The sequence below is a fragment of the Vidua chalybeata genome, chromosome 22, assembly GCF_026979565.1.
Source record: "Vidua chalybeata isolate OUT-0048 chromosome 22, bVidCha1 merged haplotype, whole genome shotgun sequence".
Taxonomy (NCBI): Eukaryota; Metazoa; Chordata; class Aves; order Passeriformes; family Viduidae; genus Vidua; species Vidua chalybeata.
The window spans coordinates 907,959-968,906 of NC_071551.1; the positions used below are offsets into that span (position 1 = coordinate 907,959).

General features: G+C 49.9%; 3 protein-coding genes and 1 long non-coding RNA gene across 11 annotated transcripts; 3 read left to right on the forward strand and 1 right to left on the reverse strand.

Annotated features, from left to right (window-relative positions):
- Positions 1-16,626: 16,626 nt before the first annotated feature.
- On the reverse strand, positions 16,627-22,715 carry LOC128798802 (uncharacterized). Its single transcript, XR_008434549.1, has 3 exons — positions 20,901-22,715; positions 19,370-19,438; positions 16,627-16,899 (listed from the first exon to the last, which is right to left on the reverse strand). It is a non-coding gene; the product is annotated as an uncharacterized LOC128798802 (long non-coding RNA).
- Positions 22,716-22,733: 18 nt separating this feature from the next.
- Positions 22,734-52,188, forward strand: FHAD1 (forkhead associated phosphopeptide binding domain 1). 7 transcript variants are annotated; one of them, XM_053962641.1, is made up of 30 exons: positions 22,737-23,754; positions 27,818-27,891; positions 32,724-32,830; positions 33,244-33,450; positions 36,073-36,340; positions 37,413-37,504; positions 37,769-37,996; positions 38,384-38,507; positions 38,865-38,995; positions 39,709-39,774; positions 40,182-40,274; positions 40,657-40,764; positions 41,164-41,247; positions 41,964-42,116; positions 42,452-42,647; positions 42,974-43,044; positions 43,349-43,486; positions 44,285-44,392; positions 44,582-44,671; positions 44,847-45,060; positions 45,544-45,625; positions 46,021-46,136; positions 46,781-46,940; positions 47,268-47,355; positions 48,560-48,695; positions 49,574-49,701; positions 50,049-50,144; positions 50,756-50,976; positions 51,365-51,530; positions 51,806-52,188. In XM_053962641.1, exons 1-30 carry the CDS (start codon positions 23,624-23,626, stop codon positions 51,890-51,892), a joined length of 3,963 nt encoding a protein of 1,320 aa, XP_053818616.1. In that variant the 5' UTR covers positions 22,737-23,623; the 3' UTR covers positions 51,893-52,188. The 7 variants fall into 7 exon arrangements, 6 of the variants coding, with proteins under 6 accessions (XP_053818615.1, XP_053818612.1, XP_053818613.1 ...); XM_053962642.1 differs by adding an exon at positions 25,628-25,697 and having other exon boundaries at positions 23,674-23,754; positions 51,365-51,897; XM_053962643.1 differs by adding an exon at positions 25,647-25,697 and having other exon boundaries at positions 23,684-23,754; positions 51,365-51,897.
- Positions 52,189-53,527: 1,339 nt separating this feature from the next.
- Positions 53,528-58,192, forward strand: EFHD2 (EF-hand domain family member D2). The gene is made up of 4 exons (XM_053962646.1): positions 53,528-53,724; positions 56,670-56,817; positions 56,949-57,083; positions 57,214-58,192. Exons 1-4 carry the CDS (start codon positions 53,528-53,530, stop codon positions 57,346-57,348), a joined length of 615 nt encoding a protein of 204 aa, XP_053818621.1. The 3' UTR covers positions 57,349-58,192.
- Positions 58,193-58,705: 513 nt separating this feature from the next.
- Positions 58,706-60,471, forward strand: LOC128798800 (chymotrypsin-C-like). Of its 2 annotated transcripts, XM_053962645.1 has the most exons (8): positions 58,706-58,929; positions 59,046-59,137; positions 59,215-59,312; positions 59,393-59,518; positions 59,635-59,771; positions 59,855-60,000; positions 60,159-60,311; positions 60,399-60,471. In XM_053962645.1, the coding sequence occupies exons 1-8, from the start codon at positions 58,890-58,892 to the stop codon at positions 60,414-60,416; spliced, it is 810 nt and encodes a 269-aa protein (XP_053818620.1). In that variant the 5' UTR covers positions 58,706-58,889; the 3' UTR covers positions 60,417-60,471. The 2 variants fall into 2 exon arrangements, with proteins under 2 accessions (XP_053818620.1, XP_053818619.1); XM_053962644.1 differs by lacking the exon at positions 60,399-60,471 and having other exon boundaries at positions 60,159-60,362.
- The last annotated feature ends 477 nt before the right edge of the window (positions 60,472-60,948 follow it).

Below are 60,948 nucleotides of genomic sequence, written 5' to 3' on the forward strand. Positions count from 1 at the left end.
AAATGAAAAGGGGTTGATCCCAAATTTTGAAAAGGAACATAAAAAGCTGTGAATGTGATGCAGCAGCTTCTGAATGTGATCACGCTGGAGAAGACCTAGGCAAGACCCACCTAAAGGTAACAAAATAAAACACAAATTCAGGAATCCTGGCTAAATATGAAAACTGACCCCAGTGATGAATAAGAAAGAGAGATCTTTGTACAGATTTCAGCTGCCAAATCTGCTAGGTGCATGGAGATCACCTTGAAAGCACCTGCAGAACATCCTGATGCTTCTGTAACCCCAACATTAACAAAAAAGAAACACTAACCCTAAACCTAATGTTGACCCTCATCAGAAAAACAAACATAACGTAACACTAACCATTAAACTAACCCTAACCCAAACATTAGCCCAGACCTTGGCATAAGCACAACCCTAATACCAACCCTAACTCTACTCCTAACCTAACTTGTCATCCCAGAGGATGAGAGAGATGTCTGGGTTTAGGTTTGCTCAGTCCAAACCTCCTGTTACACTGAATGTTTACAGAAATCCTTTGAGGGACATGTCAACAAAAACCCACCAAGGTGCCCATTAACCTCAAAAGCCAGGGGAAAAAAGGATTATCCAGTCAGAACATTAAAATCTGCTGTAATGGGATGGATCACTGTGCTATAAAAAAAATGCTTCATCACATGAAAGAGAAGGAAAAAAAATTAGAAATTTAACAATTGGAATAAGGCAAAGAAATTTAAGGTGTGGACTAGGTTAGACAATCCCAAAGCAGGTTTTGGGATCACTGAGATGCAGTTGATGGGCTTTTTATAACAAGCACAAAGTAAGGAATACTAATAATGACCTTGGGCTAAAATTACATTTCACTTTTATTTAGAAAGATGTTCCACTCTGGGACATGAATAAATCAATGTGCAGCACATCTGCTTCACGTAAGTGTAACCTGACAGTTTGGAGTGGCAGCTCCCCCCAAATTAAGAGTTACTCTAAGCCCTGGTAATGGGTTCATCAACAGCCCATCGCCAGTTTGTGCATATCCAACCCACTGATTTTATGACAAACCATTTGTCAAGGTCCCCGAAGGTGAGAACAGATTCTGAGTTCTCAGCATTTCTGAAAATGTACACAGATGTCTTTTTTATATTTTTTTTAATAAGAAGAGTCTACTGGGGATGATAATGATGTCACGGAAGTCAAAAAACACAGAGCTGACAAGAGATGTTTAAAATTATTTTATCATGTGAATAACAACAAGCCCTGCCTCCAGAAGTAGCAGCTGTGGACTGGGTAAGCAGAGCAGGCACCACTGTCCAGCTCCCCAGCACCCCCAGTGTCCCCATGACAACAGTGGCTGGGTGCAATGGGAGCCTTCTCCTCAGGAAGGACAAAAGAGTTAAATTAATGTTATCTCTGTGCCCAGCTGTAGTGGGGTGACCCTGGCTGCATTCCAGGCACCCACCAAAGCCTCTCTCCATCACTGCCCTCCACAGCTGGACAGGGCAGAGAAAATAGGATGGCTGATTCCTGGGTTGAAATAAGGGCCGGGAGAGATCCCCCAACAAATACCCTCATGGGCAAAACAGGCTGGAATTAGAGATATTAACTGAATGTATTGCTAACAAGATCAGAGCAAGATAATGACAAGGAAAAGCAGACCTTAAAAACACCTTTCTGCCACCTCTCCCTCCTTCCGAGTTCTGCCTCCTCCCTCCACCAGCACAGGGAATGGAGGTTATGTTCAGTTCATTACGTTATTCCTGCTGCTGCTCCTCCACAAGGGCCCTCCCATGGGAAACAGTTCTCCATGGACTTCTCCAGCTTGAGCCCACCCCATGGGCAACAGCTCTCCACAAACTGCTGCAGAGTGGGTCACTATTGCACGGGGTCAGTCCTTCTGGAGCTGCTCCACTGTGGTCCCCCATGGGGTCACAGGTACTACCAGGACCCTGCTCCAGCATGGGCTGCACTCCCCCTGGGTTCCTGCCAGGACCCAGCTCAGCACGGGTTTCCCACGGGCTCACAGCCCCTCTCAAGCATCCCCCTGCTCAGGCTTGGGCTCCTCCAGTGGCTGAAGGTGCATTTCTGCTCCCCACAAGCCCTCCATGGGCTGCTGGGGCACAGCTGCCACCCCATGGGCTTTCCCAGGGAATCTCAGAGCAATCTCTGCTCTGGCGCCTGGAGCAGCTCCTGCCCCTCCTGCTGCCCTGCCCTGGTGTCTGCAGAGCTGTTCCCCTCCCATGGTCTCACTCCACTCTTCTCTGGCCACAATTCCAGCTGTGCAATAACCTAGGGACTTGTTCTTCTCCACTCTGCTATCCCAAAGGTGTCCCCACCATTTGTGCTGGCCTCAGCCTGGGCCAGAGGTGGCTCTGGCCTGGACACAGCTGGAATTGGCTCTGCTGGACATGGGGAGAGCTTCTGGCAGCTGCTCACAGGAGCCACCTCTGCCACCCCCCGATACCAAAACCCAACCAGGCCATCCCAACACCCCCTCCCATGCAGATGGCTGCAGAGTGGCTGCTGAAGGGAGGTGGAAAAGCCCAGGTGACCACCAAGTACAACACACACGTTCACTCACTCACTCCTCTCCCTGGTGAGATGGGGGAGAGAATCAGGACAAAAAGGGTAAATCTCATGGGCTGAGATTAGAGCAGTTTAATAATTGGAGGAAATAATAATAATAACAATAACAACAACAACAGCAAAAAGAGACAGATAAATAAGCCCCAAATTAGATGTAATTTCAGCCCAATAAAGTTGCTCACCACCCATTAACTGTTGCCCAGATAAGCCTCAAGCAACAATGGACTCAATGGATCAGTGGATTCCAGCCCACTCTTCCCAGTTTATATACTGGGCATGACATTCTGTGGTCTGGAATAATCCTTTGGCAGTTCAGGTCAGCTGTCCTGGCCATAGCCCCTCCAGCTTCATGTGCAGAGCATGGGACCCTGAAAAAGCCTTGATTTTAGGGAGCACAACTCAGCACCCACTGACACATCTGTGTGTGACCAACACTATTAGAGAGTCTCAGACTGGGTTTGAAGGAACCTTAAAGGTCCCCTGGTCCTACCCACTGCCAAATGGAGGGACAGTGCTCCCAGTCCCAGAACACTCCCCTGTACCAGCTGCTCTTGAGAGAATTTAAACTCTACCCCAGCTGAAATCAGGGCTGAGCGTGAGGAGAAGCTGGAACTCAGCTGTAGTGACCATCCTGTTCCCTTGCCGTGACAGCAAAATATCCCCAGCTGAAGGATCTCAGGCAGCTCTTGTGGGGCTCCTGGTGGAAAGTGTCCTCACAGGGCATTCCCTCGTCCAGGTAATAATTAGGATTGGCTCCATGAATCACAAAAAAGGCTGATCAATCTCATTATTATATAATTTTTAAGAAACCCATTGCTTTTATAGACAGTTACGATACAACTGGACCTAACTGGCCCACCAGTCCAAACACCATTGGCTAATTCAGAAACCATCCTTTGGTAAACAAATCTCCATAACACATTCCATACATTCACAACAACACGTGCAGCAGGTAAAGAGAAGAATTGTTTATCATTCTTTTCTCTGATCTTCTCACAGACTTTTCCCCAGGACAATGCCTGAGAAAGCTGTTTCTCTCTGTGGCCAGAGAGCTGCTGCCACTAAAGGCAGCAACTGGAGCGAGTCCCAGTGGAGCCGGTGCAGCCCAGATGGCCCTGACATGGCACAGGTTTTTTGAGAGTCTGTACCTTTCAGTATAGAAAGTCTAAAATTCTCAGTATCTAGGACTTTAACAGAAGTGTTTTAAAAAATTATTCTTAGAAGTTGGTTCATCATTGGCCCTTGTGTGTTTAGTTTATTCTGTGCAAAACTTCATTTAGGGGGAAAGTCTCCTGTTCTAGGTCATTAGATGGTGATTTTTGGTTACCAGTTTAGTCCCCAGGGTTTTTTGCTTGTGTGCGTGGGCTTTTAGTTTGAGGTTTCTGTCCATTTTGCCCTTTTGGGTTTTTTGGGTGTTGGAGATTTTTATTTTTGTTTTGGGGTTTGGGTTTTGTTGCTGTTTTGAAGGTTTTGTTTTGTGGAAAAGGGTTTTTTTGTGTCACTTATGGATCTAAAGCTTTTGCTTTGCTTTCAGTGTATTCATACATACATAAAAAATGTGTGTGTGCATTTGTGTGTATAGACACACACTTACATAAAGTTATTATATGTATATATTTATATATAAAGCTATATAATAAATTATTGTCTTGTAACTTCCTCTCAACCACTGCACTTATGGGCAGAAACTCTCATCCTTGGGCCCTGCACTCTGCAGGAGGAGCTGTTTTTCTGATACTCCTTTTCTGTTCCCTATTCCCTGGTATCAGCCCCCATTCAGTGCCATTGGAATGATGGTGGCTGATGTCTCAGTGTCATGGTTTGACACTGGCGCAATGCCAGCACCCCCATGAAAATACACCTTCCCAAATAAATGCTGTGAGATGTTATCAGGAACAGAGCAGAGCAGGCCCAAGCTTAATAACAAAGGAAAAAAAAACTTTATTAAACTACTACTACAAAAGACACACACACACTAAATCCAGGATGAAGACCCTCTAAAACACCCCTCCTCCTCCCAATTTCCAAAACACCCACCATGAAACATCACCCGGGATTCCTGATCAAATTACCACCCTTCAGATAATCAATACTCAAGCTATCAAGGGAGAGAGAAGTCTCTCTTGCACCACAGACCCCCCAGGAAACACAGTTGCCACCTCCTGTGTTTCCCTGTCACACATGGCAACTGCCCAGAGAAAATCTGCCAGTGTGACACTCTCCTTTCCATGTCACAGTGCTCTCACCACTGTGCATGGACAGACTGCCCATAGGGCTCCTTTAAGGATGCTTTGCCACGGACCCAAAGATACAACAGTTCAGCTTCTCATCCTGGGCCTACAGTCCCCCCCATTTTCCCCTGGGGCCAAGGGTCCAGGAACAGAGATCATCTTCTTCCTGAAGACAGAGGGCATCACCATTCCCTTCTCAGCTTTCCTCTGTTCTTGCCATTCCTGTGCTGTTAGAAGCTGAAGCAGGTCTCCTTGGGTCACCACTGCATCCCCTTAAAATGCAGTCTCTATTGCAGGAGAATTTGGTTCAGTCTACGGCTAACAAGAAAAGTCCAGCCAAAAGCTACTCCATCATCTCCTCCCACCTAAAAATTTCTTCTTCTAGCATCTCAGGTCACAGACTGTCTCTCTTCCACTACAAATTGAGGAGGAGTAATATTTTACAACGCCCTCATTTCCCGGAAAGGGTTAAAAGTTCAGACTCCCTGGACGGCTGAAATCTCTGCTCAGCATTCCCAACTCCCACGCTGGGCATCATCCCCCCCCTTTCTGCTTCTCCTCTGCTGGCAAATCTCCAGGTGCCGCCAGGCTCTCTGTCTCTTTCTCTCTGAGTGGGGGACAAAGGCATCTCCGCTTCTCTCCACCCTTCCGTCCGCAGGAGCTGGCTCGGTTCCAGACCTTCAGCCCCTCGGCCTACCTGGACAAGGCCGTGTGCCTTCCCTTCCCCCACCCAGCCCATGGCTGGGCAGGGGAGAGTCTGCACTCTCTGACCACCGGAACCAAAAGAGAGAGTTCTCCTGGGAGTTCTTGCTTTTAACCCCCTGTGTTCTCAGAGGTGTGTCCATACTTTCAGTGGTCACTCCAGGTGCCAATATCCAAAACTGACCACTGATTGGTTTGACCCAACTTCCTGAAAAAAAAAAAATTCAATTCCATGTCAAACCACAAAACTCAGCTGGTAGAAATACGGTTTGTGAGGGTCCAGCATGTTGAAAAACATTATTGCAGTGGGGCTGGGTTTAGTGAGGACATTTGAAAACCATCTGATGCATCAGGAAAAGATAAAGAATAGGACAAAAGTATGGAGTTGGTCCTGTGATCATTCTGACCATGAAATGTGCATTTTCCTCAGTAGCCTTCCATGGACTGTTCTTCCATGAGCTTTTTCATTCCTTTTTTAAACCCCTATAATTATCTGCTGTCTGACCCTGCACATGACAGATTCACAGCTAATTATCTTTTGTGGGAAGAGAAATTCTTCAGTGTGTTCTGCACCTGCAACCCCACAGTTTGGCGTGGTGCTCTTCCATTCTTGTGTTAGAAGTGACACTGAGACATCACACCCCATCAACCTTCCCCAAACTTCAGCACTTTTTCTGCCTATTTCCCAAACCCTTTGGCCTTCCCTGTTCCAGTGAGTTTGTGCTTGCCCAAAGCACCACACAAAAATGCCATTTCAGCACCGAGGACTGTACTGCTGTCAGAGGTTTCATCTCCTGTTGGTTTTGTGATCCCTGGTACCTCTATTCTCTCAGTGCTTCTGAGTTAATGGTTGGACTCAGTGATCTGAGAGATCTTTTCCAGCCTCAGTGATTCCATGATTCCATGCACAGCACAGTTACCTTGTGCTCAGGAGTCTAAGCAGCAAAATCCTTTCTAACCAGTTGTAGTTTTCCCCCCTCTTCTAGTGGTGTTTCTTATTCTTATCCTACCAAAACTAGGTTTAAACCAATTTCCCACACTTTCTGCAGGAACTCTGGACCAGGAGGGGCGGCTCCTCACTGAGCTGACTTTCTCTCTGGGACCAGAGATCTGGCAAAACATCTTTTTAAAAGCCTTGAGCTGCATTCTGAGGACACAGCTCCTTCTTTCCCTGTGGGATCCCTCCTAGAGAAGGAACACCCCAACCCTGCCTCCCCTGCATGTAGGAGCTGAGCTCTCCTTGCTGCTCTAACGATTCAGTAAGGTAACAATATTTTTGTAGTGATATTAATTAGAGCCCCTTGAATGATATCAGTGTCCAGGACTCGCTGAGCAGCAGTTTAAGCTGTGGGTGTTCAGAACCAGGTGCTCAAGGGCTCCTGGAGGTTTTACATCTGCAGGCATTCAACATCAGCCCCTGAGCTGTTTCTTGAGCACTTTGATGGCCTCGGGAGCCTGTGCTGAGCTTCTGCTTTAGAACCCTGGTAACATATCCCAGTTTCCTTCTTTATCCCAGCAGTTCTGCCTGTCTGAGCTGCTTTCTCAGCAGTGGCTGGGACTGGGACTTGACTGTCAATCTCCAGTGCAAGCAGATCTTACTTCAGTCACACAGCTCGACGTGGTACTGTTCAGTCTGGGCTGCAAGAGGCCAAGAAAATCCTCTTGCTGGGCACTGGATGCTGGGCAGGCACTGCCCAGGCTCCCCAGGGAACAGGCCCAGCCCCAAGGCTGCCAGAGCTCCAGGAGCATTCAGACACTGCTCCCAGGGATGCCCAGGGTGGGATTGTTGGGGTGTCTGTGCAGGGCCAGGAGCTGGGCTCTGATCCCTGTGGGTGCATCCCAGCTCAGGATATTCCATGATTCTGATTCTTTTCCATGAGGGGAATTCTGCTGCTTTCCTGCATTCACTGTGTGTGGGGAGAAGGATGCACTGTCCAGTTCAGTGCTTACACCTGAAAAAGCTTGTCCAGCTGCTCCTTAGTGAGGTTTGTGGAATGAAAGAAGCCACTGACTGCATTTTCTTGCCGGCAATGGACTATTATGGGCTGCATTTGCTGTCACAGAGGCTGGAAAGTTTCATTTGTTAAAGGATTTTTCACCCCTTTCACTCCTGTGAACAGGTCTGGTCCTGGGGAAGGATGTGCTGAAGAACAACACAAGTGCAGCAGCTCGTGGAATCATGAAACCATGGAATCATGGAATGGTTTGGGCAGGGAGGGACCTTAAAACTCATCCAGTTCCACCCTAGGGACACCTTCCACTAGACCAAGTTGCTCCACCCTGGCCTTGGACACTTCCAGGGAAAATGCATTCTAAGGCTGCTCTAATAAAAGACAACTTAATTGACAGAGGAGGAGGCACTGAAAAATTCCTTTATAAATCCAGACCAAAAGTGAGGCCCCTTTGAACTCAGATCCCAGCAGATTCAGGCTCCACTGGCACCTTCCTCTGGGCATGGAATCATCGTGCTGCATCATCCAGTGGTCTCTGGAAAGAAAATGAGCCTCTGTGTGAAACCACTTATTCCATACTGTCAGGAGACATGGGGAAGGGTGAGGTGCTCCATGTTTTCCTGCCGGCCCCAGCTTTCCTGCTGAGTCTGCCCTGAAACACTCCTGGCAGGATCTGTGGGAGCGCAGCCCACAGCGGGGCAAGGCACAGCTGGGGATCTCTGGTGCCTGTGGGACACACACAGCTCCGTGGGATGGACACACAGCTCCATGGGATGGGATGGGATGGGATGGGATGGGATGGGATGGGATGGGATGGGATGGGATGGGATGGGATGGGATGGGATGGGATGGGATGGACACACAGCTCTGCGGGATGGGATGGACACACAGCTCCATGGGATGAGGTGTGATGGACACACAGCTCCTTGGGATGGGACGGATGCATCCCAAGGCACAGGGAGAACCAGCTGGAATCATTGCAAGAATCTTTTCTGTCATTTCTGAAAGGTCATGGTGAAAAAGGAAGTTCCTGAAAAATAAACCTCAGCATCTCACCCATCTTCCAGAGGAAACTCAGGAGGAAGTCTGGGAACTATGAGCAAGTCAGCCTCACCTCAGTCCCTGGGAAAGTCCTGGAAAGGGATCCCCATGGAAGCATTTTATAGCCATATACAGGAAAAGAAGGTGACTGGGGCAGCCAGCAGGGCATTGTTGAGGAAAGATGCAAGGAGAAGTGTAAAAAAAAAGCTTTTTTTATTATTTGCCTTTCTATTTTGAGTTCTGTTCTGCACTTTAATGCATCTCCAGTCCAAGAGGGATGTTTCCCTTTGCACTCTCCAGTAGGAAATAGCTCTTGAGAGCCTCTTTAACCTTTGTCAGGGAATTTCAGCTCATTTCCCGCTATTGACAGGGTAAGATTGCCCTCATGTGGCTTACAAGAAAAATAAAGGCAGAAAAAAAATTTAAAATTAAAGGAAGTAAAATAATAAATAAAATTTTAAAATAAAATAGTAATAAAATAAAATAAAATAAAATAAAATAAAATAATAAAAAATAAAATAAAATGAAATAAAGTAGTTTGGCAAACTCTGGTTCCTGCTGTCCTTCTCACAGATATTGCCCCTTCCACCATCTTATCCTTTTGTATTCATTGAGAAGCACCTCAGGGAAGACATGCAACAGCTGCTGTGATTCCAGAAAGGACAAGTGTCCCTAGAGGGACAGACAAATAAGAGAGGACCAAAAAAAAAATAAACAGAATATAGATATGATTGAGGTAAGGATGAAAACATTCCTTGGATTTGTAGAGAATTGATAAAAGATAATACAGCTGCCCTATCCCTGAGCGTGTCCAGGGCCAGGTTGGACGGGGCTTGGAGCAGTCTGGGATAGTGGAAGGTGTCCCTGCTCAGGACAGGGACAGAACAAGATGGGCTTTAAGGTGTTCCTTTCAACGCACCCCTTCTGGGATTCTATGAACTGCAGTAAAGGGCTGATTCAGAGAGAAAAGGTTTCAATAACAGATATGGGGAAGATTTGGACATTTCTGAGGAAATTGTAGAATTTCCCAGGTTTGTAAGGCTTAAGAACGAATCAGACAAGCACCTCCCAGGAGCAACCTGGAAAGAATTGCTTCTGCTTTTGTAGGAAAATGTAAACCTGTAGTTCAATGTAAATCTGTGTGCATCAAAAGAGCACACAGGTCTATCAATGGATGGATCTACCTATCCATAGATAGATCTGTAGATCACCATAAATCTGGATCAACAGATCTGCAGCTCACCAAATTCGAATCAGTAGATCTTTATCTCACTATAAATCTGCTTGGATCAATAGATTTGCAGCTCACTATGATCTGTCTGGATCAGAAGATCTGTGGGCCAGCAGCTGTGTGAGCTGCCCTGTTTTCAGAGGGACACATCTCCTGTAGCTCCTGGTGGCACTTGCACCCTCTGTTTCTGCCCTTTCACTCCCAATGCACTGAACCAAGAAAGCAAGACCCACCCACAGAGCTGCACATTCCAGATGTGAGCTCTGGAGTCAGACCAGTCCATGGCAGGGGCTGGAACGAGATGATCTTTAAGGTCCCTTCCAACCCAAACCATTCCATGATTCTGTCCCTGTGTCCGGTGTACAAAGAATCACAGAACATCCTGAGCTGGAAGAGACTCACAAGGATCATCCAATCCAGCTCCTGGCCCTGCACAGACACCCCAACAATCCCACCCTGTCCAAACACTCCCGGAGCTCCAGCAGCCTCGGGGCTGTGCCCATTCCCTGGGGAGCCTGGGCAGTGCCCAGCACCCTCTGGGGGAAGAACCTTTCCCTAATCTCCAGCCTAAACCTCCCTGACAGTGCTCCAGCCGTTCCCTGGGTGCTGTCCCTGCACACAGAGCAGAGATTGGAGCTGTCCCTCTCCACACTCCAATCTTTAATCTCACTGTACAAATCCCTTCCTTCACTTTCTTCTGCCTTAGGTGCCTCTGTCTATTGTAAAACGCAGGCAAACCCAGTGGGAAGGAATGCTGATGTCCAACTCCAGTTCAGAAGGCTAAATGATTTCTTTATTAGAACTATGCTACAATACATTAATATACTATATAAAGGAAGATACTAAAACTACATACCTACTTTTCTAACTACCATATCTAACTACCCACAACCTGTGACCCTGTTCTCACTAGTCCAGACACAGGTGGGTTGGATTGGCCATCAGGCTCAAACAGTCATCACCAGAATCCAATCAAGCAATCACCCCAGGTAAACAATTCTCCAAGCACACTCAACATGGAAAAAACAAGGAGCAGAAATAGGAATTGTTTTCTCTTTCTTTCTCTCTGTGCACCTCTATGAAAAATCCTGAGAGAGAGAGAAATGTGCTGCTACATCTGTCACCAGCCCAGGGATTTTCTCTCTCCCAAGACTTTTTCTAGCTAGAGGCTCTTCTGATCCTCCCCTGACTTGTGTCCTGGAGAGACACCTGAGACCCAGGTGTCACAGCAGGGCCCCCAGAGGATCCCCACAGGGAGAGACTGTGTGCATGGGACTGCTGTGACCCACCTGGGGACAGCAGGCACAGCTTCTGGAACACCCAGAGATTATTGTCACAGTCCCGTGCAGAGCTTTATCAGGCAATAAACGTTAACAATCCTCAGCCCAACTGCCAGAGTGCTGCTGGAATGGATTGTTATTTTTATGAAGAAGATGAAAGGCTGGCAGGAGAGAAGGCCCCAATAACCTGGATACCACCTGACTGTACACCCATAGAACTTCACCACAAAGGAGAGTGTTTTGTACCTGGCCCTGTGTTGGTTTTGAGTGACACAGCCTGAGTAATCAGGATCTGCAATTGCCCCTATTTCACACAGAACAAACATCATTCCTGCCATAAACTCTTTGAGGCAGGGCTCCTGTTTCATTGGCATTCATTTGTCCAGGCTCTTTTCCAAGCCATTTCCTCACATCCTGTACTCACAAACCCCACAGGTGACTCTCAGATACAGTCCCTGACTAATTTAACTGAGGGCTCTTTTTTGTTGCTGTTTCTTGTGGGGAGCTGCAAATCTGGGACCCCAACAGAGGCAAGGCTGCCACAGGCCCACCAGGCTCAGCAGCACTGACTGTGTATCTCCAGTAGCTGCACATCAACCCAGTAGCTGCTCCTGGATCTTCCCCATTGACCGCTCCAGACTCCAAAATCTCTCCTGGGCAATTGGCCCAGACCCCTCCCCCTGCAGAGCCTCTGGCAGTCAAATCCTCTGGTTCTCACATCCTCACACGCCTGCAGACTCCTGGCTCCCAAGGCTCTCACCCAGCTGGTCAGCTCCTCTGCCTGGACGCTCCCTGGGTTCACATCCCCACAGCCCCACACAGCTCCAGCCCCTGGCACACCAGCCCTCCAGCCACAGTCCCACTCCAGAGGGGCTCTCAGACCTCCCTGCAGAGGGAATAAACAGTCCCTGACCCAGGAAAGGATTTAGGAATGGAGGTTGATGAGAAGGCAGGTCACGGTGTGCTGGTCAGGATCAGGATCACACTACCCAGTAAGCTCTTAACACAGCACTGGCCACTCTTGTCCCCTTGGCCTTATTTTTTTTTCCCTGTGTTTTTCTCTCTTCAAATTCCATCAACCCCTTCATTTCCCCACCTTTGCTTCCTCCCCTGAACATCCTACAGTAAATCTAAAGAACTTGCCTTCCCATTAACTTAATAATGTTTCCTACATCCCTACACAGAAAGAGAGAGAAAAGAGGGGAGAAAATTCTGTTGGACTCATGGCCATGGATTTCACACCTTTACTACAGAATTGTGGAATATCCTGAGATGGAAGGGACCCACAAGGACCATCCAGTCCAACTCCTGGTCCTGCACAGACCCTCCCCCCCCCCGCAACAATCCCACCCTGTGCCTGTGAGCTTTGTCCAAAAGGATCTTAAAGCTCATCCCGTTCCACCCCTGCCGTAGGCAGAGACACCTTCCACCGTCCCAGGTTGCTCCAAACCCTGTCCAACCTGGCCTTGGACACTTCCAGGGATCCAGGGGCAGCCACAGCTGCTCTGGGCACCCTGTGCCAGGGCCTCCCCACCCTCACAGCCAGGAATTCCTTCCCACTATTCCATCTATCCCTGCCCTCTGGCAGTGGGAAGCCATTCCCTGTGTCCTGTCCCTCCATCCCTTGTCTCCAGTCTTTCTCCAGCTCTCCTGGAGCCCCTTGAAGCTCTGGAAGGGGCTCTGAGCTCTCCCTGGAGCCTTCTCTCCTTCAGGTGAGCACCCCCAGCTCTCCCAGCCTGGCCTTTGTTGACTGGCAGTGACAAAACAGGTTTTGGTCACATCTTCCACATGACATGCCTGAGGTGCCCAGAGTTGCTCTGGGACAGTCCCTTGGCACAGTCTATTTTCTTCCTGGAACAAAGAAGAGAATTCTCTGTCTGATGTTCTGTGAATAACCTTTGTTATTCCTGCAAGTTCCGTGCTGTTCTCCGTGCCTTTGTGTGCTCACTCACCCACATCTGTTCCTGCCAACCTCATTCAGAGCCATCACAAGAGCTCTGTGAAAGTCTGAGTCAACAAGAGATCAAAGAGAAGAAGCAGCTTTAGAGCACACAAAGGCAAATGACACTAGACAAGGGGAATTTAGCGAAATGATTGGGCAGCAGGTTCAGAATAATCATAAATATTTCTTTTTTCACCTACAAATATGCACCACACTTGGTACAAACTTGAAAAAAAAATCTTCCAGAGGTATTAAAAGCCAAGCAGTTCATAAGCAAACTGAGACATGGATCCTTGAAGGTGTCAGAGAAATGTCACTGGATGTGCCTTTCTGAAGGATCTGGAAATAAAGACCCTCCCATGATTAACCTGTCCCTCACAGATGCCCTCCTCACCCTTTTCTTCTCCCCTTTCCCAGATTAAAGAAGTTCATCTCCTTCCACCTGATGTGCCCCAGACCCCTCACCACCTCGGTCATTCTGCACTGGATTTTCCAGGTTTTTTCCCCAGGTATCTCCCAGGAGAGGGGTTGGACATCTATCCTGAGATACCAAAAAATCAAAATTGCCTGGGGTGAATCACCTGAGTACAATTCAGGACCCTGCAGGGACACACCAAACTGAGGGTATTTGCTATTTAAAGCAGCTGAATGCTAGCAGGAATACTGGGATTCACTGTGTTACCTCATCCACTGGGACAGCAAAGCAGAATATTTACTGATCTGCTCAAAAAGTGTCTTAACATGACAGGACTGAAAACAGCAATAAAATACATCTATCATTAATTCTGATTCGTGAAATACAATGAAATACCCCTGATGGTGAAATATCCCAGGCAGAGGAGAAGATGGGATTTGTCTTTCAGACTCCTGGGGAAAAAAAACAAAGATCCTGGAAAGATCTAAGAGTATTCCTATCCCAGTGATGATAGTTTTTATCAGAACATGGCAGTGATGCAAAATATTTAATGCAGATTCTCCTTGGCTATGCTGTTGCTTTTATGGCCTTTTTATTGCTTATAAACCAAATCACGTCATTGCTGGTACTTGTCTGACCCTTTAGTTAAAATGTTACCCAAGGACAATCACATCTTTGTGTGCTCAGTGCTTGCTGAGCACTCTGGGATCCTTGGATTTGCGTGGAGTGGGAGCAGAGCCCCACCCAGGGATGACACCAGCCCCACCAATATTGTCTCTAATCCTGCTGCATTTTTTCCATGAAAAGCACAGAAATTTCCTAAAAAAAAAAAAAAAGAAAAAAAAAAAAGAAAAAAAAAAAAAAAAAAAAAGCTTCATTTCAAATTACCAAAAGCTTCTGTTTTTCTATTTCCTAGGTGGGGGCAAGTCAGAAATTCACTGATATTAAACAAAAAGACAAAGGAAGGGTGACTGAGAACTGAAATGGGCTGCTCAGAGAGGTTTGGAGTCTCCATCCTTGGAGATATCCAAAAGTGAGCTGGAAATGGTCCTGGGCACTCAGGTCACAGGGACTGGATCACCCCCATTGTCCTTTCCAACCTCACTCCAGGATTCTGTGAAGAAATGGGTTTGAGCCTTCATATTTTTGAGCATTTTAAAGCAAGGAAACATTTTTGCTGGTAAAACATGTTCTTCTCCTGCTTGCCTCAAATTCTGTCTGGATTTTTCCATTTAGGGAAAATAAAAAAAGACAAAAAAATAGGGAAAAAATAAGACAAAAAAAAAAGAAAAAAATTAAAGGATAAACAAACATTCTGAAATACAGGAAGAATATGGGAAATACAGGAAAAATACATGAAGTGATAATGGCCAGAGGGTGGGAAGACAGAGGTTAATGGGAAGAGAAGCAGATAGACAAAACATTTATGGATAAAAGGGATACAGGAGTGGGACTAGAGGGTGATGTGGGTGGGAATTGGAAAGAAACTATGGGATTAGGATTTTAATAAGATCTAAAGCTGGTTGGTTGAGAACAGTGGTGGCTAGAAGAGGGGGTGAAAATATGAGAAATATGTAGAAATTATAACTTTTAAACTAAGAAAGAATTATCAGTCCAGGGAATGTTGAGCTTCAGCAGAATAGAGGGCGAAATGGGCAGGGAAATCCCACAAGGACCAAGAGAGTCATAGGGCAGGAATGAAAGGGGAGGAATAATGGAAGCTGGGGAAAGAGACACATTACAGAATCAAGGAGGGGAAGAAAAACCAACCCAAACTCCAAAAATTAAAGGAAAGAGTCTGGGGTGGTGCCAGTAGGAAGGACCAGAACTGGCAGCCAATAAGTGAATACAAGGATGTATCAGGCAAGGCCTGGACAAGGCAGAAATTTGTAAGAGCTTAGCAGAGTGAGGAGAAAGGTAAGAGAAATCTGGGGGGAAAGGTGAGACAAATTTAAGGGAGAACAGGCACGAAAGTCTGTGCATCCACTATAAGTGAGAAAAGGGGAAATCCCACCTTCCTGATGACTGTGGACATCAAAACACAGAATTACACAGTGACAAAGGGACGAGGGGAATCAGGGGCTGGGAGTGGTAAGTGCTGGACATAGGGAAGAACTGCCAGTTTCTGCATTATCCAGCACTTCAAGAAGGTCTTGGAATTACAGAACTGATGGAATTTGTCATCTCAGTGCTCAACAGCTGGGAAATAAACTCCAGTGTTGGGAGTTGGCAATAAAGGAGTGTTAATTATGCTGATGTTTAGGCCTGGGGGTGTCAGGGCAGTACAGACCACACTGGCCTTCCTATGGGTCAGAAGGGAAGAGGAAACAATTCGGAAAGAATTCATAAAGCCTAAAAAAACCCTCTGCACGTGCCCAGTGTGAACTGGGATTTGGCATGTGTTAGAGAAAGCTGTGCATGTGTTAAGAAGGAATTTGTGTGTGGTTAAAGGATGTGGATGTCAAGCCTGTGTTTAAGATCATTCGGGCAATCCTTTAATTTGCAGTTGCTCAATCTCCCTTCCAAGCTGCTCATTATTTAATCACACACTCTGAAAGGAAATGGTGTCTAAAACTCTGAATTTACCCGCCTAAAATTTTGTTACATCCCTGACATAAAATCCCCCTTTTTATCAACCAGCTTTCCCTCTGTGCAAACCTCCCCCTGTGTCAGGGAGTTCTCTTGTCCTGGCTAAAGTAACTTCTGTAATTCCCACTGCATTCCATGGGCAGGATCACCCAAGGAAGAGCAGCTTTGGGTAGAACTGCCAGCTGTGGCTGCTGTCCTCATGAACAGCCTCTTGCTCCTACCTCTGCTCAGTGCTTCTACTCCAGAATTTCTTCTGAAGATCCAGTCTAAATTGCTGAAGGCCATTTCCCCTCAAACTGTCACTGCCTGCTCTCATAAAACGTTCAAGCTCTTCATTAGAAGAGCAAAGGACTTTGTTCCAAAATTAATGTTTGCCACCATGATCACAAAAAGCCTTTGAAATCTTTATCCCATTTTTTCTTTGTAACTCAGCCCTAAATCTCCTTTTAATTCCCCCGCTACACCTTGCTGCTGTATCCAGGAATGGGGCAGTTTTGATGTAAATTAAGGGCCAGGAGACCAGCTCCTTTGAAAAGGCCTTTATTAGGTGATCAGCTCTGGCTGGGGGCCCGAGGGGTCGCGCACACCATCGCTGCTCCCTTCGGCGACGCAGAGGAGGAGGTGAGCACTTGTGCTTCACAGCAGAACTGGGACTTCCGTCCTCGAGGGCGTGCCTAGGAAGACGATCAGTAGCTCGTAGACTAGGGTCCTCATCTCGGTCCGGCTACTTTCAGGTGGTGGTGACCTCCAGAACTCGATTGATGGCATGGGAGGACTCTTCCCACTAGGTCTAGTCACTTGGTTCCTCGAGTTTCCACGTTAGTTTGGTGGTTTTAGGCCCTTTTGGTGGATTCTGTTCTGCTTCACCTCATTTGCATACTGCCGAGGTTGTTTCTGGCCGCCATTTTGGGAGCAGCGAAGGCAATGCCCGAGGGACTGAATGAGGGTAACAATAAAGGGATTTAACAAGGGGTAACAGGGGGGTATTATGCAACACCAGTGAACATAGGGGAGCATATAACAACCAGGGGGGTATTACAACAAGGGTACAGTCAGAAGGAACATGGGGAGACATATAGAAGCAGCAAACAGGGGGTGTATTACAACCAGGGCACAACTGGAATGAACAGGGAGAGACATCCACAGTGGGAGACATAACATGGGGGGTACAATTGGAATGAACATGAGGGCACAACAAATATGCACTGAATTCATTCATAACAGTTTTACTACATGGCAGCAGGAGAGCAGAAAGTCCCTTTTTCTCCCTTCCTAGCTGTACAATCTCTCTCCTGCAGCCCTGAGTTATCACCTCATATCAACAGAACTGGTTTGCACATGTTCTCATGAGTAAAGGGTACAGATAAATTTGTGCTGCTCAGTAAGGGCACTGTTGTGCTACCAGAAGTACCCTATAAATCTGAGCAAATTCTCCCAAATAATTTAAAAAGACATCACAGAAAATTATACATTAGTGTTGTTTATGGTTTTCCCCTATTAATACAATGTTAGTCCCTTAAAGGAGCACAAATGTACAGAATAACAGCTATGGGCATGGGCAAGTACTAAACTCCTTAGGAGTTACAATTATACTAAAACTGTCCTGGGTCAGCCCAGCCTGTATGTGCTTAAAACCTGGTTATAGAATTGCAGATCTGGGCATTCCAGAACATTGGATGAGAATTCAGAACCAAGGCCAGGGCAGCTGGCATAGTCAGCAGACTGATCTAAGGAATCCCTGTCTACACCCTGACAGCTGTCCTGTCAAGTGAAAGAGGAGTTTACAAACTTAATGTTACTTTTCTAACATCAGTTCTAGATTTAGGCACCAGGTTCCTGGGATAAGGGTGCAGCTTTGGAGCACTGGCAGCCTTGTAGAACTTGGTTGCTGAGTTGAGGGCCCCAGATGGAGATAATAATTCAAGGTTTACAAGTAGGGGGGAAAAGTTTAAAATCTCTGATACAGACTTGTATTCCTTACAGGGGTCTGGGGAAGGGGCTCAGCCTGGAGAAAAGGAGGCTCAGGGGGGCCCTTCTGGCTCTGCACAGCTCCTGACAGGAGGGGACAGTGGGGCTGGGGGGGGGGGGGGATCAGGCTCTGCTCCCTGGGAACAGGGACAGGAGCAGAGGGAACGGCCTCAGGCTGGGCCAGGGCAGGCTCAGGGTGGACACCAGGAGGAATTTTCCCATGGAAAGGGTGCTCAGGCCTTGGCAGGGGCTGCCCAGGGAGGTTTGGAGTGCCCATCCCTGGAGGTGTCCAAGGAAGGCCTGGATGTGGCACTGTGCTCTGGGCTGGGGACAAGGTGGGAATCAGACACAGAGTGGACTCGATGTTCCTGGGGGGCTTTTCCAGCCTCAGTGACTCTGACATTCTGTGACCACAAACTGGTTTAAGTTCAGGACACAATTAAATGATATCTTTTATTCAGGGAAGCCCCAGACATGAAGCACCTAATATGAGGAAAAAGCAAGTAAGCAAGAAGAGTATCCTAAAACCTAATCTACCACAAAACCCAGCAATAACATTTTTTAAAAATCCAAATTATTCCTAGCTTTTATTTCCTATATAGCATGTAAACATGCGCAGATCCTTTCTTCACAATCTTGCCACCAATAAATAAAACAACAGGCAATGCTTTCATTTCAACGTGATTCCAGCCCTGCTGTTTGGAATTCCTTCCTCCCAAAGGGAGTTTAAAGAATCTCAATACACAACCAGGGAAGATTTCTTTTGCTCCTCTACACCCATTCCCTAAATCAACACCAATCAGTACAAGGAACAGGCTGATTTCTGGCTGTCAAAGTGTTCCTAAACACCATAAATTCATTTTGAGTTAAGTTTGCAGTTCTGCTACAAACTCAGAGGTGTCACCTGCAGACAGGTGGAAGGGAAAGGGATCCAACACACTGGGAATGAGGGCTGAGAAAGGGGATAACCCAGTGCTGCTGTTCTGTGTACAGGAGGCCAAATCACAGACAGATATTAAATATTAAATCTTAATTATCAGACATTAAATATTAGCTATTAAGTATTAGATATTAAATATTATATATTAATACTACCTACTAAAAGGCTGCAGCAGGTACTGAGTTTCACCCAGCATGTTCAAACCCAGGCAAAATAGTAGGAAATGAAACCCAGGGCATTTCCATTCCCGTGCCACCCAACTCCTGCAGCCCTGGAACCTCTCAGAGGAGTCCCAGCCTCCGTGCTGGCAGATCTGCTCTGCTGGTGGCACCTGATCCAAGTGCAGCAGGACTGCAGGGATGTCCCCATGAGCTGGCAGCTGCAGTTTGACTGCAGTGAGAGATGGAGCCCAGAAAAATTGATGGGTGAAAATACATGATCCTGCTATAGAAATGCACAAACTTCCCAGCTGGACATGTCTTCTGTGGGTTCTCCCACCTTGTCAGAAGCAGATGGTGCAGGCAGCACTGGCACAGATCTCACACAGATTGTCCTCAGCAGCCAGGCCTGTCCGGGAGGAAGGAGGGATTCAGTCTGATGCCACGAGAGCAGAGCCACCTGCCAAAGTATTCGGACAGTCCTTTCATTCTTCTTTTATTATTTTGAAGCTATTTGAAAATACCTCTGCTTAAGTAAAATTAAGTAAAACTGGTTTAAGGAATGAAATCAAACCTGAATTCATTGGGATGGGAACATCTGGAGGCAAGAAGACAAGAGGACAGGGAGCATTTCTTCCTAAAGTGTCCCTTATACTGGACAATAGATAAATGCAATATAGTAACATAAAAAGCAAATACTGCAGCAGCAGCAGGCCATGGCAAAGGGAGTTTGGACAAGGGGAAATGTCCTAAGCTGAAGGAACATAGATTTAGATGGGATATTGGGAGGAAATTCCTCCCTGTGAGGGTAGTGAGGCCCAGAGCAGATACCAAAATCTGCTTCCAAGTGCATAAAAATCTGCATTTACAAAAAGGTGCCAAACACACTGGAGTTAAAGGCGCTTCAGGCAGAGATTCCCTGAACTGCAGGGTAGCTGTCCCAAGCCTGGCTTTGGGCTGCTCCCCCTGCACATTGTCTCCTGCACACCAGCCACCCTGTGGGAGGGATTTGGGACCCCCTACCCCTACCCCCAGTGCCAGCCAGCAATGTCACTGCCAGTGCCTGCAGCCCCCACCCCAATTTGTGTTGTGGTGGTTCCTGATGTGGCACCTGGGGACATGGGTCAGGGGTGGCCTCACCCGTGCTGGGGCAGCACCTGGACCCAGTGGTCTCAAAGGGCTTTTCCAGCCTCAGGGACTCCATGGTTCATTCAGGGACTGACCCAGCTGCACAGACAGGCACAAGAAGCAGTTACACAATAGATTATACTGCCATGAGCCAGAGCACTTCAGGGCATCATTAAGAGAGCAGTTAAAGCAGGAGAAACACAGCCAGTTACACCACTCTGTGGCTTGCAAGTGGGGCATGAACACCACTTCATCCTGATCTTGGTAGCCCCAAGGAAAGCAGCTATGAAGGTGGCACTGAAGATGCCATTTGTCTGACACTCCTGCCCCAGAGCCACAGCCCAGCAGGTCTCTGTGGCAATCTGAACTATTTGTGTCGTTCAGAAGCTGCACACCCCTAAAGCAGTGCCTTGGGAACACACAGTTTCCCACGTGCCTTTTATAGTCCAAGCTGTATTTCCAGCACATTCCAAGATGGTTTAAATCAGAATGAGGTCACTGGGAGACAGCACAGCACTGGATCAGGCACATCAGGAGACTCGCCAGACAATATTTGCTATGGGACCTTAATGCCCAAAAACTGGGCAAGAACACAGTGCTCCACAGCAGAAGGCCTACAGAGCAGGTATTTTTTTATTCGATGCTGGGAGTGAGGGGGATGGCTCCACCACAAACTTGTCCATTCTGCCCACAGCACTAGCTTTTATATTTTTTATTTAATGTGCACGTTATACTTTCCTAACCTTCACATTGTAACATTGATATTTTCTGATCACGTGATTGTGTAAGCCCTTGCAGCACGTGAGCGGTTTCTGCACGAGGTGGTCGACAGCCTCCTGTGGTCATTTTTGATGAAGGCTCAGAAGTCTTCCTCAGGCTTGAACTTTTCACCTCTGTTTCTGCGCCTGCTCTATGAGATTGTCTGCTCAGATAGCCAGTGGTTAGCTTTTTGTAATTAGCTTATTCTGCTAAATTTGCTGATTTCTAAAAAGTGCTTAATTCACATACCCATTGTTATATATACACATTATGTTGTTGGCTTTTTGCAAATATTAGCACGAATGTTATATGTATAATGTTAAAATAACTTTGCTTTTATTTCTGCTGTTAACAAAAACTTAGACATAAGTAGTAGTGGTAGCGGATATAGTTCTGAGTAACTCTCTGTTTTGTCAGGATAACATCCAGCGAAGATGTAATGAGGACTCTGCTATTGATATGCCAACTATCAGCATCTGCTGTGTGCAGAAAGTATGGACCAAGGCCCAAACTTGTGATAAGGAAGTGATAAGGAGAAGGAGCCAAAAACCACAGCCAAGAAACATGCATGCTCTAAAAAGCTGGACCCAAGGAGAGGCCATGTAAAACAGTTCCTGGAATAAGTATACTAGTTTATGGATATGAATAAGGATCTATGAATATGCAAAGAGCTGATGTAATGGAAAAGGTATTTAAGGAGTATCTCTGAAGATAACAGTGTGCTCTTGGCTAAGTGCCATGACATACCTGCCTTAATCTTTGCTTTACTGTCTTTGTCTCCTATTGTCCTTTATTAAACTGTTTAAATTTTCACAGGAGAGTGAACGTGTTTTTCACACCTGTTACAAAGTAACTTCCTTCTGCATAGCTACAGCTTTTTGCATAGCTCAAGCATTATCTTGTTGCCTCGGCATCACTCTCTATTGCCATCACTCCGTCTGTAGCACCCTCATTTTTCACACACCTCGTTCAGGTTCCAAGGGCTCCTGTTAGAAATGGATCGCTGTGCCCAGGATAAATCCCATTCACCTTTGGCCTGCAGGCCGCACCACCGAGCAGCAGAGCTGCGGTCCCACCGCTGCCTGTCACTGCCTGTGACCGGCTGTCACTGTCTGTCACTGCCTGTGACCGCCTGTGACCACCTGTCACTGCCTGTCACCGCCTGTGACCACCTGTCACTGCCTGTCACTGCCCGTGACCGCCTGTCACTGTCTGTCACTGCCTGCCACTGATTGCCTGTCACTGCTTGTGACCACCTGCCACTGATTGCTTGTCACCGCCTGTCACCGCCTGTCAATGCCTGTCACCGCTTGTCACTGCCTGTCACTGATTGCCTGTCACTGCCTGTGACCGCCTGTCACCGCCTGTCAATGCCTGTCACCACCTGTGACTGCCTGTCACTGATTGCCTATCACTGCCTGTCACCGCCTGTGACCATCTGTCACCGCCTGCCACTGCCTGTCAATGCCTGTCACCGCTTGTCACTGCCTGTCACCTCCTGTCACTGATTGCCTGTCACTGTCTGTGACCACCTGTCACCGCCTGTGACCACCTGTCACAGCCTGTCACTGATTGCCTGTCACTGCCTGTCACCGCCTGTGACCACCTGTCACCACCTGTGACCGCCTGTCAGCGCCTGTCACCGCCTGTGACCGCCTGTCACTGCCTGTCACCGCCTGTCACTGCCTGTCACTGCCTGTCACCGCCCGCCTCCACCCACCCTCTCCAGCTGAGCCACCGCCTTCATCCCTAGGCCGAGAAGTGTGGTGGCGAGATCATGCTCCAAGCTGGGGTCAGGGATGGCTTCAGGGGGGAAGATGCCTTTCTGAGGAGAGAGACTCCTTCCTGAGGAGACAGGTTCCTTCCTGAGGAGAAAGGTTCCTTCCTGAGGAGAGAGGTTCCTTCCTGAGGAGAGAATTTCCTTTCTGAGGAGAAAGGCTCCCTTCTGAGGAGAGAGGCTCCTTTCTGAGGAGAGAGGTTCCCTTCTGAGGAGAAAGGCTCGTTTGTGAGGAGAGAGGCTCCTTCGTGAGGAGAAAGACTCGTTTGTGAGGAGAGAGGCTCCTTTCTGAGGAGAGAGGTTATACTGCGGTTCTTTGTCCTCCCCCAAGAGCAAGCCTAGAGTGCCGCCATCTTGGGAAGGATGGCGCCCGGGCCACCATCCCGAGAGTGGTGTGGCGTCATTTCCCGCACTCTGTCACCATCTTGAGTGCGGCGGCGCCGCGAGGTTTGTGGGTTTTTTCCTGCTCCGCCATCTTGAGTGTTGTGACACGTGATTTCTACTGCGGTCGCCATCTTGAGAGTGGAATGACGCCAATTCCTGCAACGCCGCCATCCTGCGTGACTTGTCGGGTGACTTCCTGCAGCCGCAGCCCAATGCCACCTGGCAGCCGCACCGCTGGTCCGTGGGCTCCCTGCAGTCCTCGCCCGGCACTGCCAGCACAGCCGGGACCCGCGCCTGGTGCTCCAACGCTGTTCCCGGGCACGGCGCGGGCGCCGGGGCCGGCGGGAGGCGGCGGCAGGCGCGGAAAGCACGGTGGCGGCGGCCCGAGGAGGCACTGCGCGTGCGCGCGTTTCGCAATTGCAGTACCGCTTTTGATCTGCGGGAGGGGCCAGAGAGCGCTTGGGGCAGTGCGCATGCGCGCCTGCCGTGGCTGCAGTGCCGCCGTTGGCCTGCGGGTGGCGGTCCGAGCCGCCAAATGCGCCGCGCATGCGCAGTGCCCCGCGGCCGGCGCAGGCCGCAGCAGCGCTGGAGGCCCAGGCGAGGTTCCGGACTTGGTGTTCCAGTGATGCACAAAAAACTTCTGATCGCACAGAGCTGCTCCTGTTGTCTTCGTTGAGGTCATATGTTCCCCCCTTTTCGGGCCCTTTACTGTTTAATTTATATATACAGAGGTTATATTTGTATTTTCAGTTTTTACATATATCTGTATTTAGAATTCCTTATTCCCTAAGATCCTTCATGTAAAACAGTAGATACGGGGTTGTATTGGAAATAAATTTTTATATCTTTTTTTCTGCATATATATGAAGACATAAGAAAAGTTACCATTTTTAGTATTTTTTGCACATGATTCGAGACAAACACCCACAGAGGAACAACACTGCATGGAGACAAAACCAACTGTGTGCGCCAGAGCCACCAAAAACCTGTCTGGGCCGCGAGGACAGCGCCAGAGCTGTCAGCGGGGCCCAGCAGGAGCAGGGGGATCGCTCATCCCTGCTGGACATCTCCCTGCCCCGAGGAAGGATTAATCCTGTCACGCGGGAGAAATTCCTGCAGCAGGGCTGCTCTGTCATCCGGAGACACTGCCACACCTCAGGAGAAGGAGGAGAGAAAGAGAAGAGAAAGAGAGAAAGAGAAAGAAGAGAGAAAAAAGAGAAAGAAAGAGAGGAAAGGAAGAGAAAGAAGGGAAGGAGGGAAAGGAAGGGAAAGGAGGGAGAAAAGGGAGGGGGGAGGAAGGGAAGGAAGGAAGGAAGGAAGGAAGGAAGGAAGGAAGGAAGGAAGGAAGGAAGGAAGGAAGGAAGGAAGGAAGGAAGGAAGGAAGGAAGGAAGGAAGGAAGGAAGGAAGGAAGGAAGGAAGGAAGGAAGGAAGGAAGGAAGGAAGGAAGGAAGGAAGGAAGGAAGGAAGGAAGGAAGGAAGGAAGGAAGGAAGGAAGGAAGGAAGGAAGGAAGGAAGGAAGGAAGGAAGGAAGGAAGGAAGGAAGGAAGGAAGGAAGGAAGGAAGGAAGGAAGGAAGGAAGGAAGGAAGGAAGGAAGGAAGGAAGGAAGGAAGGAAGGAAGGAAGGAAGGAAGGAAGGAAGGAAGGAAGGAAGGAAGGACAAGGAGGAAGGGGAAGATGCCAGCTGCAGCAAGAAAGCACAAGTCTTGTAATGGGACAGAGAAACTCAGAAAAGACAGGAACAAGAAAAATAAATAAGAGAGAAGCAGCAGTGTAGGGGAAGGGGAGTAGGAGAGACATCGAGAACCACAGAACCATTTAGGTTGGGCTAGAACTCTGAGATGATCCAAGTCCAAGCATTAACCCAGCAGTGCCAAGTCCACCACCAAGCCACCTCACTTGAAGGCAGCACCACCTGCCCCACCTGGGGAACTGTGCCTGGATGCACAGGAGAGAGCAGGCCAGGGAAAGGAAAATGAGGACAGGGTGCCAGGATGGAGATGAAGAAAATAAAATGAATGGGCAGCACAACACAGAGGAATTAAAAAAATAATAAGGGCAGGGAACAGCACAGAAAGACACAGCAAGATAAAATGGTACAGAGAGCAGGACAGAGCAACCGAGAATAAAAAAGAAGGATCATGAATGAGGCAGGGAGGACAGGTAAAAGGACAGAGCAGAAAAGGACAGACAGATAAAAGGACAGAGCAACAGGGAAAGATTTTCAGGGAGGAGGACCCTGAGCCCAAATGAGAACGTGAGGGGCAGTGAGCAGGACAGAGTGGTAAACACACACTATTTTTATTTCCTTCATATAGATTATCTCTTAGATTTTCAAGGTTTTTATATATAGGAAAGTTATATTTCTATTTTCAAACCCTATCTAATTATATTGATAATTTCTTATATTCTAAAATCTTGTATATAATAGATATAGTCTTCTTTTGAAATCAAGTAGTATATCAATTAATAGTACTTTATATACAAAAATGAGAGACTTAACCATTTTTAATGCATAAATCAATATGAGCAGAAATTCCATATTTATTTAGGGCCTGATGATGTCCACAGCTACCCAAGCATAATGTGACTGCAGTATTTAATACTGGGTATTTTATACTAGTAAGTATTTAATACTAGGTATTTGGTTGTATTAGTATTAAACTAGTATTAGTAATTAGTATTAATTAGCATAATTTAATTAACACTATTATTTAATTATTTAATTACTAATAAATAATTAATATTAAATATTGAATATATATTATATAAATATACAATTACATTAAATGTTATATAACAATATGAATATTAAATTGAGTATTAAATGAATAATTCATATCAAATTTAAATTAATTAAATATAGTATTTGTATTAAATACTAGGTATTAACACTAGGATTTAATACTAGGATTCTCTAAATGGCAATATACAACAAACCGAGTGTCTCACCATTTGCTATTCAAAGAAGACCAATAAGAAGCCTATAACATGCAACTTGGGATCTATCTGTGATTAACATACTCCTGGATAAATTGCAGCTCCTGACTCTAAAACCCCTGATAAATCAAAACCTTCAATAAATTATTCCTCACGCTGAAATAATTGTGACAACATAATAGCATTCTCACTAAAAATTATATCCTTGCATATAGATAATATGGAACATTTTCAAATACCAAAATGGATTGAAAATCTGTTTCGTTTGCTTTTGGGTATTCTGTGAATACAGCAAATTACCATACGGTACTGGTGCTAAAATATAATTTTAATGTGTCCAGTTTGTAGCGAATATTTATGGGATAAGAACAAATACTTGCTGGTTTCACTTCTGACCTCTTCCAAACAGTTGTCTCTGCTCAACTGCCTGTATTTCAATATTTTGAAGTACTCATGTAAAAGTACATTTTGATTTGTATCTGCAGCTGACTTGCTTCAATAAAATATAAAAAAACTCTCCTTATAATTCCTCAGAAAAAGGATTTTGTGAAGAACAGCTGTATTACTTTCATATGACTGTGAGACATGGGGTTAGGAATTAGAGGGGTATTGATTAGAAATAGATATTGAGATGAAATATTGTTTAATCAACTGCTCTGTATGATAATGTGTGTTTCAAGCGATTACAGAAGAATTTGTCTGCATTTATTGCAAGGCTGAGAGTTTCACACGTCTTACATATCTTTGGTGTGTGTTTTTCCACAGAATGTTTTTTTGATAGTTTTGAAATGTGTCTGTAATTCAGTACCAAAGAAACTTAGAGGGAACACCTGCAAAGTTTTCAGCACACACATCACTATTTTCAGGTCTCATTGTTATAAAACACAAAACATCCTGCAATTTCAAAAAGCAGTAGATAACACATATTAATTCGTTGTCTCTAAAAATACAGCACATAAAAACTCTGAGGGTCAATGCCATGATTTGCACTGTAAGTGCTGTTTACATTCTTTTTTTTTTTCTTTTTTTTTTTTTTTTTTTTTTTTTTTTTTTTTTTTTTTTTTTTTTGTTGAGAGATTAGGAAAAATGGCTTTCTTACAAAGAAAAAAAAAAAAATACCAAAACCAGCCATAGGTAAATGCACCACAATGCACACAAAGAACTGTACTGTGACAAGGCAACACAAACCAAGCTGCCATTTCAGGGTAGAAAATGTCACATATCTGCATGTGGGCAGCACAATGGGGCCTAAGCTGGTTTCTTTTAAAATACCAAAGCAAAAATTTTCACTGTGATATTTCTAAATGCTTTTGTGAGCACCATGGTTGCAGAGTGCAACCACACCAGATGAATACAGTAAACCAGTGTTCAGAATAACTGTTTGTTTTAAAAAAGGCAACTATTTCAAACTGTATTTGCACATTATTCTTTAATATGGTCACTGTTAAAAAGAAAAAAAGCAACCAAAAGAAACAAACAAAAAAAGCCAAACCAAAACCAAAACAAAACACCCAACCCTTATATAAAACAGTTGCTTTAGGCCAAAATACTGTCAAGTTTCAAACATCAGACTTTACTGTAGACTGCATAGATGCAAAAAAATACATTGATACCTAAAAGATGTTTCATTTTAAGACAGAAAAGTGTGCAAATATAATTGTGTTTTATTTAACACATCCTATATGGGATGTGTTGTATGTAAAATAAAACACATCCTATATCCACATTTCTATATGGGGACCTAGAAAGATCGAAATCATGTTTTAAATTCTTCTAAAGAAAGCTTGGCTTTTTCTTCCAAGGCTGCAGTTCATACTGGCACAGATGGCATTGGGCAGGAGGGGCATTGAGACAGAATCACCACTGCTGAACTCAGGTGGGTACTGGGGAATGGCAGACTGCCCCAAGAGTGAAAGGAGTTTTGTGTGTGTGTGTGTGTGTTTGTGGGTTTGAGGGGTTTTTTTTGGTGTTTTTGGTTTGGTTTGGTTTGGTTTGGTTTTGTTTGGGTTTTTTTGGTTGGTTGGTTGGTTTTGGGTTTTTTTTTGTTGTTTTTTTTGGGGGGGGGGGTTGTGTTGGTTGGTTGGTTGGTTGGTTGGTTTTGTTGTTTTTTGGTTTGGTTTGGGTTTTTTGTCTGGACAAAAACATCAAAACACACCAGCAAGAAGTGGTGTCATATATGTGGCATCACTGCTCTTTGAGATGACACAGAGGACACCAATGTGAAACCAAGCTGAGCCCATCAGAGATTGAAGTGTGGAGCAGTGGGTGGATATTTTCATCTTCCTTGATGTGCTCCCAGTGGCACCTGATATTCCCAACCTTGAGAGTCCAGAGAAATTACCTCAAACCTGCAGTGAAAGAACATTCTGAATTTTGGATAAACTGAGGCAGGATTTGAGAGAAGGGGAAATATAGAAAAATGCCACCGAGGTGATGAAGTATCAACTGGAGTATCTGACGTGCAAGAGGCTGAAGAGCTGAGAGGTGGCATCTTAATTAACCAGTGTGCATAAATACCTGGTGGGAGGGAGTAGCACATTACAGGGTCAGACTGTTCTGGGTGGTATCCAGCAAAAGAAGAGGCAACAGGCACAAATTAAAATACAAAAAAAAAATGCTTACAGACATAAGAAAAAGCTTTTCCTACCACGAGGATGGTCAAACACTGGAAAAGGTTGCTCGCAGTGGTGGTGGACTGTTGATCCTTGGAGAGACTCAAAAGATTACTGGGCAGAGCCCTGACCAATCTGCTCAGGTTTGAGCGAGGGCTTGGACTGGAGGATCTCCAAAAGTCCCTTCAATGTCAACGACTCCATGCCCCCAGTCTGTATTGACCTCTGTGACATCAAATCCTGGCAGGGAACCTCACCACCTACTTTCTAAACAAGTGAAAAGCATGGAACTGTTCTCATTTATTTAGGGCAACTATTTGTATTTATTTAGGAACTGCCCACAATGTTGGAGGGAGAAGCTGGCTTTAAATCTTTTTTTTTTTTTTAATCACCCCAAGAATTCTTGTGAAGCACCTGTAATTTGTTCTGATAGCATCCCCTATTTCAGAAAATAAAGACTTGTTTCTCTTTGAAATTAAATTAGCATAGAAAACTACTGAACTGCAAGTTTCAATTGGTCAAACATTGTTATGCAGAAGAAATTCACCTCATCTTGTTTCTAAGTGCAGCCAATTTTATAAGGAACAGAGCTTTGACAAGGATATCTTTTCCATTTCTCTGTAGTTTTTCACATAAGGTAGTAAAGAGTCAAACAGCTAATTGCACCTTCAGCTTTTTAAATTTATTTTCCACTTCCTCCTCCTTCTGAAGAGCAAGTTGTTTGTCCACATCTGCAATGTGGACATTCTTTTGCTTCTTCACCTCTTTTTCCTACGCATCAGATGCCTGGGAGAAAGATTTCCAGAATACAAGAATTTTTTTTTTTTAATAACAATAGAAAAGCAAATTCAAAGGCTTTAAAGATGCAGATAATCTCTAATTTTAGACATAACAATGCATTTACTGTCAATTTAAATCTTCTCCCTACTTATCCTACCTTCTAATTAACAACTCTTCTTGTTTGTCTTAATGTAGTTTTTTCAGAATGTTACTGTTCTTTGTCTGAAGTCAGAAGCCTTTTTGGAGTTCTATAAATGGAACACATTTTAAATCTTAAATTCATAATTTAATGTCAAGAGACATCAAAAACTATCAAAATCTAGTACAGCTACTTGGCTGCTCTTGTCACAGAGAGTGTGAAGGGAAGGAAAGGACAACAAATGATTTGAGGGAGGAAACACCTCTGCTATAGAAGCAGGACCAGAGATTTGGAGTTGTTTATTTGCCTGGAGAAGGGAAGGCTCCAGGCCTTCTTATTGTGGCTTTCCAGTGCCTCATGGGGCTGTGAGAGAGTTGAAGAAGGGCTTCTTACAAGGGCAGGTAGTGATAAAACAAGGGAAATGGCTTCAGGATACAAGAGGATTGGTTTCCATTAGGTATTGGGAAGAAATCCTTTACTGTGATAATGGTGAGGCACTGGCACAGACTGTCCAGGGAAGTGTGACAGGAGAAACCCTGGAAGTGTTCAAGGCAAGGTTAGATGGGGCTTTGAGCAACCTGGTCTAGTGGAAGCTGTCCTTGCCCATGGCAGGGAGGGAGGAGCTGGAAATAGGTTATACTTCAGGTTCCTTCCAACCTAGGGGTTCAAGGATTCTAGCGTGAAAATCAAGTTCACTCTGCTGTGAAAACTGAAAAAGTTTAATAAAGGACAATAGGAGACAAAAATAGTAAAGCAAAATTACGGCCCAAGAGCACACTGTTATCTTCGGGGATACCCCTTAAATACCTTTTCCCTAACATCAGCCTGTTGCATATTCATAGACCCTTATGCATAGTAAACTTCTCCCCAAACTAGTTTACATGTTCCAAGAACTGTTTAGCATGGCTCCTCCTTGGATCCACCTTTTTAGAGCATGCAGATTCCTTGGTTATGCTTTTAGTCCATTCTTATCACCTCCAGTTATAGTGTGGGCTTGGTCCACACTGTTTTTAGGTGGTGAGTGCTGATGGTTGGCAGATCTGTAGCAGGTGTCTTCTTCATATGTCCATTGGGTGTGATCCTATCCCAGCAGGCATTTTAACACAAGCATACTTCTATCAGCTATTTCACTAAGCTTGATTAACAACAGAAATAAAAGCTATGTCTTTATAACAAAGTCACTTTAACACTGCACATATAAATCCATTTTAATATTTGCAAAAAGCCAATATTATAATATGTACCTATGACACTAGGATTTGCTGAACCTCCAACTGCTGAAATGCTCAGATGCTGGTCCAGGTGCACTACACAACTGCAGCTGGCAGCGAGCCTCTACTTCTGTGTGTGTGGGTTTATCACTTGGAAAAGGTACAGGACAAAATATCCGAGACAGAGGGAAGAGAGAAAACGAGCAGAGAGACAAGAAAGTAAGAGGAGACAAAAGAGAGAGTAAAAAGGGCCAAGCAAAGAAGAAAGGGAAGAAAAGAGGGAGAGAGACTGAGAGGCAGGGGAGTGAGCAAAAGAGAGACAGTGAGAGACCCAGATAAAGTCAACACAAAACACAAAAAAGAGTAAATCACAGCAAAGTAAGAGGGAACAAGAAGAAAAATCTCTATTACAACTTCATAGCATTACTTATTTTCAATTACACTTCCTCAGATACACTTCTGTACAGCTTAGTAATGTGAGAAACATGGCTCACTATTTTAAAATTTTATAAAAGTTTATTAAGGGATAAAAGGGATAAATTCCAGTGCTGGGGTGCTTGGCTATTTGCCAAGAGCACAGGGTTAACTTACACCATGTTCTCTATATACTGTTACATTACAGGGAGTACATGCATATTCATAAGTTTATACATATTCAAACATTCCTTTGAGTTTAGATGTTCTTTTACTTGATTTTAATCTTTGACTTGTCTTCATGCCATCTTGTAGATTAAACCAATATATTGTATTTTTTCTTGTGCTTCCATCCTGTTGTATTTTCACTCCCTGATAACAAGGATCAACAAATTCTTGGTTTTTTCAATGCTCTGGTTTCGGTTATTTTGTCTTTCAGATAAGATAGTTCCCGAATGTGGGAAATCAGCTAATTATTTCACACCATTTTCTGAGTTAGCTACCTGAAAAAGCATTTTAACATTTCACAGTCTCTATTTTACTATGGTCTATGATAGAATATATTACACTACTATTTATAAAAGCTATATGGTGTATACATATATAGACAGATTATACTATGTCAAAAGCAGTAACTACAAGTTGTACCATATCAGGATTTTTGTGGTCAATAATACCTTGCAAAACAAATGGTAATGCTTAAATGCTAAAGCCAATAACTATATTTGTTATTTATATCAGTCATTTGAGAGTAAAAATTGACATCAGTTTCAATACAGATTAATACAAGAGCACAGAGTGACAGGACAAAAGAATGGCTTCAAACTGGTAGAAGTTTTCAGAGAAGCTCTAATTTGCCAAATGTGCTACTTCTACCTCAAAAAGGAGTATGATGAAATCTTGCAGGACTGGTGAGGGCAAATTGCAGGGTGTTGGTGGCAAGTGGGATTTTTTTCCTTTCTATTCTGTTAAAAAAAGGAGGTATGGCAGCCTAGGACCAAGGAATATTGATGGCAAAGTGCTGATGGGTGACAGCATCCACCTGACAGCAATGTTCATCCCCTTCCCTGAGGTTGCAAGACCTCTCTGTGTGTGTGTGTGTGTGTGTGTGTGTGTGTGCGTGCATGACATGAAATAAAAAAAAAAAAAAGTAAAATGAGGGCAAAAAGTCCTAGCAGGTGGCAGGGCCCCTGTGGGGTTTGGGATACACATTCCCATGTATGTCCCCAGCTGATGGGATTGATGGGATCACTGTGGCCACGCCGGCACAGAGCTGTGTTGTGCTGTTGGGACAGTTGCTTGGAAAAAGAAGGAAAAAAAAAAAAAAAAACAACTAAACAAATCAAAGAGGAAAAACTCACCAGGCAGGCAGCAGCAGGCCCCAGCGTGGCCGAGGTTTCCAAGGCTACTGCAGCCACACTGCCAGCTGGGACACGGACGCTCTTGGGGTCATTTTGTACAGTTGTTAGTGTTTGAGTTGTAGAGCCACTCGTGGCTCAGGTTGTGTGTTGGGGGGAAATTGCTGACTGAGGACTTACTTGTTTGGTGCAAGCCTCGCCAACAATGCCGGCTTTCCTAAAGAGCCCGGAGGGGTGTTTCCAGTTGAAATCCCACACCACGACAATCGGGAGCCACAAAGGGGCCGACATCGTCCTGCAGGTGAGGCCGAGGCAGCCGAGCATCCTAAAACGGGGGGAGGATGGAGGGGAGGGGAGGATGGAGGGGAGGGGAGGGGAGGGGAGGGAAGGGAAGGGAAGGGAAGGGAAGGAAGGGAAGGGAAGGGAAGGGAAGGGAAGGGAAGGGAAGGGAAGGGAAGGGGGAAGGGAAGGGAAGGGAAGGGAAGGGAAGGGAAGGGAAGGGAAGGGAAGGGAAGGGAAGGGAAGGGAAGGGAAGGGAAGGGAAGGGAAGGGAAGGGAAGGGAAGGGAAGGGGATGTGCTGGAGTCCTCCGTGCAAAGTGTGGAGGTACCAGTTTATGCCAGGATTGATGGCCAGGGAAGGGGTTTGGCAATGCAGGGACGAACCTGGAGCCACCCCCAGCAGCATTCCCTTCCTGTCCCTTGCCTGCTCCCAGGCTGCAGGAGTAGCAGACCGTCATGCAGCCCTGGAATTCTCCACCTCAAACAACAGCTTCATCCTTCAAGACTTCAACTCCCCCCACGGCACCTTTGTCAACAGCTGCCAGGTCCAAAACGCGGCCGTCAGGGTGAGACCGGGGGACATCCTGAGCTTCGGCAGCGCGGGAGCGTCCTTCGAGCTGGTGGTGGATGGGGCTGCCCAGGTAGGGGGGGGATGCCTGGGGAAAGGTGCCCCGGGAGAGGTGCTGTCCTGGTTTTGGGCAAATTTGGGAGAAAACCTCTGGAAGGAAACCCCAGAAAGCAAACCCCCACGGCCCCTCCCCCACCTGGTTCGGGAAGAATTTCCTCGGAGAGAAGTGGAAAAAAAGCTATTTATTTACCAGGCAAAGCACTCCCCAGCACAAATTAAAAAAAAAAAAAAAAAAAAAAAAATGAACACCAGATGACAAAACCTCTTTCACCGCTCTGAAGAGATGATAAATTCAGAAAGTCTCTCCTGGGAGTGGTTGCCCAGTCCTTGGTCTCCGGCGCTGGGGTTGGTTCCTGCAGGTCACAAAATGCAGGCTCGGGTCACAAAATGCAGGCTCTCGGTGTTTCCCAGGTCCCAGTCCAGAGCAGGTTTGAATGGTATTCAGGAAAGGGAAAGAAAAACAGTCCAGGGAAAAAATCGGACTGCCTAGCTGAACTAACAAAAAAATGCAAAAGCAAAAGCAAGGGCAAAAGCAAAAAGCAGGAGTGAGAGTAAAGCAAAAGCAAGCCAGCAAGCCCTATCCTCTCCTAGACACAGACCATGGGGAGGTGAGCCAGCTGATAACAAGACAAAACAAACCTTCACTTTTCGGAGCCAGTCCTGAAAGCACAGAAGTAACATCAAGCATAAACAGAACACATGACTGGGGATACAAGCACCATAACATCACCCTAGGACAGGTGCCCAAGGAAGGGTGGATGCTATGGCCCATGGAAGGATGCCCGGGCAAGGGTGGGTGGGCATGTCCAGGGAAAGGTGCCTGGGGAAGGTGGGTGGGTGGGTGCTGCTGCCCATGGAAGGTTCCAGAAGCAGAAACTCACTCCCAGCTCGTCTGGGAGATCCTGAGGAAAGGTGCCAAAGGTGGGTGTCAGGAAAATCCACAAACGCCAGAGGTTTATGTCCAAAAAGGAGTCAGATGAGTCCTTCATCTTCATTCAGATAAATAATTCTCCCAATTTATCTCCCAGATGAATTATTCTCCCAGTAAAGGGAGAGAGTCTACTGGGGCACATGCCCCTGGGGTTTTCTCTCTCTCGGGGTTTCGGAGGGCGCAGCCTCCTTCTATCCTAAACTCCCAGCTGCGTGTTGCCCTCTTCCTTTCCCCACTGGCTGAGGTACTGGGAAGGTACAGCCTTCCCGAACCACCTACCACATATCCCCGCTTGAACTTACAGTTTTACCCCAAAGTTCAGAAGTTCGGCTTGTGCAGACCCTTGCCTATCTCAGGAGCCGAGCTGTCTGGGCTCTGCAACAAACCTGCTGCCCAAAGTCAGTAGAGACATTAAGACCCATTTCAAAGACTGTAACACCCATACCTTAACCCATCAAATTATTTGTAAAGACATTAGCACACATCTTTCCTGTCACGGGGGAAGAGGAAATGAAAAGCTGGAGCTCCCTCTGCTGAAGAAACTCAGGCAGTTCGGTAGGAAAATGGAAAAGCGCGGGACAGAGATGCATTAGCAAAGACCTGGGAAATGTCCTTTCCCTCTATTTGCATTTTATGTTTCCTCCCAAGCCACTTAACAAGAGAGAAGCTGGGTTTCGAATAAAACATAGAGGTACTGATAATCCCCAGTAATATTTGTATCATTTTGGCTCTTGGAGAATCCAAGATGCTGCCTAGGTAAAGCCAGATGGTGCTGGAGCAGTGAGCAGTTGGATTCCCAAGGGCAAGTGAGCACAGGATCGGGTCTGCACAGCGACACAGAGCCTGTCCATGGGGTGCCTTTTCCTCACTCTGGGATCTTCCTTTGGAGGAGCAGCTTTGAAGCCTGACCCTGCTGCCTGCAGGGAGGGAACCACCTCGGCTGTGAAGTGTCTGGCAGGGGAGGGATCGCTCCTCTGAGTCTGAGAGGAAGGTGCTGGGCAGAGGAGCTGGGAATCGCACCCTGCCATGCCCAGACAGAGACTCTGTCAGGATTTTGTGCCAGTGGGCAGCAGCATGAGCAAAAGCAGCAGGGCTGGGATGTGCCCTGGGAGAAGGGAAGGTGCTGGAGGTGCAGGGAGCCTGCACTGGGGTCTGGGGCTCTGTTAACAGCTGGGGATTGCAGGACCCACACCCAGGGCCAACCCTGCTGGCAGATGTTTCATGCAGCCCTTGTCACTGAGACCTTGCTGGTGGCTGGTCCCCACTGCCCTGGAAAGCTCTGCTCATCAGGAGAGCAGCACAGTGTCCTAATTGCCAGTCTGACAGGCCCAGCTGATGGGAACACAATGAGAGGCTTTGGTTTGTCTGGGAGAATGGGAGAAACAAATGGGATAGGACTATGTGTGAGCCAGGAGAGCTGTGAAAGGAGTGCTGCTGGATTGTGCAAATGATGTGCAGAATTAGGGCAGTCAGATAGAGAAGGAAAAGCTCAAAAAGCAGAAAACCCCAATAATTTCCTTCTGTCTCAGCAAAGGTATGGATGCCTGATTAAAATCTGATCCTTGCACAATGGAAATGGGAAAAAACTAAAAGTGTGCTTCTGCTGAGATCTGTGCCTGGGTTTTCCACAGCACGGGGCACGTGAATCGAGGGCTAAAATATTTCCTAAAATCTTGCAGGTAACTTGGTGTTTTCCCACCGTAGATGTCCTGTCCCCCCAAGCGCCGCGTGGGGTGGAGTGGGCAGCTCCAGGTGGTTGCAGAACCCAAACTCTGGACTCCTGCATCTCCTCTGTGCCTGCCCTCGCTGCAGGGGCAGCTTCCCCCTGGCTCCCTGGGCAGTGGGGCCCCCAGAGCCCCCGGCCACGTGCCCCATCTGGTGCTGCCAAGGCGACCTGCGAGTGCCCGGGATAGAAGCACAGCCAGTGCCACCTCTCTGCACACGTCCAGCAGGACCCCTGTGCTGAGGCCAGGTACTCCATGATGCCAAGACCAGCCATTTGTGTCCTGGTGTCCTCACAGAGCCACTTGATTGGAGCAGAAAAGTGACAAGCATTGAGCAACTGGGTGTGAGTCTTTGTTCCCTGGAGCTGATCAAAATCCATGTGTGCTCCTGGGTGTTATTTGGGTCAGGGAAGAAATGAGCTGTGACATCCCAAGGGGAATGCTGTTGCCCTTGCAGAGGGACATTTCCTCTTGTTTTTCCTGGTGTGGGACCCAGAAAGGCCATGACTTGATCTGCACCACTGACTCCTGTGCCTGTTCCTGACTCCTGTTTGAAGTGGTGTTTTTTCCTCCTTTGAAGTGGCTGCCTCGAGTGAAGGCACTTTAAAATAGATCTGTATCCAACGCCCCTCTGGAAATAAAGTATGTGATAGAGCCGGGCAGAGGTGAGGGTTTGGGCTGGAGAATGAGACATTTGCCATGGATGTTGTGGCCTGGTGCACAGTGCTGCGCTTTTCCTGACGTGGGCTTGGGATTTTTGAGCTGCCATGAGCAACACAAAGTCAGCAGTGAGGTGCCAAAGTGCAGAGTGGAGGCAGCACCGTGCAGTCCCAGTGCTGAACTGGAAAACGGCAACGAGGCTGAAAGAAGGGACACACACCCCCCAGGGTAGCACAAACTCCTCTTTTTGGGAACTGCCCAAAGGATCCCCAGTGCCCTAATGGCAGCAAGCAGAGCTATTCCCATGTAAGAAGACAAAAAGCACAGCTTTCTGAGGGGCTGGCCAGTGCTGGAAAATAAGGGCAGCCTCTCTCTGCTGCGTCTCTGCTGCTTTTAGGCTATTTTGGTTCTCAGAGATGAATTAACTCTCTCTTCTGTACTGTTTTGGTTCCCAGAGGTGAATTAACTCACTCCTCTGTGCAAACTGTTTGCACTCTAAGTGTCTTTTTGTTTGGTTTCTTTGCTGGTTGTAAAGTGAGCTCATGCCCTCAGTAGTGGCCACTGCCTTGGAGTAGTTTTGGGACGAGGGAAAAGGGTGCTGCAGGGAGCATTTCTGCTGCCTGCAGCCACTTGTCATGCTGATAATTTGCTTCCTTCCAGTCTCAGCCAGCTTCTCAGGTGATGGTGCAAGCAGTGTGGGGAGAGCCCCTTCCCTGGGGCCTCATGAGGTGGATCTCCTCCTGCAGGAGAAGGTAATGCTGAGGAGGGAGGGAGAACCCTGTCCTGGTCCTTGGAGGAGCAGGTGAATCCTGCCAAACGTCTGTGTCCCAGCAGGAGTCCCAGCAGGGTGTGGGGGCTGCCACCAAAGCAGGGCATGGGGACAGTGGGTGGCTGGAGGATGTGGGAGGCCGGGGACAGCCACGGTCTCTTGCTGATGGCCATGAGTTGGTAGCCCTGGGCAGGGGGTCTGGAGTTTCTGTGGCTGCAGACTGACCAGAGGAACCTGGACCTGCCAGCAGGGTGAGAAGCTCCTGGAGAAGGAAATGGGTCACCTTTTTGGTTTGGAAACAGAGTCAAAGGGGAAGGATGTGCTGATAAGAGACCTACAGGAAGAGATCGCAGCCATGGCAAAGAAACTGGCCCAGGCAGCAGTGAGGAACGAGGCTGAGCTGACCCAGAAGCTGCTCACCTTCAACCGAGAGCTGGGAGCCCAAACAGAGGAGATCAAAGCCCTGAGGGAACAGGTACTGGAGGCTTCCATAGGCACCAAGCAGAGAAAACACCTCTCAGGTACAGGTGTGTTTGTGGGGTAACTGCCAGGTTTGGGCAGGAGTGGTTTGTGTGTCTGAAATCGAGGGAAATGAGGGAGGGAGGGAGGTTTCCTTCCTTCCTTCCTTCCTTCCTTCCTTCCTTCCTTCCAAACTTCCAAACTTCCAAACTTCCAAACTTCCAAACTTCCGCCTCTGGCATTAGGATTTCAGCAGGAACAGCCAGAGCACATTCAGGATGGTATTTGAAGATGCTGAAGAGCAGTCCAACCAAACCACAAGTGCCATATGACCCTCTCTGAAGGGGCTGTAGCAGTCAGTGAACGTTCTGGTGAGGAGCACAGGTAAATCTGTGTTTTGCAGATCAATGACCTGCAGAAAGGCTCAAACCAAGTTTTCAGCCATTCCCTCCGTGAAAGAGACCTGGAGATCGGGAGGCTGCGGAGAGAAAGTGAGAAGTTGAAGAGGGACCAGGCTTTGACTGCAGGTTTTGTATCCCTGGAGCTTTGGGTCAGGGCATGAAGCAGTTTGGGACTGGCTCTGGATTAGGAGCAAGCATTGGCCAAACTGTACAGGCAACAAATTATTCCTCGTGCCTTGTGGGAAGGGACCCTAAAGGCCACCTGATTCCACCCCCTGCCATGAGCAGGGACACCTTCCACTATCCCAGGCTGCTCCAATCCCTGTCCAACCTGGCCTTGGACACTTACAGAGAAGGGGCAGCCACAGCTTCTCTGGGCACCATGTGCCAGAACCTCCCCACCCTCACAGGGAAGAATTTCTTCCCAATATCCCATCTCAATGTCACAGCTGGGTGACCTCTGACCAAAGTTGTTTTCCTCAGGTCTGGTGAGCAACATGCAAAGAGAACTCACGCAAAAGAAGCAGAAAATCCAGCAGCTCCAGCAAGAGACTGAAAAACTGAATAAGGAAAATCAAGAGAAGGACAATCAGCTGGCTGTGGTTTCAGCCAAGGTTGGTAGCACTAATTAGGGGCTCAGTAATGTATGACCCCCCGCTTGACATGGGGATTAAGGTGGGAAAGCAGGTGAGAAGGGTCATGCTTCTCTCTGGTGAGGATGGTAGCAGTTGTATCACTGGGATATAGTGGTGATGGTCCCATGACCATGTCAGCGTGTGCCATGATGCCCACAGTTCAGTGTCTCCTTCCCCAGCTGGATCACCCTCCTTGCTCTGTGTCAGGTACTGTGTGCCCTGGACTCCTGTGAGCACAGGAGCTGTGCACAAAATACTCCTGCTGAGTCCTCCCGAGGAGCCATGGAAACCCTGTCACTGTGCCGTGGGACTCCCTGTGGCCCAGCCTGGATTTGTCCTTAAAGAAAGTGGCTTGTGCAGCAAGTTGTTCCTCTGCATGTGCAGCTCCTCCTCAGCTGGCAGAGCATAAGGGCAGAGACTGTGTTGGTTGCAGTGTGCCAGGAGATCACAAGGATTGACTGGGAATCCTAGAATTGCTGAGGTTGGAAATGACCTGTAAGATCACTGAGTCCAGCCATTACCCCAGCACCACCAAGGCCACCACTAAACCATGTCCCCAAGTGTCTTTTAAATCCTTACAGGGATGGCAACTCAACCACTGCCCTGGGCAGCCTGTACCAGTGTCCCTTCACAGCAAGAACAATGGTATCTCTGCCCTGATGGGTATTTTCCTTGCTTGCCATTCCTTCTAGTGCTCAAGAATTAAAGAAGAAACAAAGCGTGAACTCGGAGAGCAAGAACTCATCTCCTGCAGAAATGTGAGTCAAAAGACATTTTGGGTAAGCAGTGGCTGCAGGAACGCATCAGCGAGGGAATAATTAACTTGATAATTAAGAGAGTTGTTTGGAACTCAGCTCCTCTCCTCAAAGGCACATAATGGGCATAAGACCTGGGGAAGTGTAAATTCTGTTGGATCTGCAATGCTGGTTTACAGTGTGAAGGGGAGGGCAGGGGAGAGGGGTCCTGGGGGGGGGATGTGATCAGAAATCAGATTGAATTCCACTTGTAACCTCATATAACCACAGTAAATGCAGTTTAGAAGAGAATTCCAGGGTAAACAAAGTGAGTTAGATGGGAAGAAAATCTTGCTGATCAGTGGAGGTCATCCAGAGGGGCAATGCCCAGCTGCCCTGGTGAAACCCCCACCCTCCCCGGGCTCTTGCAGCGCATCGAGGAGCTGGAGCAGGACCTGGAGCAGCTGCAGGGAGAGATCCGGAGGCATGAGAGTGTCCAAAAGCAACTGGCTGAGAAAGCCAAGGTACTGTTGGCTGCAGGGGACACACAGAGGGCAGGTCCCGTCAACCCAGAGGGGTGGGACAGAGACCAGCAATCCCTGGGAGCACAGGCTGGGTGGGCAGGGCATCCCACCATCCTGAGCTCTGCCATGGACCCTGATGGAGGAGAAAAATAGATGGCAGAGTGCCCTGTGTGGGTGTTGGATGAGGAAGTCAAGGATGGACAATATCCCAGGGACAAAACCCAGACAAAAAGTGCCATGAAGGGTCAATGCTGCCACAGGATTGCTGTCTGTCTCGTGGTACTCCACAGGCACATTTGGACTTGTCTGACAGGAACAGTGGTTGAAATGCCCATGGCGTGGTTTTGGATGTCACTCTGAAATGACAAACCTGTCGTTGCAGGCAGAGGAAGAGCTGAAGGCAGCCTGGTCCCAGCAGGCAGAGCAGCTGCAGGAGATGGGGCGCAGGGAACGCCTGCTGCAATCTGACGTGCAGCAAGCTGGGGAGCAGGTAGGGATGGGAACATCACCAGTAGGGCCATGGGCAGCATAGGGATGCAGCTTCCCGCGGGGAAGATGTACTGTGGAAACAGAAACCCAAAGTCCTGAGCACCAAACCCTGGCACAGGACTTACCTTGTCATTGGGTGAAGCATAAAAGGCTTATCCACAGAATTTGTGTGGGCAGCACGGACAACATAGCAGTTTAATAGCATATAGAAAAGGAATCTCTAATCTTAGTTGTGGTGTCTGGGAGCCACACCAACCTTCCTCAGTGCCAGGGTAATGTTGCTCTGGGCAGGGACAGCCCTTTGCAGATAACATCATGCTAGATATGGACCATCAGCAATCAGCAGAGCAGCTGCCAATGATTGATGGTGTTTGTTTCCATGTGTTGATCCCTGCTGCAGCTGGAGTCCTTCAAGACCCGAGTGATGCAAGTCTGTTGTCCATCAGCAGCTGGCAGCACAGGGAAAGCTGTAACAGAGCAGCAGGTGAGTTTAGACACCAGCTCACAGAGGTGTTCAGAGCCTGCAAAGTCCCGAGTGGCTCACGGCAGCTGCTGCCTGCTCCATGTGCAGTAGGGCTGCAGCATCCAGGCTTCTCCAGAGGAGGATTTGTGCTGTGGCTGTCCCAGGTGAATGGCACTACTCCATTGTTACAGCAAACCGGCCCCTGGCTGGGTAATAATTGGCACAGACTCCATAAATTCACAGAAGGCTGATCAACAATCTCTATTAAGCAACCCATTGTTCTTTTTATACCCTAGTTTGCTACAGGTAGAATTGGTCTTTTAATTAAAACACCATCACCATTGGCTAATTAAGAAACCACCCTTTGGTAAACAAATCTCCATAACACATTCCACATGTTCACAATACCAGGTGCAGCAAGTGAAGATAATAATTGTTTCTCATTCTTTTCTCTGATCTTCTCACAGCCTTTCCCAGAACGATGTCTGGGAAAGTTGTGTTTCTCTCTGTGGCCAGAGAGCTGCTGCCACACTCCATGACGTGAAGGGGACACAGTCCTTTTTGTCTCCCAAAGCTTGGAGAGAGTCTGTGGTCTGCAGCAGGGACAAGCCCGGGAGTCTGGCGTGGCTGCCAGTTTGCAGCAAGTCTCAGTTGTTGCTCTCTGAGACGATCCCTGGCCCCTCAGCTGGAAAACAGTATGAGCCTTATCCTCCTCTTTCTTCACCCGCTTTTGCCAGGTGATAGAGAAGGTCAGGCAGATCTCTGATGAGAACCAACAAAGTCATGAAAGAGAGAAGAGTCTGCAGAAGGAATTAAGCTCCAGGCTCGCAAAGGAGAGGGAGGTGTCTGCAAACATGGAGGTGTTCAAGAACTCCCTGCAGAAGCTCCAGGTCAGCCCTTTAAATACTGAGGACCAAATGGCAGCTGGGAGATAGTGGCACAGGGTGTTTTGTTGGCCTGAGGAAAGGTCAGACTTAAGGTACAACCCTGAAACAAAGCATCATTCCTAAGTGTTCATGTTCCCAGGAGTTTGTCACAGATTCTCCATAAAGTCCATCCTATTCCACCCCCTGCCATGGGCAGAGACACCTTCCACTGGACAAGGTTGCTCCAAGCCCCTTCCAACCTGGCCTGAGACGTTCAGAAATGTTGTGTCATTTGCCAGTCCCTGAAGGCCACTGACAGTGGAGACTGGCTTGTTTCCCACTGGTTCCATTTGTTCCAGGCTTGCCTGAGGAGGCCCTGCAGCAGTGCCAGCCTGCGAGGGGAGCTGGGGCAGCTGGAGGTGTTGTGCCTGGACCCCTCTGTCTCAGCCATCAGGACAGCAGTGGTGGACATGGCACGTGGTCCCCTGTCCTGGCTGGAGGGTGCAGAGCAGCTCCTGGACAGTGCGGGGATGGACCTGCACACCTCTAGCAAAGGTCTGTGTCCTGCTGGGCATCCATGGGAATGTGGGATGTCCTGGCAAGCCAGATGTAGAGGAGAAAGTCCAGCATGAGCCAGTCCTTGGGGAGAAAATCACAGAATCATGGAAATTTTAAGGCTGGAAAATACCTCCAAGGTGACCAAGTACAACCATTAAGCCAGCACTGTTCCCAGGTGCCACAGCTTCACACTTTTTTGAACACTTCCAAGGATGGTGGCCTGTTCCAATGCCTGACCATCCTTTTCATTAAGAAATTTTCCTGGATATGCATAATATGGTGTGTGAGTGCCCCACACAGTGAGGCTCCGTTGACTTTTGCAGGGCTGTTGGCTGCTCTCGGGAACTTGTTGGAAAAGAGTCAGGAGACAGCACAGAGGAATCAGATGTTGCAGGTACAGAAATATTTATGCACATAAACTAGGTGGTCTTGGACTCTTTCTATGGGTAAATATGATGGCAGTCCCAAGCAAGGCAGTGTGGCACCTGCATTGGGGATGTGCAGTAGCTGAGGTCCCTGAGTCTACAGGAAATGTAAGGTAAGGGAGACAGAGCCACTGTCAGTGTGTCCATACCCCGAATGCAGCAAGGATGGAGAGATCTCTTTTGTGAATTTTTTGTGAGTGAATGTACACGGGAGGTTTATTTCTTGCCCTGCTGCTGTCACACTTCCTTTAATACCTCCATGTCTCCCTGTAGGAGCAATTAGAGAAGCTCCAGGAGCTGCAGGCAGAGCTGCTGCAGGAGCACACAAAGGAGCTGGAAGCAAAACATGAGCAAGACTTACAGATAAAAATCCAGCACATTATCCTGGAAAAGGACAAGGAGAGCAAACAGGTACAGTGACATGGCTGGTGTTTCAGGAAAGGAATGTTATGCAGGAAAAATGGATGTCTATAAGAGTGTTGGATAATGAGAGGATGAACCTCTAGCTCCAAACTGGATGCAGTGCCAAGGGACTGGATATCCTCCCATATGGATCGAGGTGATGTAAACTCCCAAAAGTATCCATGGTGGAACTGGGAAGCACCTGCAGGTAACATCAGGATGCACAGCTGCCAGTCAGTCACTGGGAGAAAGGGGAAAGCAAGGAGCATCATCATCCATGAGCTTAGGGAAACATTGCATTGCTTCCTCTCAAGCCTTCTCTCCCTCCCTCCCCATGCTGGGGTCTCGTTGGCTCCTTTTAGGCTGGAGAAGGATATCCCTGTGGAGCAGGGGGGCAGCAGTCCCCCCTCAGCCCTAGGGAAGCCCAGGCCATCGCACCAGTGGCTCTGGTGTGGGAAGCAGTGTCGGTCAGGGTGTGAGTGGGTGTTTTGCCGTGTGTGTTGTGATCGTGGTGGCCTTGTAGGACAGTTTCCAGTCTGCTTTTGTGTCTGGCACCTTGGGAATGGTGGTTTCCTGGCATTTTCTAAGAATTCAGGCAAGGAGCAGCCAAGCAGCTCCTACCCAGTCTCTCAGCTGTGCTTTTCCCCAGGTGCTCTCATCCTCTCTTTCACTGGAGTTACCTCATGTCCTGCCAAGCTTTTCTCCCATCACCTGCCCCTGCTCTGGAGCAATGACCCTCCCTGCTGCTTTCCTCCTTGGAGCTGAGGTCTTTTTTTCCTGAAGTGAATCTGGTCTGTTGATCCACAGATTCTGGAAAGCGCTGTCACTGAGGAGAGGGACAAATGCAAGAAGTCTGTGGAGGAAAAAGAGAAGAAGATCCAAGAGTTGGAAAGCCACCTAAGGAGCATGGCTGAGGTGAGCATGGGAGGTGCAGCAGAACAGCTCACTCTTGGAATGAAGAAAAGGGAAAGTGTAGTTGAGCAGGGGCTCAAAGCAGTGGATGAAGGGATTTCCCTGCCCCCCCCCCAAATACACAGAGAGCAGCTCTGCAGAAAGAAAGGTGGATTCCTGGCTGACCTAATTACTGCTGATTTCCTCTGGTAGGCAACAGCAAAGAAGGCAGAGGAGCAGGAGCTGACAGAGGGAAAACTGAGAGAGGCTTTGCACGAGCTGAAGGAAATCACTGCACAAGAGGTGCTTGCACTGTGCAGGTGGAGGATTCAGTGCTGGAGAAGAAGGCTTCCCCCATCCCTGCAATCCTTCCCTTCCCTCCATTCTTGTGACCACCATCCAGGAGAGATGATGCTGATGGTGATCCCAAGAGAAACCCCCAGTGCTTCCAACCATGCTCCCATGTCTTGTTTCCCAGGCGGTGTTACAGCAGCAGAACCAACAGCTCAGGACTGTCCAGGAGGAAAACGAGCTACAGAGGCAGAAACTGCAAGAAGAGGTAGCAGGATATAGGGAGCAAAGCAAGCAGCATTCCCTGACCATCTTGGCTTTAGAGGACAGGCTGCTAGAGGCCACTCAGCAGCAGAAGGTGCTGGAGGAGGAAAAGGCAGCACTCGTGGAAAAAATGGAAGGTAGGTAAGGGTTGTACCAGGAACCGGCTGGGTTAACATGAAATGTGTGTGGAGATGGAGCAGTGAATTTGCTGCTATAGAAAACATTGGGAAGGTGTTGAATGAAGGTTATTCCACCTGCAGGACAAGCTCTGAGAGGCCCTGCAGAAGCAATTTCGTTGTTTGGTGGTTTTGGAGAACATTTTTTCATTGTGTGGTGGTTTTGTCAGGGCTTTGTCACTGGAGAAGGTCTCTTTGCCCTCTAAAATAACAAGAGTGGCATGCTTTGGACTGCTCCAAGACAGAAGCAATCCCAAGCAAGGCTGGATGTCAAGAATTGTCTGATTGGCCTTGGAACTGGGCTCTCAGGGGCATGGGTTTCCCAAAGAGACATTCCTCAGCCCTCAGAGCTGCCACATGAAGGAATTTTTTTTGTGTAGCAGAAGCAACAAGTATGTAAGTGTTACAAAGAAGTAATTGGCGTTTTTTTCTTGTGTCCTGTAGGATTTCAGTGTGATGCCCACAGCTCAGCATCAGGAGCTTGGCTGAAGATTTGTCCTGCCATGGAGTCTCACGTTTGTCTGAGGTGAGCAGCACTTGCTGATGGTGATCAGAGAAGCTGGGGAAGGACAGGGACCACTTGGGAGAGCCTAAGGAAGTCCAATGCCACTTGTCCCAAGATCTTTTTAGTCTGAGATAGTCTGAGTCCTTTTGCTAGGCTGAAGTGGTCCTAAGGGCACAGAGCATCAAAGTGATGCCAAATAGCACACGACAATCTGCCATCCCCTCTGCATGGCTCCAGGTAAGAGCAACTGGTGTGGCCAACCCCACACCCCAGGGTGACTTCAGGGGACCAAAAGGCACGTAAAAACAGAGTTAAATAATAAAATATTAACCAGGAATGCAGCACAGGAAGGCATGCATGGACTCTCTGCAATGAAGTTTCCTAGTGGCTGTGAGATCTGTACTGATCTTTCCCAGAAAACTGCAGGAGGAGCTGGCAGTGGTGCAGGGCACACTCCTGGAAAAGAAGGCAGTCATCAGCAGGCTCAGCAGGGAGCTGTCAGAAACCAGAACCAGGATGTCAGACATGAGAGGTGGGTGATGTGCACTGTGTGCCTGCCATCATCCCCATCCTCCTCCAAGCACACACAGATCACAGGAAATTGGTATCACCATTCTCAGGCAATGCTTTGTCCTGCTGGGGGCAAAGCAGGCAGTCTGTTCCCTTTGGGAAGGGGAATTTATCCCCATCCTTGGCTAAGTAATAACAGTGACAATGAGAGAGCACAGTAATCAGGGGGAGAGTGGGTAGACAAAACTGAGCTCAAAATCACACTGGTTAACTTCTTGGAGCTGAAGATGTTCCAAGCCAGTGGACTGGGAAAGCCTTGCCTGGGATTCCTCCATGGGCAGGGCTGTGAACATGAGGACAGAGCCCATGAGGAATGTGTCGAATCAAAAAATGCAAGTCAGAAAATGCTGGTGACCTGTCCTCCTTCAATCTGAAGGAGAATTGCCACAGCAAGGAATTGCCCTGGCTTGTACCTCCACAAAGAGACTGGGATTTAGTAAACCAGGATGTCCTGTTGGCATGGCCCAGGATCTGAGGGCAGCTGTCAAGGGCAGGGTTCTGCAGGGAAGAGCCCCATTGTTGCTTCCATGAGGGTGCACCAGCTGCAGATCCCCCAGGACTGGGTGATGAGTCAGCCAGCATCCCACGAGGCTGTTCTGTGCTTAGGGGAGCTGAGTGAAGAGCAGAAGGTGGAGCTGGAGCACAGCCAGAGGCAGCTGAAACACCGGGAGTGGGAAGTGAACCAGCTCAGAAAGAAGCTATCCAAGATGTCCAGCCTTGTGGAGGAGAAGGATCGGGCCCTGAAAGCAGCAGCTGAAGAATTAAGGTACACCCTGACATCACCCAAGGCTTCACGGAATCCACTCTGTGTGTCCCCAGTAGCTGATGGTGTTTAGGGTTCTGCCCAGAGCAAAAAGCACATGTGAGAGTATCAGGATGGAGCTCAGCTCTGAATCCGTGACACAGGAACCGAAATGGGGGTTTGGTGAAGCTCATGCCAGTAGATGTGTAACACAGGCACTGGTATCTAAGTGAGTGTTCCCACCCACACCGAGGTAGTCATCAGTGGGTGCCCAGGGTGCTGCTCCCCACAAGCTGTTTGGGTCACCTTCATCCATCATGGGGTCCCACAACATCTTGTCTCTCCACACAGTCAAGCCCAAACGCACTGCCAGGTGCTGAGGGATGCTTCCCAACAAACACTGGAGAACGAAGAGGATGCTCCCAGGACACCAGTGCAGGTGAGTGGAGCCTCCCAGAGGGTGAGTCCTCATGGAGAGCACCGAGGTGTGGGTTTGCCAGGAGCACCAATGGCACGTGGTGTTTCTCAGCACCACGGTGAGAGCCAAGCCTGGAGCTGCCCCACGCTGGCCCGAGCCAGGGCTGCCTGTGCTGCCTGTGATCCGGGGAACCCACAACCCCCACCAGGCTGCTGCTGGTTAATGAGCTGATGTTTGCACAGCACTTTGGAAACACCGAGTGTTGTGTGTGCTAATGGCTGCGTTAATTGCCAATTAGAGGGAATAGCGACATGCAAGCATTCCTTCCTTTTCCCAGCTTTCCAAGCTGTGTGTGCCGGCTGTGCAGGTAATGCAGAACCAGGTCTAGGCTTGTGTGTGCAGAAGCAGGAGCACCTTGTTGCACAGGACAGGAAGAAATGCTCCTCATTCTCCTGTGCCAAATCCCCATTTGATTTTCCCGAGGCTGGAAAAGGGAAGAACTCGCAGGTGGTGGCAGCAGCAGATGGAGGGACTGTGGGAATTGTACATTCTGTACAGCGATGGTGGCAGCCAGCAGCGTGCCAGCGAGGCCGGCTGGCTGCGGGGGCCGGCAGTGACTCACAGCCAGCTGATGAACGGGTGGGAGGTACTGCCCATCCTGCTCCACATTCTGTGATGGGGAGGGGAAGATCCCGGTGCTGGGGGTGCCACTCGGGAGTGGGTTGGGCAGAGATGTGGGGTGACAGCAGCCAGACCCGAGCTGGGGGTCTGCACCCATCATCAGCCCTGTGGCCCTAGCCCCATGACAGATTTTTTGTCATAATGCAGGGATCTGGGTGGGGCTGGGAGAGGCAGTGCACATGCAGAGAGTAACGTCCAAGATGTGTAGGGACACAGTCTCTGAAGTCCACCCGTGTTTGTGTGTAGATGGCAAATGCTCTCTGGTGGTGCAAAGGACAAGGGAAAAACGCCAACATGGCTGTTCAGAGCCGTGCACCAACCCTCTCCTGGCTCTCCAGAGCATTTGCAGGGTTCATATCCTGACCATGACACAGGAGAGCAGGAAAGAGGTCTCTGACAAGTCTCTTATACCCCCACAAATGCACAGAGATGTTTGCCAGGCTTTGTTCTTCTGCCAAGTGCCCAGTGTCTGCAGCAGGGCTGTGTTTACACTGAGCTTGTGCTGCGCCAGATGCAGACAGGGCAAGAACCTGTCTTCTTTCAGGAGCCACCATCAGACTTGGCTGAGCTCGGTGCAAAATGCCGAGGCCTCAGGCACGAGGAAACGATCCAGCGCCAAAAAGCAGGTTTGGCCGAGCTCCGGGAGAGAGTAAAGATGCTGGAGAAGAGACAGTGCTCAGGTGAGCAGGGCTCTCCTAGAACTATGGAATGGTTTGGGTTGGAAGAGACTTTAAGGACCATCTTGTTCCACCCCCTGCCATGGGACACTTGCCACTGTTCCAGGCTGCTCCAAGCCCTGTCCATCCTGGCCTTGGGCACTTCCAGGCATGAAGCAGCCACAGCTTCTCTGGGCAACCTGTGCCAGGGCCTGACCACCTGTTGGAACCCAGGGCACAGGGAATATTTCTCTGCCTGTCCTGAGAAGTCCTGATCCCCAGGAGAATACTGTTTTTAACCTTCGTTCATGGAGAAAGCTTCCAAGACTTTGGGATTAATTGGAACATATGAGTGTGTGAAATAGATAGTAGTATAGTTTATCACAGGGTGAAAAACTTAGAGTTTGGGGTTTTTAGTATGGAGGTGGGTAGAAGACAAGACGGAAAATTTTGGGCATTGTCTGATCTCCTTCTTGTTCTTCATCTACTCCATTTTCTGCAGTGTTGGGAGCACAAAGTGATTGGTTAGAAAGAGCCGCAATGCAGATGTTGCATGGACAGACAAATAATTAGTTATTAGAAGAAAGGTAGAACTAAAGTACGTTCTAAGAGTTAATAGGCAAAATAGCTTTAAAAGACCTTGAATCTGTGTGTCTCGTGACTTTTGGTGCCTTCTCTGTGTACACTAAGTCTGAGATGTAGACAGCGTGCAGAACTTCTGATAAGATAAAAATAAATAACAAGCTGAAGACCTAAAAACCAAAAGTCCCATCCATCTCTCATTCCTGGCACAGAACTTTTAGGGGTCTCACACCCACCCTCACAGGGAGGCTGGGAAAGCTGGGCAACCTCAAAGTTGTGTGGAGAGTGGAACAATTTGGCATCTGCTTGTTTGCCTCCAGGTGCTGTGAAGAGCGATTCAGAGCCACTGGTGGTCCGGGTGAAAGACTTACCAGAGAAAATAGTCCAACCAAGAGGTCTTGAGCTGGAACCTGCTTCTGTGTTGGGAGGAAAACTGAAGGCTGGCAAGGTAGAGGGCAGTGTGTGGTTTATAATGCCTGTGACTTTGTTTGGAAAGTACGCCCTGGGAAGGGGAGAAATAGGTTTTCAGAGATGCTCCGTAAGAAGTCAAGGGAGGAGCTGCAGCCTGATGGATGGCAGGCAGTGCTCCTGCAGAGGGTGGCAGCTCCATCAGGACCAGGACATTGCCTGGTGCAGTTGGAGTAGCACCAGGGACGCCATGGGCTGAGTGGGGTGGAAGGCTTGGGACTACAGCAGTGCTGGGGTGGTTTTCCCATGGGTGACAGGGAGGCACAAGCCACTTGACCAAAATCCAGGCCCAAAGTGAGCTCCATGGATCTTTCCCTGTCTGTGCAGGCTCCTGACCATGTTCCTAATGGGAGCTCGTTCAGGATCACCAACAGCACAGTGAGCTTGGAAATGGCTGAGGAAACAGATTTGGGTGAGAAGATGGTACGTCAGGGATAGAGGTGATAAATCATGTAGAGTATGTGTACATGCCCAGTGAGTTTAGATGTTTTTTGGAAACATTTCAGAGGTTTCATCCTGCATTAGGATGCTGGAGGAATGTTGAAGATGAACTACACTGTTCACACTGTTCACTACACAGTTAAAGACATCCCTGTCCATGGCAGGGGGGATTGGTTTGATGACCTTTAAATTTCCCTTCCAATCTAAACTATTCTATGATTTTATGGCCCAGAGCACATTGTGTGTCTGCCAGGACATCCTGGGACCCCAAAACATGTCATGGTGAATCAGAGAGGCTGGGGAGCAATGGAGGGAGCTACCAGGGAAGGAGTCCACGGGTAGCACAGCTGGTGGTTGTGCAAGGGGGTTTCTTCCCTCCAAAAATGCAGGGAAACACCCAGCAGGGAAAACAGTTGTCTTAGAAAAGGGAGCAATCCAATCCCAGTAAGCTGTGCAGCTGGGAATGAGATGCAAACCTACTTTCCTTGGGACACTGTCATGTCCTCAGGAAAGCAGACAGAAAGCAGATGGCTGAGCAGCGTGATGGAATGCAGCAGACCTGGTAAATAATGCATTCCCTCTTCTTCCCACAGTACCTTGATGTAATCGGTGCTCTGGGAAGCCTGGTGGAGATGAAGGAGCTGTCAGGAATGCAGCCTCTGCAGCACCTTCCTCAGGAGAAAAGGGCAGAAGTGGGACTGCAGAGACAGAAGGCTCTGGAGCTGTTGTACAAGAAGATCAGGAACCTCCAGGTTCACCTGGAAAGGAAAGAAGAAGTGCTAAAAGATTATGAGGGAAGTGTGGAGCAGCTCAGGTATGGAAAGTCAGGGTTCTGAACAAGACCTGGTCCGTGGATGCCAAGTGACAGGGAGACTGGGGCAAGTAGTGACGTGACACTGCTGAGTCCCGTGTCTGTCTGGGACCAGTCTGTGTCTATGGCCACGGTACGAAAGTCAAACATCAAGAGGAGTGGGGAAAGGTCCTCCTGTTTTTCTGCACTGGTACCTTCTGCAGCCTCACACAGTTGAGCAGTGTCAGAGCCAGGAAAGCCTTGACAAGTTCCTTTGTCCTGGGTGGCTGGAACCTGGGACAGCAGCATCTGGGGCAGCGGGACCAAGGAAGGTGCGGGAGAGCACAGCTGAGGGTCAGGGGGTTCATAAGGGCAAAAGACCGACGGAATCCTCCCCTTCTGTTGTGCACAGGCAGAGCCAAGCTTCCCTGCGAAGGTGCCAGGAGGAGATGTCCAGCCTGGAAGATGAAGCCCACAGGGAGGCAGAAGAGAAGGCTCTGCTGCGAGAGGCTCTGGAGAGGATGCAGCTCCAGCTGGACCAGGAGAAGAGGCTGCGGCAAGCAGCCAAACGGCACAAGGTGAGAAGGCAACACCCAATTCCTGCTCTTTGTACACAGCCAGCTCCACCTGGTGGGAACCATCCACAGAGTGGTCAGTCGGACCATCACAAGAGGCTGCAGGTTCCGGGCCCCCAGCGCTCAGCCGCAGCATCGCGGCAGCATCCCTTGCTGAAGTTGGAGGAGCTGCAGACACCTGTAGCAATGACTTTGCACCATGTATGAGGGCGAAGGAGAAGAGCAGGTCCTGCTGAGCTCTCGTGGTCAACACTGTGTCTGTTGTCTCTGTTCTGCAGCCTGGAGCCACAAAGACTCTGCTCAGGCAAGCCAAAGGCCAAGGAGTGCATGGCAGATGCTGTCAAATTGGGAAGGGAAGCTCATAGGAGCAGCACCATGGGGACTCTCACTAGGTGGTGGTCTGCAGTAGGAACAGTCATCAAAGTGGACTCTGAGAGGGTGGAGGTGGCATGAGGTGAGAGTGCATTTTGAGGAGCTCCAGTTTGTATCCCGTAGCTCCTGGGCACACTGGTGTGACTGTACAATGTAGGACCTTATTTTCCCACAGTCCATGTCCCCTAGAGTGTGGCGGGATTTATGGCAGTGGAAAAGGTGGTGAAGATATATCCAGTGTACACGTGTGTGTATTTGTGTGTGTGAATACAGCCCAGTGATGTGTGAAGTCAGTTGTGGGGGGTGTGTCCTGTCCTTGCTGAAGTGGCCTCAAGCACAGCAAGCAATCATGGCTCGAAATATCCCTTGCAATTTCTTATGTCCTCTAGTCTCCATCGTGTCACAGGGAAACTGGAACATAAGGCATGATGTAGTATGGAATTCTGGAGTTCCTGGAACACCCCAGGAATGCTGGACCTGCCCCCTGGGAAGGGGGAAGAAGAGGACCTATGTCAGCCACACCAGTACTACAGCAGCATGAGGACAAGCTGTGGAGATGAGAGCAATGTGCCAGTGGGGTGGGGTGATGGCACAGGCTCACTTACTGATTTTTGTCCTTAGCAAGGGTGAGAGCAGACCCTGGATTTTGGGGAGGGGTAGTGTCTTGGGGAGGAGGTCCCTGCAGGCAGTAGGCAGCTCCAGCACATCATCCCTGCAGCCAATCCACCTCAGCACCGCTCGGAGCAGTCCACATGCCGAGTCCTCTTCAGCTGAAGATGATTTGGATGTGAGCAAAGCCCCACTGGGCTTTCTTGGTCTTTATTTTTTAGTAGGATAAAAAGGGTCTGGAAGCAACACAGAGGGCAGCAGGCTGATGCAGGGCTGCGTGGTCTCTGGGTATGGGAAGCACCCACGTGTGCACAGTGGCCAGTCCCTAGTGGGGCTCTGGGCATTGGTGTGGCCTGGTTTTCCTGCTCCCTGTGCTGGGAGAAGCCGGATGCTTCCCTGTCTGTATGCCTGGGCTTACTTTGGGGCAAGGCATGACCTTGTATGCTTGTGTACGTTGAAGGTGCTGCCGTGGGCATCCTCTGCAGGTGTATCTGGAGATAATGGGCTGCTCCATGACTCTGTGTGTCCTCCCCATGCCACCCTTGGCAAACTCTGGGTCAGGAATGGACAGAGATGGCAAGAGCACAGGTGGTTGTGAGTGCACCAGACTCCCCATCTCCCCTCCTTCGAGCCTATGGACTCATAGAATCAGGGGTTGGTTTGGGTTGAAAGGGACCCTAAAGATGGTGTGGGTGGATCCCACCGGGGTATGGCACCCACTGGTGATGCCGGGCCCTAAGGATCATCCCAGGCTGATCCCGCAGGAGCATGGATGAGCCCTGCCGATGTTGCCGGTGGAGGGGAGGGGGTCTTGAAGGGACGGTGATGGCTGATGGAGGGCGGAGGGAAGGGGGCCCCTCCGGAGCCGGGCGGGCCTGCGGGGCGGTCCGCGGGGACGGCGATGTGCTGACGGGGGCGGGCAGCCGGAGCCCCCCGGGGCGGGCGCGGGAGCCGGGGGGCCGCAGCCCGGCCCCGGGGCGGAGCGGGGCGGAGCGGCGCGGCCATCCGGGCACCGCACCATGGCGGCAGCGGCGGAGGAGCCGGAGGGGCGGCGGGGCCGGGGGCCGCGGCCGGGGCCGGCGCCGGGCAGCCCCGCGGGGCGGGCGGCGGGCGAGGGCTCGCCCGGGGGCGGTGGCCGCCGCGTCTTCAGCCCCGCTGGGGAGTTCCGCGAGTTTTCCCGGCGGCAGCTCCGCGACATGGAACGGCTCTTCCGACAGTGAGTGTGGGGCACAGGGAGAGGGGGATCCCCGAATGGCAGCGCCGGGGCGGACGGGGGACCCCGGGCATCCGGCACCCAGGACATCCCGGTTCCTGCATCCCCGGTATCCCGGCTTCTGGCAAGGCAGATGCCCCAGCGTCTCCTGCCCTGTGCTTGCGGGCGGGACCCTCTATTCCTTGTGAGAGGGACCCCCATGCACCCCAGCCCCTTGCGGGAGGGGTCCCCCGGCTCCTTGTCGGAGACTCCCCCCGCCCCAGTTCTGTGCAGCAGGGATGCCAAGGCACCTCAATTCCTGGCAGGAGGGATCCCTCTCCTACCCCTCTCAGGAGGGATGCCAAGGACACCCCTCTCCTCCCAAAACCCCTCCCAGCATTGCTGCCGGGGACACCTTCCCCCAGCTCCTTGCAGGAGGCGTTCCTGTGCGCCCCTAAATTCTTGCAGAAGGAACCTCCTTGTCCCCCATAAGGGGGTACCCTGGTGCTGAGGCCAGAGAAAGGGATCTGAAAGAGGGGACCGGAGAACCCCACGTTCCCTCTGCCGCATCACCGAGGGATCCCACGTCCCTGCAGCTCCCGGGGCCGCAGAGGCCAGGCTGGCGTGTCCTCAGCATCCCTGCCCGCGCTGCGTGCCACCACGCGTGGCGGAGCGTGACTCGGAGCACGAGCTCGGGCCCCTGGGAAGGGGGAGCGCTGGCAGCGAGCCTCCAGCCTCGGAAATTTCCAGGGGGAGCCAGAAATCGGGGGGACTCCAACCGTGGTCACCCTGGTATGCGCGGGAGTAGCGAGGGGCAAGCGGGACAGGCCGGAGCATCCCCATGGATCCCGCGCTGGGTGCTTTGTGCCGGAGGCGTGGAGACAGCGCGACTCCGGGAAAGCGCGGAGATGTAGTACAGGCGAAGGCATGGCTGTGACATTCCAATAGCCCTCAGCCCGTCTGGCACTGGGGGGAGGATCCGCATCGGCGTCCTGAGTGGTCTCGCTCGGACCCGAGCGGGGAGGCGGAGGAACTGGGGGGGTTGGAGGCGGTGACCCCCGAAACACAAGGCTGGGCGGCTGCGTAGGGTGCAGACATACCCTGTCAGCATCCCTGGCGGTGCACGGAGCCTCCCTGTTCCCCGTGTCCTCGTGGAGGGCTGTCACCCCCTGCCAGCGCATGGCAGCGAGCCAGACGCGCAGGGTGCTGCGAGCCGTGCATTGCTGCAGAAGGGAGCCTGCGGCGGGGGCAGCGTGCTCGGGGTCCGCGGGGGGAACAGGGGCCGCTCCCGGTGCCGGAGGCGATGCGTGGCCGTGCCGGGGTGCTCCGGGCGCAGGTGGCAGGGCGGGTGTCGGCGCCGCGCAGGCAGGAGCGGCGGCCGGAGCAGACGTGTTTGCTCTGACAGCTGCGGCGTCTCGCTGCAGTGAAAGGAGCAGCGCTGGGGCTGTAAGCCCTTGGGGAGGTTTGGGAGTCTGGGGGGTTTCCCAGGGGAAGGATGCTCTGGAGCAGATCCCTGCCACACTGTCCTCGCTGCTGCTGCTGTCCTCGGGATGTGGCAATCCGGCTGTAGAGGATAAAGTGATGCGGGGAAGGGTTTTGGGAAGATGGTGCCCTTTGCAGAATGCCGGTATCCCAAAAAGCAGAGGAGGGGATTGAGAGAAAGAAAGTGCCCTGCATCTGGGGAAGTGGCTTGTGTGGGATGAAGTGGCAAAGTTAGGCCAGCTAACTCGCCCCTTGCAGAGAAACTCTGTGGGATGCAGGATGGAGAAGGACTTTGAACAAGGGCATGGTGTGACAGAACAAGGAGGAAAGTCTTCCAAAGTGACAGAGGACAGGGTTAGTTTGGATACTGGGAAGAAGTTCATCTCTATGAAAGTGGTGAGGCCCTGGCATAGGTTGTCCAGAAAAGCTGTGTCTGCCCCATCCATGGAAGTGTCCAAGGCCCAGTTGAACAGGGCTTGGAACAATTTGGGATAGTGGAAAGTGTCCCTGCCCACGGCAGGGGGTTGGAATGAGATGGTCTTTAAAGTCTGTTCTAACCCAAACCATTCCATGATTCTATGATCCTGTGCTCCAAGAGGTGTACTAGAGGCGAAAATCGTGTAGGATCTGTACCCACAGCCCCACTTTGAGGGTGATGATGGCAATAGGCAGAGGTGAGCAGGACTAGGCCCATTTTGGGGTCCCTGGCAGATCAGGAAAGTGCTGCTGGAGACACGGACAGAGCAGACAGCAGCAGGGGAGGTACGGATGAGTCACGGACCTGCAGCATGGGGAGCTGGGGCTCTGCGTGGCTGCTGCAGTGATAAGATACAAAAAAAAAGCCTTGTCACAACGGGTGCAGTGTGTAGCTGCCCACCTACAACGTGTGGAGCTATACAAAGCGTGGCTCTGTGCTGGCTCTCCGTGGAGATCCTGCTGTGCCACGCCAGCACACTGCTGGCACAGCCCACGCTGCGCAGGCAGTGGGCAGGGGAGAGAACAGCAGGGTGGCTGGGGAAGCTGGGGGGAGCTGTGGCATGGCCACAGGCAGGAGGGGCATTCCTGACAGGTCTGTAGGTAGCATCAGTGAGCAGAGCTCACTGTGACTTGGGGAGCAGTGCCCGGTGGGCTTAGCCCCATGGCTTGTTATCCCATGCTGCAGCCAAGGGGAGCGTGTGCTCAGGCTCCTGGCACAGGGAGCTGGCAGCAGGCTTGGCAGCATCCCGGCAGGTTCTCCTGCCAAGTGCCTCACAGAAACAGGCACGATCCTGGATAATGCTCCGGGGGGCTGTTAGCGGTTCAGAGGCAGCTCCCTGTGGTCTGGAGAGCTGCCGGCGACCATCAGTGCCCAAGTCCTTGCTGATCCCTCTTTGCTTCCCAGCCAGTGTGAGAGCACAGAGGGGTCTGCTGCTGGGGGGTCAGTGTGGGGGGCTGTGTGGGCTGTGCACTTCCCGGTGATGTGTCAGGATTATGCTGCCATCCTGCAGGTATGACGCAGGGAAAGACGGCTTCATTGACCTGATGGAGCTGAAGCTGATGATGGAGAAGCTGGGGGCTCCACAGACACACCTGGGACTGAAGAACATGATCAAAGAGGTGGATGAAGACCTGGACAGCAAGCTCAGTTTTCGAGAGGTGAGGGGATAGGAGGCTCCACATTGGCAAGGAGATGTCCCCAGCCATTGTTTGGGCTGGTGAGAAGGTGGGCAGTGCCTGTAGTAGCTTTGAGGTCTTCAGGGAGCCAATGCTACCATCTCCCCTTGCAGTTCCTGCTGATTTTCCGGAAGGCAGCAGCGGGTGAGCTGCAGGAAGACAGTGGGCTGCACGCCCTGGCCCGGCTCTCTGAGATCGACGTCTCCACAGAGGGAGTGAAAGGTGCCAAGAACTTCTTTGAGGCTAAGGTGAGGCACAGCTCAGGAGGTCCCATGGCAAGATAGCAATGCACCAGGGCAGTTTGGTGCCGGATAGGCAGGAGGTTGGAGTGGGCAGGAGAGCTTGGCGGAGGTCACAGCTGAGCATTTCCATCTGCAGGCACAAGCCATCAACGAAGCCAGCAGGTTCGAGGAGGAGATCAAGGCAGAGCAGGAGGAGAAGAAGAAGCAGGCAGAGGAGCTGAAGCAGAGGAAGGCAGCCTTCAAGGAGCTGCAGTCCACCTTCACACAGTGACAGGGCCAGGCAGGACTGGTCAGCGGTGCCCAGAGTGGCAGCGCTGCCTGTGCCACATGCCAGCTACACCAGGAGCGATGCCCGAGCCTTGTGCCACCTGGGCTGCCGGCAGGATGCCGGCGTGGGCTCAGCACAGTGCCCACCTCACTGGCAGAGCCCGGTCAGCCCCGGCCCCCCCTCCCCTCTTGCTGTGGTGTCTGTAGGTGTTGTTCGTGCCCCCCACCTCCCCAGCGTGCCCCCAACCCTGAACAGCACCGTGTTCTCTGCCCGCAGCTGCACTGGGGGTTGCTGCTGCTGAGTCCCAGGGGAGCTATGTCCAGAATGTCTGTCCCTGGGACACCTGTGCCCAGACTGTTTTATGTTGTGAGTGCATTGGGAGGTATGCAGAATGGGGGCTTGCGCAGGTGGCCATGGTGGGTGTTTTGGTGGCCATGCTGGCCCAGCGTCTGTTGGTATTGCTATGTCTGCCACCAGAGACAAAAGCCATGGCAAGGGCCAGGTGCTGGTAGAAGGGCTCTGTGTGTTTGTGTGTGTGGTGCTGGGGCTGCGTGCCCACCCCACTGAAATGGAGCCCCTCAGGAGGTGTGTCTCTCTTTATTTTGGTCAAAGACGTACAGAAAGGCAGCTGCTGGCTCATGGGGCTGTATTATGTTTTTTTATGTTGTATTCAGCCTGGCAGGATGAGCGTGGTGGCCACAAGTGGTTGCCATTGGTCACTGAGGCTCTCGTGTTTGTGGGTGGCTGTAAAAACCCACATCTGTCCCATGGTGTCCCCCGAGTGGCGGTATAGGGGGTGTGTTATGTTTTTTTTAATTTAATCCCAAATAAATATTATATTTCTTAAGTGCTGGTTGCTGGGGTACAGCTGTGGGATGGGCATGTCTGTGGCAGGGGCTTGGCTGGAGGGAAGGAATCTGGGGAGTGCGGTGTGACCACGGTTCCCACCAGAGACGGGGGCACTGAACAGGGATGAGCCGTGCCTCATTGGTATGGGAAGCAGCAGGTGCCTGACCCAGGTGTGGGGACGTGGGGCTACCAAAGGCCATCGGCACTGCTGCTGATACCGGCACCAGTCCCACCCTGCGGCGCTTGTGCGGTCTTGGCGGGTCTCGACCGTATCAAGAGTGAGATAAGGGGGCCTTGTACCTGGGAGGTGCTGGCATGAGTTGGGCAGTGTCCTGGGGGAATCGGTGCTCAGCACAGGGGGGCAGCAGGGCTGCCCAGCACGGCACTGACAGCACCAAGGGTGGGGGGCTGCCCAACAGCTGTGCCCAAAAGGGACCCTGCCCATTCCCAGAGCAGGGCCAGCTGTCCCCATCATGTCCAGCATGGTGCCAGCACATGATGGGCAGATGTGGCCATTCCCAGGCGGGACGGTGAGTGCGATAAGAGAGGGCAATGGGGCTGAGGAACCCCTGTGCCCACAGCGTGGGACAGTCCCCACGTGTCAGTCACAGGCAGGGACACTCCAAGGTCCCCAGCAGTCCAGACACTATAAGAGGGTGAGCAGCCCCACCGCGGCACCTTTCCTCCACACAACCATGCTGGGAGCCGTCTGTCTCGTCGTGCTGCTGGGCTACGGTAGGCGCAGGGGATGGAGAAGGGTCAGGGCAGGGAGGACATGACCGTGGGGCCTGCCCTGGCCCTGGGCACGGGCACAGGCAGCCTCTGATGTCCCTTTGCCGGGTGTCACACAGCCTATGGATGCGGTCAGCCGGCCGTGCCACCACAGCTGCACTCCCGCGTGGTGGGCGGTGAAGACGCTGTAGCCCACAGCTGGCCATGGCAGGTGAGGGGGCACAGGGACAGGCATGGGGACAGGGATGGGGACATTCCTGCTCTGACCCTGCGCCTCTGCCCTCGCAGATCTCGCTGCAGTACCGCCACTCTGGATCCTGGAGCCACTTTTGTGGCGGGACCCTCATTGCCCCGCAGTGGGTGCTGACAGCTGCCCACTGCATCAGGTGGGTGTTGGGCTGCTGGGGGCATCTGTGCCATGGAGGTAAGATATCCGTGGGCACTGATCCCCCTTTCTCCCTGGCAGCTCTTCCATGACCTACCGTGTGGCGCTGGGCAGGCAGGACGTGTCAGAGGCTGATGAGCCTGGTTCTGTGGCCATGGCTGTGGAGAAGATAATCGTCCATGAGGACTGGGACTCCTACTACCTCATGTAGGGGATGCGGTGCATCAGGAGTGGGTCGTGGGTGGTGTGGCCCCGGACCCTTTTCCCTGTGGCCAGGGACCCTGTTCTCATGGCCAGGGACCATGGTTCCTGTCTCCTTGCAGCAATGACATTGCCCTGGTCAAGCTGGCAGAGGAGGTGCAGGAGACTGACACCATCCGTGCTGCCTGCCTGCCGGCTGCTGACAAGACCCTGCCCAACAACTACCCATGCTATGTCACCGGCTGGGGAAGCATGAGGAGTAAGTGGGGTGTCCCCGGGAGGGTCCCCAGGAAGGGGATGCAGGCACAGGGTGTGAGGTACGAGCTTTGGCTGTCATTGCAGCCAACGGGCCCCTGGCCGACATCCTGCAGCAGGCTCTGCTGCCCGTGGTGGACTATGAGACCTGCTCCAGTTGGGACTGGTGGGGCGACCTTGTGTCCGAGACCATGGTGTGCGCCGGCGGTGATGGCGTCGTCTCTGGATGCAACGTGAGTGTGGGCACCGCAGGTGGTGGTGCCCAAATGGTGTGGAACCGTGGGCACTGGGGGGAGAGGGGATGGAGCCGTGTTGGTGGATGGCCAGGAGGGATGAGGGGAGTGTTGGCAGGGTGCCCAGGAGCCATGGTACAGAGTGTCTCTCCACACAGGGCGATTCTGGGGGCCCCCTGAACTGCCAGCGCGATGATGGGAGCTGGGAGGTGGAGGGCATTGTCAGCTTCGGCTCCAGCCAGGGCTGCAACGTGAAGAGGAAGCCGACAGTCTTCACCCGGGTGTCCGCCTACATCGACTGGATCAACGAGGTGGGTGCCCCTTCCTCTGCCTCCACACAGGGGCTGTTCTTGCCCCACTGAGGGTCTTACTGTGACCCCCCTGTTTCTTTTTGGCAGAAAATGAGCACGAACTGAGGACGCAGCATTGTGGAGATACCACTGCTGACCAAGATAAAAGCAAAAATTCTGAGCTGGTCTCACTGGTTTTTTGGGGGAAGGGATGTGGTGGAGCTGGGGACACACATTCCGGCCTGGGTTTGCTGATGCCAAGGTTCTGCTTGTGTGCTGGGGAAAGTGTCCCTATCATGCAGTGGGGCTGAGCAGGACTCTGGGGAGGCTGTCGGGCACATCCTGCAAGATGCTTCCAGTCCTCAAGCCGTGGCTGAGGCAAGGAACTTGAGGTTTGGCAGTTAGTTTGATGGGGCTGAGGTCTGTCCAGGTTGTTCAGGGGAGCTCCAGGGAATCCAGCTGGCCCTTGGGGACAATGTGGAACACTTGGTAGCTCCCAGGGTGCTATAGGGGACCTCACTGGCACTGTCTAGATGAGGGCTGACTTGCAAATGGGGGTCTTGAGGGAACTGGGTTGGCCTTGGGGAGCTTGAGAGTCTGACTGGTTTGGGAGGGGTCAGGGGTGCCTGCAGGATCTCTCTTGGAGACAGAGCCCTTG

Bases quoted from the DNA above. Each gene is read 5' to 3' on its own strand.
- FHAD1 (XM_053962637.1), top strand. From the start codon at position 23,624: ATGCGCAGTGCCCCGCGGCCGGCGCAGGCCGCAGCAGCGCTGGAGGCC. The intron at 38,508-38,864 runs GTTTTGTATCCC...TGTTTTCCTCAG, and splicing joins GGACCAGGCTTTGACTGCAG to GTCTGGTGAGCAACATGCAA. The intron at 44,393-44,581 runs GTGAGCATGGGA...TTCCTCTGGTAG, and splicing joins ACCTAAGGAGCATGGCTGAG to GCAACAGCAAAGAAGGCAGA.
- EFHD2 (XM_053962646.1), top strand. From the start codon at position 53,528: ATGGCGGCAGCGGCGGAGGAGCCGGAGGGGCGGCGGGGCCGGGGGCCG. The intron at 53,725-56,669 runs GTGAGTGTGGGG...GCCATCCTGCAG, and splicing joins ATGGAACGGCTCTTCCGACA to GTATGACGCAGGGAAAGACG. The intron at 56,818-56,948 runs GTGAGGGGATAG...CTCCCCTTGCAG, and splicing joins GCAAGCTCAGTTTTCGAGAG to TTCCTGCTGATTTTCCGGAA.
- LOC128798800 (XM_053962644.1), top strand. From the start codon at position 58,890: ATGCTGGGAGCCGTCTGTCTCGTCGTGCTGCTGGGCTACG. The intron at 59,519-59,634 runs GTAGGGGATGCG...GTCTCCTTGCAG, and splicing joins TGGGACTCCTACTACCTCAT to CAATGACATTGCCCTGGTCA. The intron at 59,772-59,854 runs GTAAGTGGGGTG...CTGTCATTGCAG, and splicing joins CGGCTGGGGAAGCATGAGGA to CCAACGGGCCCCTGGCCGAC.